Here is a 72089-nt window from a genome sequence, read left to right on the forward strand (position 1 = left end):
ATTGTTAGAGTTGAGATATAACTAACTTAGAGTAAATCAGAATAGCATAAGTCAATATCTAGGTCAAAATACACCGGTCATGATAAAATATAAATAGTGATGATCAAGTCTATCGGGATGATGAGGAGGGTGGTCCGGACCCCAAGGAACGTAACAACTCTATCAACTTAGTATGACGGGTCCGGTCATCCTCTCAGGAGCTGGATAGGTCACGTCGAAGGTCGGAGATCTCCTGTCTCACGTCTCGTCGCAAGTCGGAGACCTCCTGCCGCATCTCCTGTTGTAGGTCGGTGACCTCCTGCCGCATGCCTCGATGAAAATCGAAGACCTCCTGACAGAAACTCGTCATGGATAGCTCGAGTCCGACAACTCGGTTGCCTAGAGTGCGAGGAGCGGGACGAGGTGCTCGGCCTGGAGGTGGAGGTGGTACTGGGGTCGGAGCGTCCTCGTCGAATAGCGCGACCATAAACTCATCCTGCTCTGCCTCCTCCTGGACATCTGGGTCTTATTGGTATTGTGCCCCCTCTGCCAAGACAGGACACCCTCATCAACTATATGGACACCTCCTAGAGAGAAGTTCCTAGATCCTACCTAGGACGTTGAACTCAGTCATGACTCGGATATCACCTCGGGTGACGTCAATACGTAGGGAGGCGAAATATGTCGTTAAAATGTGACAATACGACATATGAACTCGAGCACTGGTGGTGACTCTAGCTGAGTAGATAATAGTCTGAAAGATATGTAAACTAATGTCTATGTCTAATCTATGGCAAAGAGCATACAAGAGAAAGGAATGAAATGGACGCATCATCGCTATGTCGCGAGTGGACAACGATAGGATGCAGAAGACTAAAACCCTATAGAGTACATAGTCGTGAACTCGAAGGGATACTGACCTAAACATAGTCACAGTGGGTACTCGCTCCCCCTCCAAAAAAAAAATATGAGTAAATCGTATCTAGAGTAATGTGTGAGTAAGGATCACCAAATGGTAGATCCCTAGAAGGGTAGTACTGAAAAGTGCACGTAGATGGTCGTAGCTCTAAAAAAGTCTGAATAATGGTAAGGGATAGCGTGATATCAGTACCAGCTACCCTAGTAGTATAAGTAAGATCATCTACTTTAACTAAGTTGTTATAAAATTCAACACATAAACTTATGTTTACTGAACTGGTACAGTAAATAAGGTTCTGTAAATTATAGTGGTTAATGACCTCTACAGTTGGAATACAGGAGCGCAAGAAAAACTGTCTATCTAAACACCTAGTCCTGATAGACACATAGATGGTAGACTCAAATCTAATCCTAAGTTCGTCAATAGGGAACCTAGGGTCAGCACTAGCCGTAGAGGGCCCAACACCAGTTCTAGAACGTTTCCTAAATTAAAAAAACTATACTAAGCATAAATTATAGAAGTGAAAAAAACTTAGGGGGGGACTTACCGAGGCATTGTGAATAAGATTTTTAGAAATGACGACCTCGGTTGACTCGCAACAGCGTAATAACCGAAGAAACGAGGAAAAGTTTTAATTAGCAATTCCTCTCTCGTTAAAGCTCAAAGAAAACCTTTGCAAGAGATGAATAGGGGAGGTGCAAGAGGTGAGGGGTGCTCTGCCCCCTCTTTTATAGGGAGATCCGGGCGCCCGGAGTTTAGTGAGGGCAAGGCGTCCAAAGTACCTTTCGGGCGCCTCAGATTGCTATACCAGGGGCGCCCGCTCCTGGTTTTTGACCGGGTAAAATTTTTTTTTTGTAACAAGTTTTTAAAGAGTTTTTTTTTAAAATGAAATTTTTTAAAATAAAACTTTTATAGAGTTTTTAAAATTACATTTTTAAAGAATTTTAGAATGAAATTTTTAAAGAGTTTTTAAAATGAATTTTTAAAGAGTTTTTTAAATGAATTTTTAAATAATTTTTAAAATGAAAATTTTAAAGGGTTTTTAAAATTAATTTTTAAAGAATTTTTTAAAATGAATTTTCAAAACATTTTTAAAATGGAATTTTTAAATAGTTTTTAAAATGAATTTTTAAAGAGTTTTTTAAAATGAAATTTTAAAGAATTTTTTAAAATGAATTTTTAAAGATTTTTAAAATGAAATTTTTAAAGAGTTTTTAAAATGAAGTTTTTAATGAAAATTTTAAAGTGTTTTTAAAATGAAAATTTTAGAGAATTTTTAAAGTGAATTTTTAAAATGGTTTTTAAAAATAATTTTAAAAAGAATTTTAAAGTTTTTGAAAGTGTTTTTTTAAAAAGAAATTAAAGTTTTTTTAAGGATTTTTAAAATAAAATTTTTAAAGAATTTTTTTTAAATGAAATTATAAAGAATTTTTAAAGTGAATTTTTAAAATGGTTTTTACAATAATTTTTGAAAGGATTTTTAAAATGATTTTTTAAAATAATTTTTAAAATGATTTTAAAATAATTTTTAAAAAGATTTTTAAATAATTTTTAAAAGGATTTTTTAAATGATTTTTTTTTAAAAAATAAATTTTAAAAGGATTTTTTAAATGATTTTTTTTAAAAAATAATTTTTAAAAGGATTTTTAAAATGATTTTTAAATAATTTTTAAAAGGATTTTTAAATAATTTTTTAAAGGATTTAAAAAATTATTTTTAAATAATTTTTAAAATGATTTTTTAAATAATTTTAAAAAGATTTTTAATAATTTAATATAAGTATTTAGTCATCTGACCCGATCTATGTTTTCAATCAGGGAATCCTATAATTTTGTGAGATGATTTAAGTTCAATTTTAAGGTTTGATTTAACTTTGTGTTAGATTCAGGTTTAACTTTGAGCTCAACAAATAAACATTTTTCGGTTAAACTTCTGGGCTATGGTAAGTCACTTGGACATCATTAAAGTAATCATGCATTCGAGGTTTTCTAAATAGTCCTATCCACTGAACTTAGTACAAAACCTTGGTCTAACTAGTTAGGATCCGTAAAGGGTAGTTTCGGTTAGTTCCACTTAGCCAAATGCACCAGGTCGAAACCATATCTTCATAGACATGCATAGACTAAGCTTCCCCAACATACTATCATCCAAAACTTTACTAGTACCATTGGTCAAATTAAATTATTTTCCCTTTGAACTAGTCCTAATTATCTTGCCGGGCAGATTGGTTTTGGTTACCTTGTCGGGTAGGTTAATTTTTAGAGGTGTCAGCTATTTTGGAGCCACCCCATGGATTTTTGGTCTGTTATTTTTTAAATTCTAGGTTTGTGTCTGTTACTTTTATAACCATATTTAACTTGATGATAATCTGATTTTTGATGAGTTCTTAAAATTTTCGATTTTGATTTTATTGATCTAGGTTTGTGTTTTGGTTTTTGATTTGGTTTATTGGATTTTACATAGTATATTTTATCTTTAGGTATGTAATATTGGTTAATTCCTACTTGCATGGTTAAGCACGCTTTTGGAACCCATGCTTTATTTTGTTGTTTATGTTGAGTTATTAACGATTTAAATGTTTTATTTGAACTTGACTTGTAGCCAAGTCCGATTTTGGTGTAAATTACTTTTTGATTGTTTAAAATAAGATCTAAATTTTTTGATCTTATTGTAATTTTTTCTAGAAGATCTTTTAATTTATTAATTTCTAATTTTAATGTTGAATTTTCCTCCTCAAGTGTTAAGTCTTGAGTTGGATTAGCATTTGTGATTTGTTCCTTGAGGTTTTGATTTTCCTCAAGGAGCAATTCATTTTCATTTTATATTGTAACTAATTTCCTATTTAAACAAGCAATAATTTGAAAGAATTTTTTATTCAAATTAGAATATACCTCTTCTGGACCTTCGAAAATGAGTGCGGACTCGTGGCTTGAATCGGGTTCGGACCTGTCTTCCAATTCATCCTCCGATTTTGCTTCGCGGGCCATCAGCGTGAGGTGACTCTGGTGCTTATGATCTTCAGCTTCCGATTCTTTTGAGGATGAGTCGTCCCACGTTGCTTTGAGAGCCTTCTTCTTGGTTATCTTGGTCTTGTCGCTCTTCACTCTTGGGCACTCGTTCTTGTAGTGACCCTTCTTGTTGCACCCGAAGCACGTTATATTCTTTGGTTCGGTTGGGGAGTTGATCTTCTGCGGGTCCTTTTTGCTGAAGCTCTTCTTCCTCCTGGTGAACATTTTCCTTACCAGGTTCACCAGGTACTTTTCATCTTCAGAATTCTGGTCAGACTCATCTTCAAACTCAGGCTTGTTTTTCATCCTTTCCTTGGAGGAACCTGCAAAAAAGGCAACACCTTTCTCGGTTCTGGCATTAGTCTGCTCGTGTAATTCTAATTCACAAAATAATTCATCGAGTTTTAATTTGAATAATTTTTTTGAAATTTTGTAGGCATCCACGATAGATGTGCACAAAGTATTACACGAAAAAGCATTTAACGCGTACCTGATTAGATCGTGATTCTCCATTTGGTGGCCTATTGCGTGGAGTCCGTTGAGGATGTCTTTGATCCTCGCATGCAATTGGCTCGTCATTTCTTCTTCCTACATTTTAATATTAAATAACTTGTTTAAAAAGAGATCACGTTTCGTTACCTTGGCATCGCTTGTTCCTTCATGCAATTTAATCAGTTTATCCCACAATTCTTTTGCGTTTTGGTGCGGTCCTATTCGGTTCAGTTCTTCCTTCCTCAACCCATATTGTAGTGTATTGAGGGCCTTGAAGTCTGTAGAGGACTTCTTTCTCATGTCTGGAGTCCACTGTTCTGGGTCCAGTGGATTTCCGGAGTTGTCGACTGGCGCCTTATAGCCTCTGGTGACGCTGAACCATTGGTTGAAATCTGTCTTTAGGTAAACCTCCATCCACTTCTTCCAATATGGGAAATCATCCCCGTTGAATAGGGGAGGGTGTACTGTGCTGAAGCCTTCAATTTGAGACATGATTATCCTGCACACAAATAAATAAATAGACAAAAAAGTCCCAAGACTTGGTTTTGAATTAGTAGTGCGGTATTTAAGAAAAAGATATCTAAAACTGAATTGGTGTTACACCAATTCAGGTTAATTACGATGAGAAAATTTTCAAAAAGGTAACAATACCAGTTTGGACTATAACGAAAAATTAAAAATTGGAAAAAAATGAAAAAGGTTTCACCCCCTTGTCTTATTGGTGGTTGCACCAAATCAGAGCGGTACCTGCTTTGATACCACTTGTTGGATCAAGAATTCGCTAGAGAGGAGGGGGGGTGAATAGCGATAAAAATTTATCGAGTTACGCAGCAAAAAAATCAAAAGACAACAATGCTAACAAGATTCGTTTTACTTGGTTCAGAACCTTTGTCGACTCCTACTCCAAGGCCTGCACTCGTCGAGCACTTTCGTTGGAAAATCCACTAGCAATTCGAAGAGGTATTACACAATTGAATTACAAGAAATGCTAAAAGAAATTCCGATAATAATAATAAGGAAAAGAAGAAAGAAAACACTGTGTCGGAGTAGCCTCACAGCGTCGCAGGAACACAACAGAGCACGTGATAGAAGATCTTCTTGTTGTTGTTCTGCTCCAGCCTTCACCCTCCTTATATCGGAAGTTCGGGGCGCCTGGATCCCTTCTGGGCGCCCTGAATGTGACGTACCCGAGCCAACCAGGGTGCTCCATGTGGCGAAGCTCGTTTGAGGATAAAGTTTGCCTCCGGGCGCTCAGACCTCCGGGTGCTCGGACCTCCGGGCGCCCGAATCCCTTCTGGGCGCCCAAACCCTTATTTTTCAGCAGTTTCTTTCCTACAAGAAAATGTTAGTCCGAGCTAATTATATATCCTACAAAACAGAGTGTTAACATAGTTTATGATCAAATAAAATATTAATTAGATTCCGTCTCATCAAGATCAGAATCTAGTCAAGATCTCAACTTAGAGTTTCGAAATGGTTCTAAGTTGGATCGGTGCCTAAGTTCCCTTCCCGGGAACGCATCCTCACAGTCGCTCTCCTCCAGTGAGTTACCTTCACTTATCTGCCAGACGTCTGGTCAGCCCGTTGGCCCGTCTGGACTTTGTGCCAGCTATCCGGTCAGCCCGTCGACTTAGCTAGACTTCGTGCCAAACATCCGGTCAGCCCTTCGACCCGTCTGGACTTCTTGCCAGCTATCCGGTCACCCGTTGACCTAGCTAGGCTTCGTGCCAGCTATCCGGTCTGCCTGTCGACCTAGCTGGGCTTCGTGCCAGATAGCTTGTCAGCCCGTCGATCTGTCTGGACTTCTCCTGCACACTTGATCAAAGTGTTTAGAACACAAATGAAACTAACTTAACCTACTTTATCATTCATCAAAACTTGAGTTAGACCATCAGTGCTAACCGCACCAACAAAAACTAGCATCTGTATATCCGCGTATGATCATATCACCATCTCCATAAGCTAAGGACATATCCTTAGTTCTTCTTAAGTACTTAAGGATCGTCTTGACAACCGCTAATGATCCCATCCCGAATCTAATTGGTATTTGCTCGTAACACTTAGAGCATACGATACATCGAGTCTAGTACATAACATAACAAACATGATAGATCCTATTGCGGGCGCATAAGGTATCATCTATGCAAATCCTCTCGTCTTTTATGTGTGGGCATATAGACTTCGAAAAGTGAATTCCATGCCCCATAGGTATGAAACGTTTTTTGGATTCAGACATGCTAAGTCGTTTTAGCACTCTGTCTATATATGTCGACTATGAAAGATCAAGTAACTTTTCGATCTATATCTATAGATTTTCATCCCGAGGATGTATGTTGCTTCTCCTATATCTTTCATGGAGAATGTTTTGAACGACCAAACTTTAACTAACTGTAGAACTGACATATCGTTTCCTATAAGCAATATGTCATCAACATATAATATCAAGAATACGACACACTTCCATTAACCTTTTGATACACACAAGGATCGTGTAGATTTTGTGAGAAATTAAATTCTTTAATTGTCTCAATAAAACAGATATTCTAGCTCCTAGATGCTTGCTTTAGTCCATAAATGAACTGTTGAAGTTTGCATACTTTATTTTTGTCAACAGATGTGAAAGCTTCGGGCTGTATCATATACACGTCCTCGAGCAGATTTTTATAAATTTTCATTATAAAAATCTATTTTCACATCCATTTGTCATATCTCATAATCATGATGAGCTGATATGGCCAAGAGTATCTGAATAAATTTAAGCATATCTACAGGTGATAAAGTTTTGTCATAGTCAATGTCTTGCCTTTGACGATAGTCTTTCGCTACCAATCTTGTCTTGTAGGTAATTACAGTACCATCCATGTCAGTTTACTTCTTGAAAACCCACTTGCACCCTATAGGCATTATGCCCTCAGGCGGGTCCACTAAATTTCAAACTTAGTTTTCGTACATGGAATCCATTTCCGACTTCATGACTGTAAGACGCTTGTTCTTTTCTGAACTATTCAGAGCCTCTTTTTAATCAGCAGGTTCCTTATCCTCAATGAGTAATACATCATTCTATTCTCTTACAAGAGATCCATATCTCTCAGGAATATTACGTGTCCTACCTGATCTACTAGGAGGTTGTGTCATAATTGATTGTGGTTCTTAACTAGACATCTTGTTAGTGTTTATTGGATTCTCTTGAACTTCATCAAGTTCAAACATACTCTCACTTGTTTTCTATAAGAGAAATTCTTTCTCTAGGAAGGTAGCATGTCTTGAAACAAACAACTGTTGTTCCAACGGATGATAGAATTAGTAACCCTTAGTTTCCTTAGAGTATCAAATAAATAAACATTTATCAGACTTAGCATCTAACTTGTCTGATATAGTCATTTTCACATAAGCAGGACATCCCCATATCTTCAAATAAGATATGAGGGGTTTTTTATTAGTCCATACCTCATATAGAGTAGTTGAGATTACCTTCGTCGGGACTCTGTTTAGCAAGTAAATGACTATCATGAGTGCATAACCCCAAAAAGTTTTAGAAAGATTTGCACAATCCATCATTGACCTAACCATATCCAATAAGGTTCAGTTACGCCTTTCTGATACACCATTATGTTGTGACGTATATGACGGAGTCCATTGACATAATATACCATTGTCCTTTAAATAATCTTGAAACTCTTGGCTTAAATATTCACCACCACGATCGGATCGAAGTATCTTGATATTTTTACCAAGTTATTTTTCTACTTCATTTCTGAATTCTCTAAACTTTTCAAAGGTTTCAGACTTATGTTTAGATACACATACTCATAACGAGAGTGATCATCAATGAAAGTAATGAAGTAGCTGTAACCTCCTAGTGCTTGAGTTGACATTGGTTTATATACATTGGTATTGTTGGGACCGTTGGGACGACTAGAAGGGAGGTTGAATAGCTCTACATAAAATAAAATAGAAAATACCATTCTCGAACTTAAATGAACACTTGCATAAATAAAATTAGAATAAACAAAAATAGAGGCTCAAGGGATTTACTTGGTTACAACTGGGGAGGTTGTTAATCCAAGGAAATAAAGCGCACTAAATACTCTTTCAGGCGGAGAAGCCTCTTACAGCAGTGAAAGCACAAAAATGAAGAAGCTAAACAAAAATGGAAAGCGCACAAGTATTGTAAATGAAATTGCTTGTTCATCTTAGCTTCTTGGACCAATGCTATATTTATAGCCTTAGTCGGAGCGCCTGGAAGGGTTCCAGGCGCCTAGAGAGGGATAAAACTTTATTCCCTCCACAACGGATCTTAGTCAAACGTGATCTGGATAGAATCAGGTTCTGAGCGCTCGGAATCGTTCCGGGCGTCCGGACCCTTAAACTCAACACGATTGACTTTTTCGGTCCGAGCCCTTTGCTCCAGTGCTACCCGCGTCGGTCCGAGTCTTTTACTCCGGCTCCGCTCACTTTGGGTGATTTTGACCAACCGAAATAAGTCTCACCCAAACCTAATTTTTGTAACGACCTAATTTTTCCTATTTTGAGTTCTAAATATCCTTAAAAATATTTGGAAATGCTTTTAAAATATTCTAGAGATTTTTAGGAATTTTTAGAGTATTTTTATGTAATTTTTGGAGTCCGTTTAGTATTTTTACCGAGAGGAGAAAGTAAAAAAAAAAAAAAAAAAAATTGTAGAAGCTAGGTTTCGAACCCAGCTCCTCGGACCCAAGCAAAACCGGCCAAACCAGCTGAGCTACACGGTTTTGTTAACCTTATATGGTGAGAATTAAATTTATAGCATAGTTAATGATTAGGGAATAAATTGGGAAAAAGTGCGCGGATGAGGAATTGAAGCGGAGACCCTGGACTTGGTTAAAACCCAGCCAACCAACTGTGCTAGCGGGCGTTTCTTATTAAAGAAGGGGAAATATTCTAGTTAAGCAGTAATTAATGATTAGGGAATAAATAGGAGGAAAAATGATTACAGCCGAGACTCGAACCCGTGAGCTGCGCTTTAAGCAAAACGCAGCCAACCAACTGTGCCAGCAGCTGTTGTTAATTAAGGAAAGAATGGATTATATTTAAGGTATAGTTAGTAGCCGAATATCCTAGTTATAAAGGGAGTTTTATTTTCTCCCGTGACCTAACTTTCTTCTCTTCTCACGCGACGGCGCCGACTCCTGCTCGGGCGAAAACGCAGCACCTCCTAGGGCTCTCTCTCCGGCGCCGACGAAGGGCTTTTCCGACGGGTCCTCAACCGTGTGCGACCACCATCGTCGAGGAGGATCTGTGGGCGCAAGAAGAAGCCGAAAATTCAAGTTATCCGAACCCTAGAATTCTTCATCTTCTTCGGTTGTAAGTTAAAGAAGCAAGGTGAGTTGCTTCTCACCTGCAGTAGGAGTAGTTCCCTTCGATTGGTTTTCGAAAGAGTTTTGTCTTTGAAGATTTCTGCCGTGAATTGAGGATTTGGATTTCTACACGAGTTTTGTGTTTTGTACTACTTCTTCTGGGTAGTTTGGGATTCCAGATTAAGAACGTGAAGGATTAGGCAATTAACTTGAGATAGTATAAATTTGTTTGTTGGTTTAGCATGAAGTTTGATTTGAGTAATGAAAAGGGCACAAGTAGTTTTCTTTTTAGGTTTGCTGTGCAGGTTGGTTTGTGCCAATTAGCCCTAGCTGTTTTTCAATTGGCACATTAGTTTAGACTTCCTTTTCTTGCTGCAATGGGCACGAACAGCCCTCATTGCCCAGTTTCGGTTGGTGCATATGAGGAACAGAAATGATGTATATAAATGTAGCATGTAGAACAAGTATGGTTTTGAGTTTACAGTAGCAATTCCCATTAGATTTATTGGATTGATCCCTCTTGTTAATAAAAGAGTATACCATTAGCTGTATGTGTAAGTTGACTCTCCATCTCGTATATCTAAGGTTATGGCTTTTCTTTAGTCACATATCAGTTATTTCACATGCACCTATTGACCAATTTCATTCATGCCCAACCAAGGTATTAGAGTATGATATGGCACATTCACAGTAGAAGCAACAGCAATTTAGTCAAGTAACTCCACCTTTAGGGAAAAGTCTTTAAGTATGACCACGCATCCCCAATAGCCTTTTGGTTAATGACTTAGAACTACATGAACAGATTTAGATTTCTAGTCCCCTTGCTATTAGAATAACATATGCAGATTTTGTTAAGCATTGTAGTGCAGATTTGCTTAAAGTATTTAGTTTCTTTAGCAGTGCAGATTTTTATAAGTATAGCATGCAGATTTTTATAAGTATAGTATGCAGATTTTTAATAAGCAGGTTTTTGTAAGTATTGCTTGCAGATTTTGATAAGTATTGCATGCAGAACTTCAATTTTAGGACAGATTTTTATTAAGCTTAATATGCAGAATTTTATTAGCATATTAGACAGGTTTTTTTGGTTTAAGCATTTCAAAGATAGAATTTGCTTAAACATTTCAGTTTCTCTTTAAAGAAGTATTCTGTTAGAAGTATTAACAAGTATAAGAAAGAGAAAGAAAAGAAAGAAAAAGGCCAAGGCCTTAAGTAGATCCCAAAGTCAAGACTTTAGGAATTTTTGGCACACAAGGTGCTTATTAAAATGCCAAGGCATTTAAAGAAGAAGTAATTAAGATAATAAGTATTTTACTTTTAAAGGGCATGTACCGGATACAAGGTCCAAGGGATGGGCTCCAAGTTGCCCCTAGGCACAAGGCCTAGAAGTATCTTAGTAGTTTCGGGATTAACTACCTCGATTCTTATTAAGAATGCGCGCTAAGTGGTACAATGCCGGGCCCAAAAGAAGTTTATTATTATTTTGAAGTATTAAAGTATAAGTTTTGAAACAAATGAAACAAGCTTCAAATATGTTTAGAATTAGAAAGTTAGTTTCTTGTTATTTGAAGCATGCAGTAGTAGTTTCAATTGTTTCCTTGCTACTAGATTATTCAGCAAGTTTAGCTTTACATGTTTGGTAGTTTTACATGTTTAGTAGCTTTACATGTTTAGTAGCTTTACATGTTTAGTTTTATTTGCTTTCAGCATGCAGTTATAGTTTTATTCTTATGAGCATGATTAGCTATACATGTTTAGTATTTCAGTTAGCATGATTCCTTTGCTATATATGAGCATGAGTAGTTTTATATGTTAGCATTCAGTTTTAGCATGTTTTTATTTATATACATGCATATCGAGTTTTTGTGAGTAGATAGCGCTCACTAAGCTTTATGCTTATAGACTGCATTTCCTCCTACTGCAGATAAAGGGAAAGAAAAGATACAGTGAAGGAAGGCGACAAGGAGATGCAAGAGGAGTGTGTGATGTGTGGACTATGGAGGTCCTTGGGACTTAGCTAAGGAATTCATTTAGTTTAAGAATGTGATTAGTTTGATTTCTTATTAAGTTGATAAGAAAAGGATGTAGTAAGAAGTTATGTTTTCGGTTTTTCATTACCTGCATGATTTGAATTATTAAGTTGCGTGGTTGTGGTTAGTTTTCATTTCTTATTAAAATGCGTGGTTGATTGAAATATATTTCCAGCCGCCTGTGGCTGAGTATATTATGCTTGTATTATGGAAAATGGTCACCGGTACAGGGGAGATTCTGTCGAAATTTTTCGGTAGGGTTTTCCTAGAGATTTTTAATAAACCGGTTAAGTAGAGTTAGTAGATAAGTAACGGTCATTCTTAGAGAGTAGTAGTAGTAGTAGTAGTAAGAAGGGTGGTCGTTACAATTTTGGCCTTCTCCTCGAGCAGACTTCCACTCCGACTTCTCGTCCCTCGAACGTCGTATACGTTCTTCTCGTCCACCAGTGTACTATTCCACGCACCTCGTCCCTTAGACGCACCAAGCCTGTCGGCTCTCTCCCATGTAATCCTTCTCGTTAGCCGCGTCTTTCGCTCGACTTTCTGTGCTCCTAAGCTCTTACACACTTAGACACAGGGAGCAAAAATCAACATGACCTAACTTAACTTGTTTGATCACATTAAAACAACCTTAGGGTTCCAACAATCTTCCCCTTTTTGATATGAGCAACCCAAGTTAAGTTAGGGTAAACAAATAAAGTTAAAGTAAAAATAAATTTTGCAATAAAGCATAAAAAGTAGAAAATTTAATATTTAGCTACCTCTCCCTAGATTTAATCTTTTTCTTCTCCCCATTTGATCACATAAAAAATGGAGTACCAAAAAAAACTCTAAGGGTAATACTGATTTAAAAAAAAATGGTATCAAGATTTGAAAATTAAAAAAATTCTCAGTAGTTTTAGAAGCTTTAAGTGTTGTAGACAAGTTTCTAAGTAAGAAAATTTTTTAAGCAAAAAAAAAATTTCAAGTAAAAAAAATCTAAGTAAACTCTGATTTTGAAAATTTTGAGAACAATTTTGATAGCTCTAAAAATGCAAATGTAATTTTTAGAAACATTTTCTAAGTAAAATACATTTTAAAAAAAAACTTAAAAGAAACTTTAAGTAAAAAAATTGAATTTAAACAAAAAAAATTCTAAAGAAGTTAAGCGGATTTGTAAAAAAAAATTAGATGTTTTTTTAAAAAAATTAAATAACTATTCAAAACATTATCTAATTTCAATTTTAATGCTTTATCAGTTGGTCAATTAAATATTTTATTTCAATATTTTGACTTCCAGGCTGTGGTGAAGCATTAGACCTTCTTAGTTATTGAATCATCAACTAGTTCTAGATAAAGACGCATAAAGAAATTAAACGTTTAATTTTCTCGCTGAAATCTCAAAGGTCTAAATAAAGTTCAAGTTATGCAAGACTTGGGAACCCAATATAGGTTCTAGTCAATTGGATTGATTAGATATTTCTTAGGGACATATTTCTTTAAAATATTTCTAATTTATCCTTTGTGATCTCTAAAATACTAATTTAGGTTATTGAATTTTCTAAAACTCGTGTTATATGAGCATACATTATTTTTTAAGTTACTTATTTCTTTTTGCAAAGTATCATTTTCCAGTTTAATCTTGTCAAACTCTTCTAATGGGCAAGATTTTGCTAAAATTAATTTTAAAATTTTAATTTCTTTTTCAAGTTTGCAACAATCTTTGTTTAATAATTTTACAAACTTAAACAACTTGTCAGGTGGGAGAGATCGTACCTGACTTACCTTGTTGATTTCGTTATCCGTAGCTCCCCCTGAACTGTTGTTTTCTTTTGATGTAACTCCCCCTTCATCGATGTTCTTGATGCTCATTTCGGATGAGCTTGCTTCGTGCTCATCTTCTTGATGACTTGCCATTAATGCAAGTCCGAAGAAAGCCTCGATTTCGACCACAAGAAGTCAACCGAATCGGAGCCTACGAGTCTGCGAAGGAGCTCTAGGAGAAATTCTTAGAGCTACATAAAGGAACCTCGGAGGCGAAACTCGCGAGACGAGATCTGCTTAGAAACCAGATCAGCAACATCAAACTGGAACAAGGTGAAACCGTTGCACACCTTCATTCAAGGATCAAGGAGCTCATCACTGGACTCACGAATCTCGGAGAAAAGGTAAGTAACCGAGATTCACTAAGGTGCGCTTAACGCATTCCCTAAAAATATTGAATGAGTATCATTAGTAGATGCTTATTATATATCTAAGGATTTAGATTCAACTACTTTAGAAGAATTATTTTCTACTTTTAAAGTCCATGAAACAAGATGTGCAGATCCGAAGAAGGAGCCAAAGCACAACATTGCCTTTAAGGCAACGATGACGTATAAGATTCAGAATCCTCTCTTGACGACAACGAAACAGTAATGATGGTAAGATAATTTAAAAAATTATTTAAATCTAGAAAATCTAACCATCTGCAGGATATAAAAAAAAGAACAATAAGATGCTACCACTGCAATAAAGAAGGGTATGTAAAAGATAACTGCCCTAAATTGAAGAACAAGGACAAAGGCAAGGACAAGAAGCACACCTAAACAAACAAATACAAGACCCTTAAGGCGACGTGGAATGAAACGTCGTCTGAATCAGAGGTCGAAGCCTTTTACGGACTTGCGTTGATGGCAAGCCATCAAGAAGACGAACACAAAGCAAGCTTATCCGAAATGAGCATTGAGAGCATCGATGAAGGGGGAGCTACATCAAAAGAAAGTAGTAGTTCAGGGGGAGCTATGGATGACGGGATCGACAAGGTAAGTCAGGTACGATCTCTTCCATCTGATAAATTATTCAAATTTATTAAATTCCTATAAAAAAATTGTTGTAAGTTAGAAAAAGAAATTATAGATTTGAAAATACGGTTATCCAAAGCATATCCACTAGAATTATGTGATAATTTGAAAATAGAAAATGACAAATTGAAAACAGAGATAGAATATTTGATAAATCATGTATGCTTATATAATAAAAATATTAGGAAATATAATCATTTGAACTGGTATTTTAATTACCACAAGGGGCAAATTAGGAAAATTTCTCAGAAAAATATTCTTAAAAGATTTTTAATTAATCCAGTTGGAAGAAACCTATATTGGGTTCCAAAATCTTTTATAAATTAAACTTTAATTAGACTCAGGGCTTTCAGTGAGAAAATTAAATGTTTAATTTCATTAAAAGACTTTGTCTAGAAAATGGTTGTTGCTCCAATAACTAAGAAGGCCTAGTGCCTCGTCACAGCCTGGAAGCCAATTAATGAAATAAAATATTTAATTGACTGACTGTTAAGTATTTAGAAATGCATTAAATTGTTTTTCAATTAGAATTTTTTTTAATAGTTAAAAGAACCCCAATTTTAATGTGATCAAAAGAGGAGTAGGGAAGAACAAGTTTGACTTGACTTATAAATTTCACTTAGAAATTTGTTTTTACTTGCAAGTCTCACTTAGAAAATTAAGCTTTTTTGTTAAAACTTATTTTTTTTACCCTTAGATTTTTTTGATACCCTAATTTTTATATGATCAAAGGGGGAGAAGGGAAGATTAAATCTGGGGAGATAATAGTTCAATTCAAATTTTAAATTTGAAAATCTTTTTGCACATTAATAGTTCAATTCAAAATTTAAATTTGAAAATATTTTTGCACTTTAATGCATAATTGTAATTTTATTATCTTTACTTTATGATTGATTTACCCTAACTTAATTTGGGTTGCTCATATCAAAAATGAGAAAGATTGTTGGAACCCCAATGTTATTTTTGGTGTGATCAACCAAGTTAGGTTAGACCCTGTTATGTTTTGATCCCTGTGTCTAAGTGTGTAAGAGCTTAGGAGCATAGAAAATCGAGCGGAAGATGCAGCCAGCGAGAAGGACGACACGGGAGATAACCAACAGGCTCGGTGCGTATGAGGGACGAGGTGCTGCGGAAGAGTACACTGGTGGACGAGAAGGACGCACGCGGCAGTTCGAGGGACGAAAAGTCGGGGAGGAAGGCTACTTGAGGAGAAGACCGAAAATTAGGTTCAGGTAAGCCCTATTCCATTGGCCGAAATCACCAAGGAGATCGTAGCAGCACAGGAGTGAAATGGGCCTGCAAGTGCTACTGGAGGCGCCTTCAAAGGCTGTTGAAGGCGCCTCTGTGCCTTCTGTGGAAGACGTCTTCTATGGCTGGAAGACGCCTTCGATGAACAGTGCCAAGACACCTTCTATAGCCATGGAGGCGCCTTCGACCTGACAATTTTGGCCGTTGTGGAAAGGATAAAATTTTATCCTTTGGCATCATTGGAGGCGCCTTCCAGCCCTCTGGAAGACGCCTTCAGCCTGCAGATAAATTTTCTAGGGTCTATAAAAAGGCCTCTGGATTTAAGAAAGATGTAACAACTTCGGTATTCAGTTTCCTAGTCATTTATGAGCTTTTACTGTGTATAAAAGATTTCTCTGCCTTAAGCGAAGAAGATTTTTAGTGAGTTTTCACCTGCCTTGAATTAACAAATATCTAGGTTGTAATAAAGTAAATAGTGACCTTTTACTTATTTCTTTTAAGTTGTTAATTTTGTTTTAGTTATTTTATTAATTTGAGTTGCAAGTCGAGAAAGATGTTTATTTTAGTGTTTCAGACAACTCAACCCTCTCCGGTCAATCTACCCGGACCGACATATTTTACAGTCCAAAATATGGATTATAAAGATTGATTGGTTGATTTAGATAGACCTTACTTGTTAAATAGATAAAGTCTATTCAAATCAACTAATAAATATAATGGTCCATCTTCTGACTTCTTTTATTTGAATGATCTCACTTGTTAAATAGGTAGGATTTATTCAAATCAATCAATGAATATAATAGTCCATACGATTCAAAGGATTTGCTCTCATACTATTTATCGTGCCAAGCCCAATTTTCAAGCAACGTAATCCCAATTTTCCAGCAACGTAATCTGTTTATCGAGCGTCGTTTTCTCCTCTCCACCAACGCCGCCCGCGCCGCCATTATCTCCAATCCTCTTGGTCCGTCAGCCAAAATCGGAAGACTGACCCTATCATCCGCCGGCCAAGATAAATGAACTGACCTCCAAATACGTTTGAACCCGGACGATGACAAACGTGAGAGTTATCTCCAACATAAAATATTTGACAAGTTACTATAAAGGTAGTAAAGAGAAAAGTTCAGTCCCCCTTGAAGTAGTATGATGGTTGAGCCATGCGTTATTCTCATATAAAATTTTATAGTTAAAATATGATGCATTTGAACATATTTTTTTTCATATCTTGATCACCTATATTACTAGTTAGTAGTCTTTTATGATTTACCTTTTACTTTTTCTATATTAATCTTTTACTTGTTCTATATTAATCTAGTGACGGTTTAATAGAACTACTAGGAAAAACTAATTGAGTTTTTTTGCCGCACGTGAAGGGAAAAGTTTAAATATATTAAGATTGAGTAAAAGCTCTTAAATGCTGACAAATAAGAAAGTTCACTTTGAGGGAACAGCTGAAGAAAATAAACAAAGGTTTACTAGATACTTCGAGGATGGAGAAGTCAAAATTCATAGAGGATTTTATCAATTTAAACTTCTGTTGAACCAGTGTGGAGATAATCGTTAGGAGGCCATTAATATACCATTATCACTTTTTTTAATGGAAAAGTTTGATTTAAATTGACAAGTCCTAATAATTGAAAGAGAATCCAATACCATAGGTGATTTATAAATTATAATTAATTTAGTCCTACTTAATTACTAATTTTAAAGTAAAAAAATATAATTTAAAATATAAATATTCAAATATATACAATTGTCTTATATAACATGACAAAATCTACATTCTGTAGTTCAGTTCAATAGATAAATTAGGGAAGAAAGTTATCGTATATAAAAAAATTATCTCTAAATAAAAAATTTCTAACTATTTCTTCTTCTTCCTCTCTACGTGCCTCTTTTAGTTTTAGTAAGGTCGTAGGATTCGTTCCTATGCTCTAGGTTGTTCGGTACTTGATTTATCTACTTTCGTCTAGTTGTGGGCCGACGACGAGGGAATTTAGTTTCAGTAGTTTGGCCTGAAGGGCCGATAGACCTTGAGATCGGTTAAAATTCCGGCGATGGACCCAATTGCTGCGGCGACCGAGATGACACAACAGGCCAAGCTCAGCAGTTGCAGGCACACCCACCTTGTGCTCCAACTGGGGATCTTCTTCTGCGCGATGTACATCTCCACCGGGAAGTAGACGGTGAGCGGCCAGAATCCGACGGCGCCGAGGAGGCCGACGACGTCGTTGAAGAAGGGGAGGAGCATCGAGATGATGGTCGTCGCCACCACGAAGACGGAGCGCCACAAGAGGCGGAAGAGGCTGAGCTTGTAGGAGCCCAGCGCGATCTCCTTGGAGAAGAAGGCAGCCTCCGGCCACGTCTTGGCCGTCCACTTCTCGATGAAGGAGAACAGAGGCTGGCAAAACACCTGGTAGGCGCCGACGAGGTGGACGACGATGGCGGCGTTGGCGATGTCGAGGAGCCAGAAGGGGTTGTAGAAGCCGAAACCGGTGAGCAAGTTGCCCGGCGCCTCGTCGCCGAACGCGCCGTAGCCCATGGTGCCGCACAGCATGTAGAACAAGGTGGTCGCGCAGATGCTCAGCATCGAGGCCTTCTTCATCACCACCGCCTCCGACGGCGGCGGACTTTTGATGGTGTCCTGAACGATCGAGGCATCAATCGGTACACCGAACGAGCAAATTAACATCTCCGATCAGTTCCCGAAACTTACTTGGATCTCTACGAGGATGATGGAGAAGGAGTAAGCGAAGGCAATGTCGCCGAAGGCCTGGAGGATGCGCCACGCCTTCTGCATCTCCGTCACATCGCCGACGCGGATTCCGGTGAGGTTTCCTTTGAATCGCTTATTCTCTGTTCGCAATCAGAGCAGAACACAGAGCAGTAAGCAGAGAACAGAGAGAGGTAGGTCGTCGCCCAACATCGTGCACTACTTACCTACGACCTGGACGATGCCGAGGGCGAGGCCGATAGTGGAGTAGGTGAAGGACATGACGGCGGCGACGATGGAGAGCCACCAGATCTCATCGAAGCCGGGAATCTGCGACAGGAAGATCTGTACGACGCCGAAGATGATCATGTAGGGATTGCTGTTGGTGCGGCAAGGATCGCTGTGGCCGTGCTCGTGGAAACAGTTCGATCTCTCGATTGCCCTGCTCCATGAACAGAGGAATTAGTCAGAGATGGAAATGTTCTTGTTCGGAGAAAACGGCGGCGAGCTTTTTGAGCTCCGCTTACGTCATGCTAATGGAGGAAGCGATGGTGTAACCGATGGCGACGCCGAAGAGGTTGGCGTACTGGATGAAGCCGCAGAGCTTGACCTTGCCGCCACCTGTTGCCGTCAACGCAGGTTACGCAGTCCATGAGATCGGAGCTTGCGTCGGATGGAGATCAGAGAGGGAGGCGAACTAACCGAGGAAAGCGCGGACGGCGTCGGTGTAGCTTCTGTTGCGGTTGCCGAAGAGGGGGTCGCCAGAGCGGTAGCAGTCGGCGAGGAGGGCGGCCGTGTAGTAGGTGACGAAGGAGAAGAGCAGCATGACGGTCGGGCCGATGATCCAGCCGAGCTGCGCGATGGCCCAGGACAACGAGAGCACGCCGGAGCCGATCACCGCTGTAACGATGTGCGCGGTCGCCGTCCACACCGTCCCTGAAACAGGCAACGCAGGCTACGAGTTAGGACGAGCGACGCGTTCGTGGTTTGATTCGTAACGCACCGGTTCTTTTGATGCGGCCATCGTCATCGTAACAATCGGAGCTCCCCGCCGACGACGGGTGACCCTGGTCGTTATCCGGCGAAACTTCCATCGCACTGGATTCTGCTTTTTGCCCTGAGCTACCTGGCGACGGATGAAAAGGAGGTCTTCGCCTTTGGTCAACGTGCAGTCTTCTTCCTAGGAAAAGAAAGGAAGTCAACTTAAGGAAACCCGGGCAGCCAATGAATCTATTTGCAGATAAAAAGGTTGACTTTTGTCAGCCACGGGCTAATTTCAGAAGTTAACGACATTTATTATTTATATGCTCGCAATCAGACCGGTCGAACCAGACCGGTTTCATTCGGTAAAGCTTAAACCGGCCCGGTCGGATTGCCATCTCCATTCTCCACCGTTCTCTCGCTCCGCCTTCCCACGCCACTTCTTGCGGCCGCTGCTCGCTCGCTCGCTCGCTCGCGTCCGCCTGAGCACCTCCGGCCGCCGCCTTCAGCGGTCGTCGCAATTGGATCGGTAGCTGAACAGCTCGCGTCGATCCACCTCTTCCCTATTAGCATGGCGAAGCTCTCCGGCCTCCTCCTCCTCCTCCTGCTCCCCCTGTGCTTGGATTCCCTATTAGCAGTTGAATCTCGTGATCTGCTCTCGCGCCAGCTTCATGATAGCAACGCCTACCTCACAAAAGAGGAACACTGGTTCGATCAGACGCTGGATCACTTCTCCCCCACGGTTTGAGGCTCACTTCTTTCTGTTTCATCGAATCCATATTATAATTGCATTTTTTTTTTCTAACCATGACGTCTGTGCCTTAATTTATGTTCTATATGGTTTCTCGCTTTGTTCTCTCCACCTTCCAGCGCCTTTTGCCCTCTGATTTTTACAAAGTTTCTTTGGTGCCCGTGCAGGATCATCGTAAATTTGGGCAGCGATTTTATGAATATGTTGATTTTTTCGAAGTTGCGAAAGGGCCAATCTTTCTTAAAATTTGCGGTGAATCTGCTTGCAACGGGATCGTTAATGATTATTTATCTGTGAGTATGATGCTTCTTGCTATTTCCGATTCCTGATTATCCTCTTTTTTTTTTTTTTTTTCGTTTTCTCCTTTCTTTTTCAACGAAATGGATCTCCAGCTCACCAGACCATGTGTATACAAATGTTAGTGGGAGAGTATCAAAGGGGTTCAGCGATGGAAGTGCATCTGTTGGAATTAGTGGTCGGTTCATTGTTATGCCATCTACACATTTTTTCTTGTACTATGCTGCCCTACACATTAATTCAGGTTTTTGGCTTCAGGATTTTGATTTTGATGTCGTCCTCATTGCCTTAAAGACTCATTGTAGAGAGCTAGGACTGCAAATGAATGCATGTTTGAGATCAAGCTTGGTGTTCACTTTGATAAAACTCATTTATGCTCTTTCAATAATAAAATAATATAGAAGACAAATAAGCTTGAATAGTGGTGAACTCAGTTTGTTAACATTCATGTGGCAAAAGGCAAAATCGCTCGCCCCCAGCGCCCCCGCCGCACCCGACCCCAGGCCATCACGAGGGAGGTAAATCACGGCAGCCGAGAGGGCAAGTGGTGGTGGGGTGAGTTGCACAGAGTATGGGGATTTACTCCCCGATAGCCCTGTGATTCGACCCCGTGACCTCATGTGGCAAGCATGCCACCACTTACCATCTTGGATGACCCGTGGGGTCCAGTTTGTTAACATTCATGAACAAGGTTCATGAACAATTTATGAATAAACTTATGTATAACTTATATAAAATTTAATTATAATTTTTTTTCATAATTTTTTTAATTCAAACTCTTAAAAGTATAGTAATTTATAAAACTTTACAATCTTAAATTATTCATAATATGTTAAAAATAAGGAAATAATATATGTTCCATGTAGTAGATAATGTTGTTAGTTGAGCGCTATAAAATGTCGAGCTCGGCTTGAGCTTGATAAGATTTTTGATAAACAAACTTGAACAAACTCAATACGTAAATAAATAAATTTGAACGCAGTAAAGTTTGGCTTGGATCGTTTACACCCCTATAGAGAGTCTCTTCCATTGAGCAAGGAAGGTTTTTGGTTTGCATACATGAAAGCTGTCCGCTCATGTTGCAATGCCAGAGTTATATAGGAGATGGATTTCAGCTGTCATACAAGGTGATGGTAGTGCATATAAGATACATTGGCATTCCTTATTAATTGAGGAAGGAGATCTAATATGCAGTTATAGGCATTTTGGTGTGAACGTTTGGAGTGTTTGAAGAAGTTGAATGAATGTGGCGGTCTATTATCATCCATGTCCAGATTTAGATTTTAATGGCACTTGCCCAACATGGTTATGTTTTAGTAGAATATGGGGAGACAGGGAAATGTTTCAAAGAAACATGAATGATTGGTTCGGTGTTGTTTACTTGTTTGTCAAACATTTTCTGTGGAAACAACCTGTTGGTATGTCAGTTGTGGTCTATGCTGCTGATTTTCCACAGCTTGAGTCACTGCCAGCATGTTGCATGTGTAAGTTTTTCTCTTGTTGGTTTAAACTTCAAATCAGTCTCATTTTAGACCTACATGTGTTAAAGTATTTTCTAGTGGCAATGTCCTTAGTGCCCACCATTTTCTTTTTTTTCTTGAGAAATCACGAAAATGGATTTATAACTATTATGAACAAATTATAATAGATGTATAAAATGTAAACTTATTGACACATGACTAGCACAGGATTATTGCAGGGTCATGTCAGAGGAACAATAGAGTTTGACAGATTTGCAATCTGGTTCGATGAAATCTGAGGTACTCTTGCCTTAATTCATTCAAGACATGCAGAGTTCAGCCGAATTGATTGTTAACCCAAAGGGTTCAGTTGAAGTGCTACTGAACTCTTGTAGTTCTGAGGTTAAACTTCATGAGCTTGAAGTTGTGTTTGTAAGCCAAAAGTTCAGTCAGGGACCATCTTGGGTCCTATTATAGTTATAAGCTATCAGATGGACACACTCTCTCTAAGGTGGTGGCACACAGCATAAGGGCTGAGCGCAAACAGTTCTTGTAGCCCATTAACGTTCATCCAAAGACATGTGGCAAAATTCGACTAGCTTTGTTGGCATCTCTTGGTCAGCCTGGTTTCCTTTTCATTATTACCTGTCCATTGATCACTCATAATATATGTGTAGTTTTAACCACACCAGTAACTCTAGGATCACAGCTTAGGATTCATGCTGGATTTTTGATGTTTTAGTTGAACAACATATATTTATGCATTAACTTATCTATTTTCATTCTAGCACTGGGGAAAAAATTAGATATTCTAAAAACTTCATCTTTGATTTTCTAAATAGTAATTAAGCTTCTGAAATTATATTGTCATGCTATTTCTTACACTATTGTGAGAAATACATATATATATGAGACCTTTGATGCTATTTATTCCAAATAGATATTTTCTTCATCTTACCATAGTTTGGGCTAAGACGCAGAACCCATTTCTCCATGCTTCATGAGTAGATTACTGGAACTGAAATCCTATTATTTTAGCATGTATGCATTATTTCTTACTTTATTCTGGCCATCATAAAGAATTGCCACCTGTTAGCTATGTGGATTATATGTGCATTAGATCTCGGTTTTCCTCGTTCCCTGGAATATTAACTTTTGCTACTCTTAGGTGATTGCAAAGAAGTTTGGTGCTGCTATAGTTTCGCTGGAGCATAGATACTATGGAAAGAGTTCCCCTTTCAAGGAACTAACAACAGCTAATCTTAGATTTTTGTCCTCTAAACAGGCTTTATTTGACTTGGCAGTTTTTCGCCAATATTACCAGGTAGGTAATACATTGTATTGTGCACTTGTCTACTCTTTTATTTCATTGTTAAAATTATGGTTCTTCAAATTCCTTTGAGGAATTATTCATATTATTTCATCTTTAACTAGTGTGCTTTCAAATCAGATTTGTTTATTAATTGGAAAACATTTTTGTTATCAGTTATACAGTCTCCTTTTTTGCAACGACAAATTTAAAAAATTTAAGAAGTTTTAACTTATTTCCACTATTTAGTCCTACTTTAATTGGGGCCCTTTATTGTGATAACATAGTGAAATTTCTGTTCTTTGACCATAAAAAAAGGAAAGAAACCTCTGCTGATGGCATCTGCATGCTCTACTGAAACTTGTTGGTTGAAACCTTTTGTCCAGAGCTGTTTGGATGTATGGGCATTACAATGCATTATGTACACTAGTTTTTGCATTGACAAATTTCAGAGCTTCATGGATCGACTGTTTAACGGCATTATATCTTCATTTGGTTCATTTTTCAAAGTGTGGTGTTCGGGGGGATACGCCATGCTTTGTCAGAGTGGAGAAAACTCGTTTACTCGTTTTTCTGTTTTCTCTGTTATTGTGATGACAATTCTTTTTTACTAAAGGGTTGATGGATCCAAGACTTCATCTTGGATTCTTTCTTTCAATTCCGTGCTTCTAAAAGCTTTCATGCTTCAGAAAATTTGAATTTCCTTTCTCAAAATAGTCCAATAGCATTTCATATCACTTATTAACTATGCTTAACTAATCTTTCATGAGCTTGGATTACCCTGTTTTATCTTGTAATAACCTTTTTTGATTCATTATAGTTGTGGGATGAATTATACCTGCAGGTTGATAGTATAAATACTCTCCTTCAACTCTTATCGATCACGTGACAACAAATTACTTTGCCAAGTCTCCAAGACAATAGTAATATCTATATTTAGTTGACTATTATTAGGATTAATGAGGAAATTGTTGTTTTTCTTACCCTATGTAGTTCCTTTGACCTTTACTTATATTCATCATTGTAGCTTTAAACTTTGTAGACTAGAATATGTGGTATTTACTATTGGGTCCCTAACAAATATCTAGGATTGTTGTAATATTCATGGTCATTTAAATTTTCTATACGTACCTAGTCTAGTATTTACCATATTTTAAGTATGCAGAATGCTAATCTGGATTGCTTCAGTATTTATGGTCATTTAAATTTTCTATAGGTTCCTACCATTGAGTCTAGCATTTACCATATTTGCACTACCAAATGCTAATGAATGTACTTCTTCAATGTTCAGACAACTTGACTCATTTTCAAGGACTGGAGGTCCTATGACTGATGTCTAATTAGAACCAATTATACCATGATGTGAGAAATTCTTTGCAACAGTGATGGAACTAACTAATTGCAAAGCCATTGCCAAATTCTATCATATTTACTACACATACTGTTACCTTCTCCAAACTTTTTTTGTTACAAGAACTTGCTAGGACGATGACTTTGTTTTTCCACATTCTATTGAGCAGTAGTCCCTCAGCAGTTTTTTTTTTTTTTTTTTTGCATTAGAAGTTACCTGGAGCCTCAGTTTATTTTTTTTTCTTTTTCTTTTTATTCTGCAGGGATATTTGAATGTAAACTATAATCTATCTAGAGAAAGTCCTTGGTTTGTTTTTGGAGTTTCCTATTCTGGAGCACTCAGTGCTTGGTTCCGCTTGAAATTTCCTCATCTAACTTGTGGAAGTCTTGCAAGCTCTGCAGTTGTCCTTGCAGTTTACAACTTCACAGAGTTTGACCAGCAGGTGCATGAACTATGCCTCTCCCTTTCTGTCCATTTTCATGTTCAAAATTTGCAAAATCTTGTTTGTTCATCAGAAAATTACTGGCTGATTTTGGAGGATTTCAATCATCTTCCAGTTTGCTCGCTTAGGCTGATTCTGAATGTTCTGTTTATCATTTTACCTGTGTCTCAGTGAGATTTTTGACATTAGCAATAAAGAAAAAAGCTATTAGAAATGGATGGCGAAATTATTCTTGCAGTAAGTTGTGTAGATTAAGAACCTAGGGTCCCATGAGTCTTGTTGTATTATGGCAGGAAGTTGGTTTTTGCAGGTGAAAGTGGAGGGCGATTGGAAACTTTTTAGATTAAGAAGTGAAGGAAGAGTAGGAAGAGAGGCCACTAACTACATTTGAATTTGATAGTTTTTAGTTAATTGCTCAATTCAGTTTTAGGACAATTTAGCTACTTAAGTCACGCTAGGAGTTGAACCTTGGCTGTCACTTTGTACCTTAAGAACTATTATTGTATTTTAACACGAAAAGTAATTTATGAGTGAAGCAGAATTCTTTATATATTTTGTTTGGAGTCACATTTACCACTTGATAATGGAATATTTTGTAAAATAAGTATCTAGGAATTCAGGCTTACTAGTTTCCTATGGCTAACCAAACATTTACTTTGACTCTTCACAGGTTGGTGAGTCAGCTGGTGCAGAATGTAAATCTGCTCTTCAACAAATAACTTATCTTGTAGATGAAGAACTTAAAACTGATAGCAAATCAGTGAAAAATTTATTTGCAGCAGCTGAGGTAAATTCTCATTGCTAACTATGATTTAACTTCAAAGAACTTTGGTATGTCTTGTGTGAGATAATATCTGTTGTCATGGTTGATATCTCTGCTGAAGTTTGTTTTTAGTTTTTAGAGTGCTTATATAATTTTAAGTTTTGAAACACTGAAGAACAGTTTATTGCATTTCTATGATGAGGAAAGAGGTTGTTTTCTGATGTATAATGGGAAAAGTTTGATTTTATATCTGTAATTTGAAAGCCCTGTTGTTATCTTCTAGCTCAGTTTCCTATCAAAACGGCATGTGGCACCCTCTTCTCTACTAGGCATCCTGATTAATTGTGGCAATATTACAAATTACTCCAGATTTTTTTTGTATTTTACATTTATATCCTTTGGCAGCCTTATCTGGGATTGATTCTGGCAATATTATAAAGTGCCCCTTGAAGTTTCATAATTCACATTTTAGCTGCGAGTCACCTCATCTTGGATTAATTTTGACAACATTACAAATTTGATCTTTAAAATCTTCATCATTCGCATTATTACCCTTTACAAAAATACAATTTGCCCTTTTACAGTAAATATGGGACCCAAATTACAATTTATCTCTGAGTTTTTTCTTCTCTTATTTCTTGAAACACTTGTGATCTGTCACTCTGCTGTCATTTCAATTTCTGTACCAATCACACACTGTTTTGTGTTGTGGTCACCGATCATCTCAGTTCCTCTCTAACAGGAACCACTTGGAGCTTGTCAGTTGTTATCCTGACTTTGATGTCCATATTTGTGCTTGTCACATCGCCTTGCAACTTAGCTTTATTCTTGCTTACGAGCATTGCCACATGCCTTCTATGCACCACCTCGAGACTCTACTTGACTACTGGCTGTCTGGACTGCTGCTAGTTCTACGTTCCATTGCGACCAACTCTCTATCTCAAGATCGAATTTTGTTCTATCCTTTTTAGTAGAGCTTGTTTAGAACTAGCCTCAAAATAGGGTTCTTGTTTTGGCTAAATCTAGTTTGTATTCATGTAATTATCCTCTCAGTACTTTCACTATATTTTGGGTTTATAGTTTAAGTTCTATGCTAACGTGTCCGACGTACTGTTTTAGTTATTTGTTATGTTGTCTATTTGTGCAGCTTAAGAATGATGTTGATTTCTTGTACTTATTGGCTGATGCTGCAGCAATAGCGGTAAGCAGATTACATAATAGGACTGAAATATGGTGCTTTTGACACTCACCAAATGTTTTTGACTTGTTTAGTTTCAGTATGGGAATCCAGATGTACTATGCTCTCCTATTGTCGATGCCATGAAGAATGGGAAGAATTTACTGGTAAGCTTTTCTCTAGCTCTTTGCTTTCATATGATATTTGCAATTTTTTATTTTATAAATATTTTCTGAGCACCTTACCTACCCCTGGCTAGCCTATAGGCTGGGAGGGTTCCTTCTTCCCTTTGTTAACTAGTGGGAATAGTTGCTCTCACTTGACAGACCTAAGACATGGCAAGGAATTGGTCCTTGTTGCCAGTTTAGGTAGTAGAGAATTCCTTTTCTTGTTGCCAGGCTTATGAGGCAGTCAACATAGCCCAAGTAAGGTGCAACTTCGGTTGAAGCCTATGCTTTCAGTTCACTTTCTATTTGTTGGTTCTCTAGTTGATTGCCTAGCCTGTGCCACACCTTAAAAAGCTTTGGAATGACAATTTCACTTCTCATGGACATGGGACCTGCCTCAAACTTGTCTTTGAATTTTAGCATAAGACCATAGTGGATAATAGAATGGGTAGCTATTTGCTAGTCTAGGGCTTTACTTTTGTGCTTTGGTTCTAAATTAACTAAGCATCCAATCAGAATTGAATTCTTGCTTCTCCTTGCTTAAACGAGAATTCACTCTTCCAAGTTTTTATTCCTAGAAGGCTAGATATTAAACCCTTCGTCCAAGGAACATAGTTGTGCACATTGTAGACATCGAACTTTCAAGCATTGACAAGGTAGCTGGTGAGTGGTGACTTCCTAGTCTGACTTCTCTCCCTCACCCGTTTATTCTTCCTAAAGTTAAAAGACACCATCCTACATTCCGCGATTGGTGATGAATTTTTTGGCAAATTCCATTGCCTTAGTGAAGGGAAAGACTAACTACTAATGACACACTACTACTTCCATTTGATCTATCATTTTAACCATGATTTAAAATTTTGAGTCGCATCAAAGTTTCGATTTATGAATATAGTTTTGATACCGTATCGTGGTGTTTCGATATGGTTTTGATACTTTTTAAAATACAAATATATTAATTAAAAAATATTTTTATTAATATTTAATTATTATAGATGCATTTGAGACATTGGATCTTGAGTTCAAGTTTTGATATTATCTTGTGAAATATTTGACGGTTATTGAGTAAAAGTCAAACCATGATTTAAAGTGCCGAGTCGAGACGGTTGAAAAGGCAATCGACACCGACACGACCCTGGCACTAGACCCACGACAGCTGCGACATGTTGCGCGACCCCATGACCGTAGCGGAGGGGTAGGTCGCACCAGAGGAGTCACGCGATCCCCGCGGCCATGGCTGAGGGGTTGTGCAACCCCACGGCAGTGTCGAAGTCACGTGAGCTTGCAAGTGGTGTCGGATTTCGGATTTTTTATAATTAAACTTAGGTTAATTATTTTAATTAACTTCTAGCTATGATGGAGATAATCTAAAGAGGCTTTATTAAACCCTAATAAAATTATCTAATTAATTTTATATTTCATTTATTTTAATTTAAAAATTATAATAAAATTTTTATTTATTTATTTATCTATTTTCATATCTTTTTCTTATTTTAAAGATTATTTTTTATATTGTTTATTTTGTTTGTTTTTTTAAATATTTATGTTAAATACTTTATTTTTTAATTAATATATTTTATATTTAAAAAATACCGAAACTATATCAGCATAACACGATACGATCGAAACTATGTCTGTCACGCTCCCGGTAGTCCTTGCCAGAAGAAATTTCGACAACATCTCCCCTGTACGGGTGACAATATGAAACTTTACTACAAGCCCTCAGGACCACACATACCTCGGCCAACACGACCAGAACATATACAATGAAATAAACAAACACCCACGCAGTTTATATAATCTCAGCCTCTGCTTACACAACCACGTAGTTTATTTGAAAACAACCTACTCCACTACTACGACGGAAAACGCAAAACACAACAGAGAAACCTTCGCAGCGGAAAAATAAGTAGTAGACCAAAACTCGATAAAGATCCTCGAGTACAATCCTACATCACAAGTGTATATAAATACATAACAAGGAACCAAAAGTCCAAAGAGTAGAAAACCGTCGCGAAGCAAAGTGGTGGGGGACTAGCGACTAGAACCTCCTGACAACATCAACTTGAAATGGTAATATCAACGGGGTGAGTCAAATCCTCAGCGGATACTAAGCTGACATGCATAGTAAATTATAACTAATAGTAATAGTCATGGAGTACAGTCTCCTAGACAAAAGCTGGAAATGCAAAACAGAAAAGGGCTGAAGAGAACTATACTCCTATCAAGATAGGTCGTCAGACCGAAAATAACATGTCCCTGTATGCATGTCAACCATATGCATCCATCCAATATGCAGCAATAAAGTGCAGCAACCACAAGCAATAAATGCAATCATGCATATGATGCAAATGACATGGTCACCCCTGACGCCATTCAACCATCTCACACACGATGGTGAGACCGAGTGAGTAGGGCTATGACAATTGTGCATTCTGCCGTCACTGCTCCTGATGAGTGACCGAGTGGACTGGATGCTGTCGGAGTACACCTGTCCTCCTACCCCAAATCATAAGTGGGGGAGCTCAGTGCTCTCATCTCCCTGACACAATCCAGAGGAGGGATCCTTGCCAGCTACCACGTTGCGTCACCACTACCCATGAGTAGACCAGCGGAGCCAAACAGAGCAAAACTGCCACACACCCTGACTGATATATCACTAACCCATGAGTGGTTGTGTGTGCAGATCCATGTAACTGATGATGCGCTCAACAATAATGGAGCTGCCAATCGCTCAGCATGTAATCATGCGAGATGGTGCATGAAATAATCAGATCTAGGTACACATGTCAGATATGGTAAATGACTAGTCCGGTGTATCGTAAGGCATGGTATGTCACTACCTCTATGAGCATAAATAGTCATGGCAATAAACAAGATGGTATAAAACATAGATGCAGAACAGATAAAAGCATGCAACAGGTATCATGTAGTGACATACCAAAACAAAGATAAACATAATTATTATTAAAGGCTATAACCTACTACGCATATCAACATGACGTATCAAAAGAGATAAGTCAAGGTACCTGCCTTAATCAATAGTTCGTATCGGAACAAATCCCACGCCAAGTTGTCCCTCTCAACCAAAAACCTGTATCAAAATGTCCAGTTTAGCTAACTCTATCATGCATCAATTAGCTAAACTAAATCCTAATCCAATTAAGAAATTCCAAATTGGATCCACCTAATGCATTCAACGTAGACATGAAACCCATGCTATGTAAATCTGATATCCAAGGCCAACTTACCTTAATTTACCAGAGATCTTGCTGCTGGAAAATCTGTGGTTGGAGCTATGGATTGTCCACGCACAATATCGACCGAAGCAAGGTAAAAGGGTGCTGCCCTCCACATCAAATGTTCCCTAACTCAACACATTACATTTAAATTCCAAGTTCCTCATGATAATCATAACCAGTTAATGATTCCATTCAAAATCATCATAAATTGCAAACTCTAGCTTACCTTAATATGATTGCTCCCTGTTGTCCCACAACCGAAGACCTTGCTTCCTAAAAGGGTGAGCAACGCTAGGAAGATCTATTGTCATCTGAACCAAATACCCAAAATCAGTAGCAGACCTAAACTGAAATTAGGTCTCGATTATTACCCAGATCTGTCGGAAACAAGAGAAGGCGCACAGATGAGAATAGGGCTTGTAGGTGGCTCGACAGAACATGGTGATCAGCAAACAGTGAGTAGGGCACGGCTCGGAGACAACGCGAGAGTCGGACTCCGATGATTCGAAGAGGAAATCCGCGATTCGAGCGATGATCCGAGTCTAGAGCTCGGCCTCAGTGATCCCTTGCTCTGAGCCGTAGGTAGCGCGAGTGGATCGGGCGGATGTGGCAGTGGGACGACGTTGCTGCGAAGAGCAGATGGCAGCGCCGCTTGTCAACAGGCAACAGTGGATCGAGTGGTAGCCATGGAACTAGGTTAGCTCTAAGGCAGAGGGAAGGGATCGAGAGGAGGGTTTTCGGCGCGAGAGGGAGAAGGTGAAGAGAAGAGGCGGGCCGATTGTGGACCTCAGCGTCGAGGTCGGTGACACCTGGGCAGAGATGAAAGAGGAGAGGTTCGGCTTTAGTTGGGGAAGAAGAGGAATCAACGATGGCTGTGGATCGTGAGGAGATAAAAGGATTGGGGGGAGGTAGGCGATTGGGTTGGGGGAGGAGAAACGACGCCGTCGGGGAGGAGAAAAGGGTTTGGGCTCGGGAGAGAAAAGAAGGAAAAAGAAAATAAAAATTCAACTTTTTTTCGTTGAAATGGAGTAGCCTAAACAGATTTTCCCGTGACCCAATATTTATCCAGTAACCTACACCATACGACCTCCGAAAAATTCTCAAATTTTTTTTAAAAATTTCGTTAAGGTTATTTCTCTATTTTTTAATTTTTGTTGCCATATTTTACATTCTCCCCCACTAATAAAATTTGGTCTCCAAATTTCGTTATTTACCTTCAGCAAGTACTAGCAATAAATAGATAGTATAAATGCTGAACGAAAATTAACCCACGTACCTCAAGTGAAAAGATGGGGGGTATCGAGCTCGGATCGTATCCTCGAGCTCTCAGGTAGCCTACTCGTCAGAATGATGTTGTCATTCGACTTTAACCAGTCGGATAGTCTTGTTCCGCAGTTGACGCTCTTTCTGGTCCAGAATCCGTACTGGAACCTCCTCGTAGGTAACGTCAGGCTGAATGGAAACTGGTATATCTGCCAGAGCATGTGCTGGGTCGGCTATGTATCTCCTCAACATAGACACATGGAACACATCGTGAACGCTTGCTAGAGCCGGTGGCAGCGCTAGACAATAAGCTACTGCTCCAATCCTCTCCAATATCTGGAAAGGCCCAATGTATCGTGGAGCTAGTTTACCTCGGAGGCCAAATCTCTTCACCCTTTTCGTGGGTAAAACTCTCAGGAATACATGGTCGCCAGTAGAGAACTCCAAGGGTCTGCGTCTCCAAACAGCATAACTCTTCTGGCGGTCCTACGCCTCTGACATCCTCCGTCTGATAGTACGGACCAACTCTGCCTCCTGCTGAGCTCTATGAGGTCCTAACAGCTGGGTCTCCCCAACCTCCTCCCAGAGGGTGGGTGTCCGACAAGGCCTACCATACAATGCTTCAAACGGTGCCATCTGGATAGCCGAATGATAGCTGTTGTTGTAGGCGAACTCTACCAATAGCAAGTGGTCCTCCCAACTGGCTCCAAAATTCATAACACAAGACCTCAACAAGTTTTCTAGAGTCTGAATGGTCCGCTCTAACTGGCCATCTGTCTGCGGATGGAAAGCTGTGCTGAATCGGAGCTGTGTGCCCAAGGCCTGCTGCAGACTCTGCCAGAACCGGGACGTGAACCGTGGGTCTCTATCCGATATAATACTCATAAGAACACCATGTAATTTGATAACCTCTCTGTAATACAGCTCTGCCAATCGGTCCAGAGAGTGGGTTTTCCGGATCGTTAAGAAGTGTACGGATTTGGTTAGTCGGTCAACGACTACCCAAATCGCGTCGTGACCTCGTCGTGTCCTAGGTAATCCCACCACAAAATTCATAGTGATGTGCTCTCATTTCTACTCTGGAATCGGAATCCTCTGAAGTAATTCGGCAGGTCTCTGGTGCTCAGTCTTCACCTGCTGACAGACAAGACATCTAGCTACAAATTCCGCGATGTCTTTCTTTATGCCGTTCCACCAATAGGAACGCCTCAAGTCTCGATACATGCGGGTCTCGCCTGGGTGGATCGCAAATCGAGAGCGATGAGTCTTCTGAAGTAGCTTCTCCCTGACTGGGTGAGATGGAGGTACGCATAATCGGCCTTGGAAATATATAATACCCGCGTCATCTCTGGTGAATTCTGTTTGCTGCCTTGAAGCTATCTGGCTGCCAATGGACTGTAAATGCTAATCACCGGCCTGGGCCTCTCAGATCCTCGTCCTGATCGACGACTGAGCAACCATGGTAACCAGAATACTCTGCTCTGTCCGTCCCTACTCCTCAAGGCCCAACTCGGAGAAACTATAGTCGTAATCCTTCAGGAACTCCATTCATCTCCTCTGTCGGAGATTAAGTTCCTTCTGAGTGAAAATGTATTTGAGACTTTTATGATCAGTGAGAATCTCAAAAGTAATACCATACAGATGATGCCGCCAAATCTTCAAAGCAAATATAATGGCGGCTAGCTCCAAATCATGTACTGGGTAGTTCTTCTCATGTTCCTTCAACTGACGAGAAGCATAAGAGACTACTTGCCGTGCTGCATCAGGACAACGCCCAAACCTTGAAGAGAAGCGTCGGTGTAGAGTACGAATCTGTCCTCTCCAGAAGGTAAAATCAAAACTGGTGCCAACACTAATCTCCGCTTCAGCTCCTGAAAATTGGTCTCGCAAGCCTCGGACTATGTGAACTTCACGCCTTTCTTGGTCAGGAGTGTCAGCGGCATGACGATACGCGAGAAACCCTTGATGAAATGTCTGTAATATCCGACTAATCCCAAGAAACTCCGGATCTCCTGAACTGATTTCGGCTGCTCCCAACTGCTGACAGTTTCGATCTTCTAAGGGTCTACTGAAATACCTCGACTGGAAAATACGTGATCCAAAAAACCAACTGAGGGTAGCCAAAAAGCACACTTGCTGAACTTCGCGTATAGACGATGCCGTCGAAGAGTTTCCAAGACTATGCGAAGATGCTGTGCATGCTCCTCCTCGAAACGCGAGTAGATCAAAATGTCATTTATGAAGACAACAATGAACTGATCTAGATACTTCAGAAAGATGCGGTTCATCAAATCCATAAACACCGCTGGAGCATTGGTAAACCCAAATGACATTACCAAAAATTCATAATGTCCGTATCTGATACGGAATGTTGTCTTCTGAATATCAGATTTTTTAACTCTCAGCTGATGATATCCGACCTGCAGATCAATCTTAGAATATACTGATGTACCTCTGAGCTGATCAAATAAATCCTCGATCCGTAGTAAGGGGTACTTATTCCTGACGGTCACTGCATTCAGCTGTCTGTAATCGATGCACAACCTCAGAGTACCATCCTTATTCTTGACAAATAATACCGGAGAACCCCACGGAGAAACACTAGGGCAAATAAATCCCCCGTCTAATAACTCCTGGAGTTGGACCTTTAGCTCATCCAACTCTTTTGGTGTCATACGGTAAGGAGCTTTCGATGCTGGCGCGGTCCCCAGAATCAGCTCAATAGCAAACTCCACTTGCCTTCGGGGAGGCAAGCCTGGTAGCTCATCTGGAAATACATCCGGATATTCTCGGACCACTGGAACGTCTGAGAGTTGAGTACTACTGCTGTCATCAGTATTAATCAAGGACAAAAGAAATCCCTGACAGCCATGTGACAGCAGCTTCTGAGCCTGCATCGCAGAAATGACCGATATGTCGTCGTCCCTGATGCCAGTGAAATCCCACGAGGGTTGGTTCGGAGGTCGGAATGTGACCACCCTCGTCTGGCAATCAACCGTGACATGATATGCAGACAGCCAATCCATGCCAAGGATAATGTCGAACTCGACCATTTCCAGTACTAGTAAATCAACCGTGAGTATAATGTTGTCAAAATTTAACGGGCAACCTCTGACCTCCTGAGTGATGTCCAATGTATCACCGGACGGTAGGAAGACGGTAAGTCGTTGCGGTCTAAGAGTAGGTAGTCTACCTATGTCTCTCATGAAGGCACGGGAAATAAAGGAATGCGAGTTACCAGTATCTATTAGCATATCAGCGGATAATGCATAAAGTAAAATCATACCGCGGAAAACGGATCCGTCGGCCCGTTGCGCATCCTCTCTGGTAACCGCGTGAATACATCCGGTCTATGGCCTACCATGCTCAGTGAATTAAATATCGGTGCCGAAACTTAACTTGGTAAGGATCTGCTACAATGCATTTCATTTGCTCCTAACCAAGATAGGTTTTCAATCCACTATCAGAATGAGACATTTCAAGTGTCCGAGGTGCTAGTATTGGTCCCTAACACAACTCTAAGTGGAGGAAGCCACTGAATTTTAGTGGTTGTACTAATCACCAACCCTAGACGTAGGAGGAGGACTAGGGAAAGGAAGAGGAATCACATAACTCATATAAGTGTGTTGTAGAGGAGGTAAGAAAGGATAGGGAAAACAAAGGAATGAATGGCGGAATCAAATACAAGAAGAAAAGGATATTTTAGGAAGTCCAACTGGTTATCCTTGTGGAATAGTACATGTACAAGCCCGTACCAAACAGACCCAAATGAATGCATAGTCCATTATTCTAGATTTATATTATACTATGGGAGTGGGTACAGCAGGTACGATCGAGGTAGGTACCTTTGAAACCGTCGAAGTCTAAGAGCTCGACGCGCCCGCAGTACCATGTGGAGTTTGTCCCTGATCGACAGGCTCGACCCTAGTAGACATCTCTAGCGACTCCGTCGCCAAGGATTCCATCGTCCTCTTGCATGGACATCTTGCACCACGTCTCGAGCGGGAATACGTGCATTTTGCCTCATCTCTGATTAAATTATGTCCCAGACATTACTACAAGTATCAAAATTATAAAAGTTAACATTTTACCTATTTGTCGTCTGGAGATGTTCCGTCGCTGTCCAGTTCTCATTTATGACCTCGGAACTCCGAAACGAGAAAAATCAACGGAAATCTGTACAAATCCGGACGGAATTCCGAAACATAAAAATCGACGGAAATCCATATAAATCCGAAAATACCTAGATTGACTCGCAAAATTGGGCTATGATACCAATAAAATATTGGTATCAGATTATCTCGAAAATCCAAAACATGAAAAGCAGGTATCAGAAACCTGCTCTGATACCAAAAATATTAGTATCAGATTACTCGAAAATCCATAACACATCAGACAGGCATCGTAAACCTGGCTCTGATACCAAAAATATTGTCACGTCCCAGGTAGTCCCTGCTAGAAGAAATTTCGGCAACATCTCCCTACGGGTGACAATATGAAACTTTACTACAAGCCCTCAGGGCCACACATACCTCGGCCAACACGGCCGGAACATATACGATGAAATAAACAAACACCCATGCAGTTTATATAATCTCAGCCTCTGCTTACACAACCACGCAGTTTATTTGAAAACAACCTACTCCACTACTACGACGGAAAACGCAAAACACAGCAGAGAAACCATCGCAGCGGAAAAATAAGTAGTAGACCAAAACTCGATAAAGATCCTCTAGTACAATCCTACATCACAAGTGTATATAAATACATAACAAGGAACCAAAAGTCCAAAGAGTAGAAAACCGTCGCGAAGCAAAGTGGTGGGGGACTAGCGACTAGAACCTCCTGACAGCATCAACTTGAAATGGTAATATCAACGGGGTGAGTCAAATCCTCAGCGGATACCAAGCTAACATGCATAGTAAATTATAACTAATAGTAATAGTCATGGAGTACAGTCTCCTAGACAAAAGCTGGAAATGTAAAACAGAAAAGGGCTGAAGAGAACTGTACTCACCAGGACCTCCTATCAAGATAGGTCGTCAGACCGAAAATAACATGTCCTGTATGCATGTCAACCATATGCATCCATCCAATATGCAGTAATAAAGTGCAGCAACCACAAGCAATAAATGCAATCATGCATATGATGCAAATGACATGGTCACCTCTGACGCCATTCAACCATCTCACACACGATGGTGAGATCGAGTGAGTAGAGCTATGACAATTGTGCATTCTGTCGTCACTGCTCCTGATGAGTGACCGAGTGGACTGGATGCTGTCGGAGTACACCTGTCCTCCTACCCCAAATCATAAGTGGGGAACTCAATGCTCTCATCTCCCAGAGACAATCTAGAGGAGAGATCCTTGCCGGCTATCACGTTGCGTCACCACTACCCATGAGTAGACCAGCGGAGCCAAACAGAGCAAAACTGCCACACATCCTGACTGATATACCACTAACCCATGAGTGGTTGTGTGTGCAGATCCATGTAACTGGCGATGCGCTCAATAATAATGAAGCTGCCAATCGCTCAGCATGCAATCATGCAAGATGATGCATGAAATAATCAGATCTAGGTACACATGTCAGATATGGTAAATGACTAGTCCGGTGTATCGTAAGGCATGGTATGTTACTACCTCTATGAGCATAAATAGTCATGGCAATAAACAAGATGGTATAAAACATAAATGCAGAACAGATAAAAGCATAATAGGTATCATGTAGTGTCATACCAAAACAAAGATAAACATAATTATTACTAAGGCTATAACCTACTACGCATATCAACATGACGTATCAAAAGAGATAAGTCAAGGTACCTGCTTTAATCAATAGTTCGTATTGGAACAAATCCCACGTCAAGTTGTCCGTCTCAACCAAAAACCTGTATCAAAATGTCCAGTTTAGCTAACTCTATCATGCATCAATTAGCTAAACGAAATCCTAATCCAATTAAGAAATTCCAAATTGGATCTACCTAATTCATCCAACGTAGACATGAAACCCACGCTATGTAAATCTGATATCCAAGGCTAACTTACCTTAATTTACCAGAGATCTTGCTGCTGGAAAATATGTGGTTGGAGCTATGGATTGTCCACGCACAGTGTCGACCGAAGCAAGGTAAAAGGGTGCTGCCCTCCACATCAAATGTTCCCTAACTCAACACATTACATTTAAATTCCAATTTCCTCATGATGATCATAACCTGTTAATGATTCCATTCAAAACCATCACAAATTGCAAACTCTAGCTTACCTTAATATGGTTGCTCCCTGTTATCCCATAGCTGAAGACCTTGCTGCCTAAAAGGGTGAGCAACGCTAGGATGATCTATTGTCATCTGAACCAAATACCCAAAATCAGTACCAGACCTAAACGGTCTCGATTATTACCCAGATCTGTCGGAAACAAGAGAAGGCACACAGATGAGAATAGGGTTTGTAGGTGGCTCGGTAGAACCTGGTGATCAGCAAACATGGAGTAGGGCACGGCTCGGAGACGACACGAGAGTCGGACTCCGATGATTCGAAGAGGAAATCCGCGATTTGAGCGATGATCTGAGTCTAGAGCTCGGCCTCAGCGATCCCTTGCTCCGAGTTGTAGGCAGCGCGAGTGGATCGGGCGGATGTGGCAATGGGACGACGCTGCTACGAAGAGAAGATGGCAGCGCCGCTTGTCAGCAGGCAACAATGGATCGAGTGGTAGCCGCGGAACTAGGTTGGCTCTAGGGCAGAGGGAAGGGATCGGGAGGAGGGTTTTAAGCGCGAGAGGGAGAAGGTGAAGAGAAGAGGTTGGCCGATCGTGGACCTCAGCATCGAGGTCGGCGACACCTGGGCAGAGACGGAAGAGGAGAGGTTCGGCTTTGGTTGGGGAAGAAGAGGAAACAACGATGGCTGTGGATCGTGAGGAGATAAAAGGCATTGGGGGGAGGTAGGCGATCGGGTTGGGGGAGGAGAAACGACGCTGTTGGGGAGGAGAAAAGGGTTTGGGCTCGGGAGAGAAAAGAAGGAAAAAGAAAATAAAAATTCAACTTTTTCTCGTTTAAATAAGATAGCCTAAACAGGTTTTCCCGTGGCCTAATATTTATCCCCGTAACTTACACTATACGACCTCCGAAAAATTCTAAGAAATTTTTTAAAAATTTCGGAAAATTCCGTTAAGGTTATTTCTCTATTTAACCTTATTATTTAATTTTTGTTGCCGTATTTTATAATATCGTTTCGGTTTAGGACCGAAACCTCGGCACGGGTCGAAATTTTCAACCTTGAGTCAAACTATGATTAATTAAAGCCGACCTAATAGAAATGGCTAGATCAAGTAGTTTTAAATTGAATTTAATTTGGATTTATTTTGATCAATTAAAAATTAAATCAAATTTATTATATATATATATATATATATATATATTCCCTAAGAATCTCTCCCTTCCATCTTAGAGGTTTATTTTTTACCTCATGGACACATGGAGGGAAAAAAAATAACCATCCTTTCTTGTGCATGGATGGAGGAAAAAATTTAACCATAATTATAGAGGTAAATCATTAAAGAGGAAAAAAGGTTTTTTTTTCTCTCTATTTACCCTCGTGGATGGATGGATGGATGAGAGAAAAAAAATTAACAATGGAGGAAAAATTAATGGATCAAGAAGGAAAAATATTAAGAGAGAAAAGAATAAGAGTAGGAATTTGAATTAATTGTCTAAAAATAAAAAAAATAGAAATGAAAAATAATAAATAAATAAACAGTAGGACCGTGCCAAGAGGACTATGTTGGTGTCGGTCCATGAGTGGAAAGACGCTCGTGCTGATCGGCATGGTATGATATTCATACCATGGTTTTAACCGATGAGATACTTTGACTTTCTAAAATATCCCACCCTCTATGAATGGATGAAAATGGTAAGTGTTAACATTTCCTTAAGAGTGACTGACATTATGTCATTCATTTGTTGTGCCATGAACTTTATCTTTTGTTTGCCAATAATCAATCTCCAATGAAGGGGTATTGCCAATTTTTTAAGCATTCCCTTATGGGCCATATAATTTTGATGAGTTTTGATGATGAATACTTGTCAATTATTATGGTTCCACCAGTTGTTTGCCTAACCATCTTATGTGGTTGAACATTGTGTCAAAGCACGGGGTAAAGTCCTCTACGCTTAGAACTAAGAAGTTAAAACCAAGGTTCAAAAACCCAGTCTATGCCAAAGTTTTGATTTTTGCTAGAATGATACTTATTTTGATTTTATGTCGATGTTCTCATGTACGATGTCAGTGGCGAGTTGAAGATTAAAGGAGGAAATAGATGAAGGAGAAAAAGAAGATAAAAATAATTACATATACATAAGTTTAGAATTTATATTTTATTTGAAATGACATGGATATAAGCTTCAAAACATAATAATATTATTTCAATTCATCTTGACTTGTTTTGTAGCATGCTAAGGCGGTGTCAAATGTTGATATCATACAATATCTTGGTTTAAAATTTTGAACCGTATCGGAGTTCTGATTTATGATTGAAACGATACAATTTCGGTACGTGCCATGCTGATATGATTTTAGTATTTTTTTAAATATAAAATATATTAATTGAAAATAATTTTGTAAATAATTTTTTTAACCTAAATATTAAAAATTTAAAAAAAGGAGAAAAAACTATGGGAATGCGACACCCTCTCGACCCATGAAGGTCGCTGCGGGATCGGGCGGGTACTGGTGCCAGGCAATAGGATAATTGATGATTGATACGGTGACACAGGAGAATTGTCTGTTGAATAGTATAACACTTTACATGATTTCAAACAATGGTTAACACATACTAAACCAAGTTCACATGTGAAAGCCTAGAATGCATTCTCTCAATCCTTGACAAAATAGCTTGATCTAAGCTTGTAGTAGTAGTGGATGATTCCACCTTAATGAGCCAAGGATGAGGATCTTTAGAGGTAGCAAATGATCTTGCATCAACTTAAAGTGCGAGACAATTTGCCAATAAGAAGCAAAAACATTGATGAAAGTTCAATTGGGGGTTGACATTATGTTGTCATTCATTTGAATTGTAGCGACAGTACAAACATAAATAGATCTTCCTAGTTCCTACCTTGATTTTGGGTAAGGATAGGTCAACCTATTACCGCCATCGAGCATAGAATCTGATTGAGGATAACATGTATAATCAAATTATTCTTTTATCCAATATAATTTCAAATTAATCCTTTCTATGACACTCATTTTGTAATTAAATATCTGGTTTTTTTTATATTATGTCCTTCGAATTTGTTAATCACCACAATAGTTTCCAGAAACAACAATATCAAATTTGCGGTAAAGTTGTTGCCATGTGACCAAAAGGTCACGGGTTCGAATCCAGGAAACAGTTTCTTGCAAAAAGTAAGGTAAGGCTGCGTACAATGGATCCTTCCCCGGGACCCCGCATGACGGGAGCTTCGTGCACCGGCTGCCCTTTTTTTACTATTATATGTTCTAATGAACACAAAAAATAAAGTAAGCACAACTCACCCATTAGCTGTGACCCACCTCCATGGTAGCTTGCCCAACCATTTTCATGCGTCCACCATTTGTTTGATTCCCCAGTAAGTTTGATTGGCAAATGGATTAGTGGCTCCTACAAGGATTGCACTGGAGCCTTGTTTTCATTCGTCTAATTTCCTTGGTTCGTATCCTCATAGATTTATAATGAGATGGGCCAAACTATATAATGACTGGCCAAGTTTGACAACTGTATAGAACTCTTGCTTCACACCCATCTATTTTAACTATTTTGGTAATTCTTTTTTATTTCTGAAATTATATTTCATATATTTAGAGCTAGATCCTTTTAAATCCTTATGAATTTTTTTTACCCATCATTCAAGTTATCCATTAACACACATTGATGGGTACAATTTATTTTCAAGGTTTGTTTTGAATATGACTAGTGAATTTATTCAATATTAATATAAAAGGATAGAGACTTAACGTTGATTTGTGAAATATTCTCCTAGTCTAAGAATTTTGAGGAAATTCCTCTATTTTGTACTTACTAGGCTGAACATGTCTTTGTGGTTGTAAGAAAGTCTAAGAAGTTTGCTTGCAAAGCAACATTAAGAATCCTGCAATTATTAGTGAATTTCTAAGGAAAGATTTACTTTATAAGAAGCACAAACATATAAATATTTTATGGATTATCTGATCCTGAATTATGTCGAATTTTTCAACTAGGCTAACATGATTTGCTGCTTTCAGGAAGCATATGCTGAATATGTGAAAGATTATTATATTGGAAAATTTGGTTCGTTGATTGAAACTTATGATCAACAATATTTGAAGAATACAACTCCTGGTGAAAATAGTGGTATGCCCAACCCTTTTGCCCTTCTTGGTCTGCCTTGTTTAGGCAAAGGACTAAAGCTACTTTGAATTTGCATTTCATGACAATGTCCAAATCTCTTGCTTACTCATTCATCTATTAATGATAATGTTTTGTTTCATAGCTGACAGATTATGGTGGTTTCAAGTCTGTACTGAGGTTGCATATTTTCAAGTGGCACCAAAAAATGATACTGTTCGTTCACCAAATATAGATACAAGGTATTCTTCCATTGAATGATCTTAGAAGTGCTTGTAATCCCTATGTCACGACAAGGATTCTCAGTCCCATATATAAAATGGAGTTAAAATGTGTCCAGTTGAAAAATCTCACAAATTTGTCTATTGATCCAATTCAAGAGCACGTGAGGTAAAGTTCTCTTGTTTTATCAAGGATATCCTCATTGTTCTCTATCCAAGAACACCATTCTGGAAAAGGTGGACACCTGTGAATTTTGGCATCACTAGCATCCAGTTGCAAATACAGCTGTTTAATGATTGTATTTCACTTCTGGAATTTGAATATAGTCCTAAGGTCTTAATTAACAGTGTAGTGTCTTTTGCCATATGCAATTAAGGGTTGGATCAACTTCACGTTGTGAAGTCAGGCCAATAGGAGAAGGGTAATAATCAATTAAATGAGTTCTTCACAATTTCATAAAGATAGGACTGCAATTCATGTAATTCCGGTTAACTTAGTGCTTCTAAGCTTATCCTCAGTGATTACTTGTCCTAGTGAAACATCTATTTATGTACTACTAGTCAAAGTTCACATCTGTAGCTTACATTTCCCAGCATAATTTGAAATGCTTTGAATTTTAAAGAGGAGAATATGAGGAAAATAGGAGTGAACAGTGAGAATCTTATTGAAGCTCAAAACAACTTCCAACATCCAAAAAGGACTAAAGGTGATGCTTTTGCTATTGGAAATATGTCCAACACCAAATTCCTAGCTATTTGCTTGGTATTGTGCATGATACCATCCTGTATCATCCAATACACATGATACAAAGGTTGTAAGAATTGGTATAGTCAGCCTCAACATGGGTGGGTATGGTTTGGAATAATGAATATGGCAAAGACAGGATTTCAAGCTGAATGAATTTCACAAGAGGAAATTCAAGAGATTTACCATGGTAACTATCCATAGAAACTCTAGGTTTCACTAAAGCATCACCAAACCTAAGTAACCTTTGACTTTACAACTAAAATGGAATGTGCAGATGTGAAAATAAAATTAGAAGCATTAGATTGTATTCTTCTCCTTGTCTGAACTAGTATGGTGATCAAAGTGTTGATTTATTATTCAACAATACTTCAGCTCCTTTTCAATTTAACAGACCAAATAGTTCTGTTTGTAAGACTATATCAGAGGATTAAAAGAGTTACAGTCTGATGGTAAATAACATGTGTTTGTCATACGGGATGAACCTTATTGGTGGGGCTGATTGACAATAGTCTGACACCAGAGTGGTTAGTGTGGCTAAAGAAGCGAAGAAACTAGAGTGAATATCATTCATATTCTACTCAATTCAAACTTATATCCAACTTACTCTTAGTTTTTCTGGGGATGACAATGAGGACAAGCTCCATGCATCAGACAATCCAGTTGATTGCGATGTTGGGATCATTTGATACAGGTCTGATATAGTAACAGCCTGAGCATGGACTGTTATAGGTTCTGGACAGAGTTTTCTGAGTTTATCTTTGCTATCATGAGACCCTCATACTTTTACGTAGTGCTTTTCATTTATTTTATTTTGTTGCCTTCAAAATGCACTAGTTTTCCATTTTTGTTGTTATTGAACTATATTGATAGGCTCCTGTTGAGAAAATATAGGTACCATTTGGACCTTTGCAAAAATGTTTTTGGAGAAGGGGTCTACCCTGATGTGGAAATAACCAATATATATTATGGAGGCACAAGAATTGCTGGTATGGTTATATATTAATATTTTTCCAACAGTATGGTAATAATGGTTAGGAATATTGTGAGTGGTTGGTCTTGTTTCAAAATACAAACTATACTTTTGTTCTTAAGACAAAATGACCATGATCAATAGTTTTCACTGTTTCAATAGTAGAGATGTGTCAAGTGGGTACAAACCATTACGTGATTGTTGCTGAGAATTTCTTTGAATGGGGGACTGTAGTTAATGTTGCATTCAAGGTTTAAAATCTCGACCTGTGTCGAGGTTTCGGTCTCAGACCGGAACGATACGGTTTCGGTATCGTATCACGCCATGCCGACAAGGTTTTGGTATTTTTTAATTTAAACTTGAAATAATTTTCTAATAATAATAATTCAACTATCTCAATTTAGAATGATCATAGGGGTACAAGATTATAAGTGTTTTATTATGAATCATAAATTTAAGAGACCTTTATCAAAATTTCTTAAATAAAAGACATCATATTTCCTAAGCAGATTAGTAGAGACATTCTAAAATAAAAATATATGTTTTATATGTTCAGGAAATAAGAATTTTAAAAGTAAAAAAGCTAAACATCTTAATATTCATGGATCTAAGTTTTAAATTGATTCTATATTTTTTCTATAATAAGTATATAAATTAATTAAAAAATACTACATTAGGTATAATAATTGTATAAATTAACTATTTATTTATTTAAATTAATTATTATTTTAAATAATAGATATTTAAAATGATAAAAAAATTAAAATATTAATTAAATGGTAAAACTGAAAAAAATATAAAATAGTTAAAAAATATCAGAATATTAATCTCATTTATTAGATTTTTTTATTTTTTAGAATTTTTAAATAAAATTTAAATTAGTAAAATTAATTTTCAGAATATTAATTAATAAAATTTATTTTTTAAAAATTTTTAAATACATTTATATTTTATTGGGACAATTTAATTAGACTTTATAAAAGGTTCTTCGAAATATCACACTTACCTTAGGAAATGTTTGAATTAATTAAATCAAAATATTTAATTTTTAAAACCTAAATTCGAGAAATCGCTGCACGCTCCTCCGGTGGCGCCGGAGAGTCGCGAGGGACGCCTTCGGTGGCCCTCCTCCAGTGGCGCTGGAGAGTCGCGAGGGACGCCTCCGACGCCACCGGAGGAGTTGCAGGACTCCTTCTGCACCACCGGAGGAGTCGCAGGACTCCTCCGCCGCCGTTGGAGGAGTCCCGCGACTCCTCCAACAGCGTCGGTCACGATAGGTCCTTTGTCGCGCGACAAGCATGCCTGATTGTCGCGCGACGACGAGCGCACGTGATTCCTCTGTCGCACGAAATTGTAGCTATATTGGTGTCGGTTTCGGTGCGTGTGCGGAACGGTAAGTTTCACCTACACGGAACGAAATTTTCAACACTGGTTGCATTCATTATCTTGTTAATTTAATTTAAGTAATCACGTAGCTCCTTCAGAGTGTGCAGAGTCAAGGCTATTATATAGGTGATGCATTCATTATTTTATTAATTTACTATAAATAATTATGCAACTCCTTTTAGAGAGGGAAGCTGTAACTCTGTCTTAAATATGAGTAATTCATTCATTATTTAATTACTTTAAATACAGCTAATTTCGCATTTTAGTTTATCATGATTCTTATGATAGTTCATGTTCTTTTTAAGGAGACTAGCCTAGCTTTTCATACTCTTTTATAGTATATCACTTGTCAATCACCAAATTATCAATAAGTGTTAAAGGACACAAATAAAGTAGATAAACGATTAAGAGTGTCAAAGGGCAAGTGATAATTCTCTTTTTCTAACAACTTCATAATTATATCATCTACCTTTATAAATTTAATCATACACGAGATAAATATAATGGAATAATAAATTCAGCAATAGATTGAAACCTCGTCAATAGACTTTTATAATAACTTATCTAATTAAGACGCAGGTAAAGTAGATGAAGTTTAATTGAAAAGAATAAAGGAAAAAAAAATATATTCCAGATCCATTATCTGCTAGTTTATATGGATTTTTTTTTATTACTCTTCAACCTGTGTTTAAGTGTTGCAATAAAAAATATCTTTTCCTTGATTAATATGAACTGCATCTACAATTCACCTTTTCCTTCATAGATATGAACTGCATCTACAAGTCACATAAATATGAACTTGCATAATTGCAATAAGATGGCTATGAATCATGTTGAGGCTGTAATTCAGCCATTAACAATCAGAAAAATTGCATTTATCAGTGCATGGGAAAACTGAGGTTTCTATTTGAAATTAGGTTCGAAGATAGTCTTCACGAACGGCTCACAGGATCCTTGGCGTCATGCATCTAAGCAAAAGTCATCAGAAGATTGTAAGACATTGCATTATATTTTACTCTTTTCGCTCTCTTCCAAGGAAAATGTTTATTACAGTGCTATTTTCTCTTACTAGTGTTTTTTGTTCTAAATTTGTTTCTATCTTTAATTTCTTAAGATCAATCTTTTATAAAATTTCATTGAACACAAATAAATAATATAACTCTCTAGTATGTATAAAATATGAAGCAAAAGTGAATGCTCATTTTAATTATTTTTCCTTATCTTGTACTCACTAGTGCAGAATCAGATTGTTTCTGGATCACTTCTTAGTTTACCTAATCGTATGGGCATTCCTAAAGACTAAAATTATCAGCAAGCTGAGCAATAGCTTCAAAAGTCCATTCTATTTAGCACGAGTGCTTGGTAATATTAGTTTCATCTTTGTTGCAGTGCCTTCCTACTTAATCAAATGCCATAACTGTGGGCATGGCAGTGATTTCAGAGGTTGCCCTCAGTCACCTTTGAATATTGAAGGTATAGTTGGTTTCTTGTAAATTACTTTCTGACTCGAGCCAATTATTAAATACCTTCAATTACACAAATAATCAATGACAAATTTACAGAACCACCCTATTAATTAAATATTTCATTTAAGATAATCTTATGATGCTTCCATAGGCAATGCCGACAAGTGCACGTCACCTGAAGCAGTGCAGAAAGTGAGACAACAAATCATACAAAATATTGACTTGTGGCTATCTGAATGTCAAATTGCAGGTATGAGTTACTTGAAGTTGCGTGAATGTCATCTTATAAGATGGTTTGATTTTATATTTTGTAGAATAGTTATATGGTTCTTTTGAATGTTAATTTGCACTATTAAAGTCGCTTTAATGGGGGTAGACTAATAGAAATAATGTGCTGTTTGTTCGGGTGGAACGGACATGGTGCTGCAGATGCAAGTAACAGGCAGGTGCAAGCCTAGCATTGTGGGCATGCAGAGGCCAACTAACCTAGGATACTGAGATATTTTATTTAGTGTGTCTACAACTGTTTCTTTATGGTGATAGCTGGAATTTCATTGCAGTCATGAATTTCTACGGTGTTATAGAGCTTAGGAGATGCCTTACAAAACATTGGAAGATTGCCTATAGAGAACTATTTTCTGTGGTAGCTTTTGGTATTCAAGTACTACTAGAGGTGAGGTTTCACTTTTTCTTCGGTATTCAGCTTGGAGTATAGGATAGATTCTAGGGATATTGGGCAAGGTTTGAACATCAATTCATTTGACTCCCATGTGCTTCTCTCTCGTATAGAGTTTCTTAGTGAACATATACTTCCTGTTTCATTTGATTATTTTATGGAGACTCTAGGTGGGTTAAAGAGGATAGGAGATTCACAAATCAAGTGAGACTGCAGTAGTTATATAAAGCAGGGGTAGGAAGGTACAATTGCATGGGTAAGGATCGTAGTAGTAGAAATTTAGATTCAGATATAAATTTCCAAAGGATGTTTAATGCTATAGGAGCAAAGCATAGTCACATCTAGGGTGCTGCCATGCGGAGAAGACAATGACTCAGAGCAAAGTGCAGATAGTGAGGAAGAAGACATTGCTGTTGTTTTTTTAGAGCAAAAGAATGTCTCTTCTATAACCCCGTAGTTCTCGTGTGATATATGTTTGCTCTATAAGATTTTGTGTTTGGGGGATGATTAAGAGGTAGAGGCTTAGAGAGTCGGTATAGAGAAACTCCAGAACCACTATAGAGCCATTAGTAAAGTTCGGCGGGTGGCTCATGGTAAATAGATCCATATGACAACTGGCTATAAAAGACGTGACATGTCTTAGGATGATACATAAGTTGTGCAACATGGGTAGAATGCTCAAGTCACATAGTGCATTTCAAGACACAAGAGAGATGAAAGAGAAGGTTTGTTAGTTATCTACGAGAAATCTCAAGGACCTCTTTGTATATAGACATAGACATATGTTAAACTATATCAAATTATTGTTGTCTTTATTTATGTGTTGTGTCTGTTCTACTAAGCAGACAAACACTCTACCAAGTGATCTTATGATGAAGTTATTTTGTATCTAAGAAACTCTGGATTTGATCTACATGTATGGTTTAAGAGAGTATATTGAATTATGTGGTACTAGAGTAGACATCTTTAATTCTTCTATGTATCTTTCTTCTTATTCCTCGCATCTACTTAACTTTAAGTAGTTGTAAAGTTTCAATTACTTTGGATTTTGTACATGCATGTTTCCTTATTTATTACTGATACCGAGCTAAATCTTGCTTGATCACTATATTTTGAAGGTTCAAAATGACCGAGAAAAATAAATTTATACAATTAGGATCAAATGTCACGGGGGTGCTATTTGGTAAGTAGTGGAAGAAATATTAGTAATTTTAATTCCTAATACTTATTTATTTGGCATATACCTTCAGATAAGATGTCCTAATTTCGATTACTTTTAAACTCAATCTTGCTCCCTCCCATTCTCTTACACTTTGAAGTTTGTTGTTGAATAAAGTGGCATAATCTTAAAGTGTATGCTTTTAACTCAACCTTATTTATGATCATAGTAAATTATCTAAGTCTATATTTAATTACATTCTCTTTGTTTTAAGAGTTGGATTATTTAAGCATAATCATTTAGTATATGTAGTTCATGAACTACAATTAAACTATTATTTAGTATATTCTCAAGGTACATATCTTCTAGACTTTATCAATGAGATTGTCAACTAAGATATCAACCTCATGTTGTGCAAATGGTATTAGAGCACCCATACTCCTATATGATGGCAGGGAAGATATAAAACTCCTTGAGAGAGTGCCTTTATCATTAGATTCATTGGTCGATGCATAAGAGGTTGTAGGCTTTTAATTGTCCATCGACACCTATCCATCGTATCTACCCCGCATAACCTCCTCACTTGTTTTGTTTCTTCCATGAAGATTTAGTACAACCAACTTAATATGCAACTAGAAACTGTAAGCAACATAAGAAAAGCGAGCGCAAATCTACAAAATAGACAAAAAGGGCGGCATGGATGATGGATATAGGCATAAAATAAGGCTCAATAAAAGCACATAATTTGCTATGGAAGTGCATTGCATGAAACCAACAATGTAACGATTCACTCCCTAGGAGCCCTGTGAGCATAAAGTCCATGAAGTGCTAACCGCTAATCAGTGTGGTCTTCTAGTAGAGTGGCGCCCCTAAAACTTCTAACAACAAGTATAAATTAAACTTATGATAAACTTCTTGTGTTTTTCTAGTTGATTTGTGTTACTTAATATGTTCACAATGATGGTAGAACGAGATTCATTCGTGCGGGATAAGGTTTTGAAAACAAATTGCTTCAGTTTTGATCTTCATAATTAATTAAGAGCAATAGGGTCTTCATACATCACTTAGTCAACACACATTTACTAGATGCCCCATTCATGTAACTGATCTTGTTCTTTCAGGAGCTGATTCTGATGAGCTAGACTCGTTTCTCTCGCCGACAACGATGGCCTCCAGTTACTGATCGCTTTAAGTGATATATAACTCCCTACATCTTGAACTAGAGATGACGAAGTCTAAAGGTTTTGGAAGGGTTTAAGTGTTCGCCACAGACGCTTTGAGTTATTGCATTCGACGATGCTTTGAGTTCTTGCATTCACATGGAATTAGCTGACGACATTGGCAAGCTGTAATTTGATCGTCGGATGGCGGCACTTTGGCAGTCCTTATCTGTTTGTCGCAGTTGATGTTTTATTTATTTTCGTTGCATATCTCCAATAAGAAATAAAAATTGATCTAAGACAGTTGCTGTTGTTTTTGTGATCATCATCTCTAATAAAAACAAATATATGCATATCTTTAAGAGCATCTGTAATGCTCGTTAATAGGGGGTGTTATAACATCCCTTGGTGTTAAATACCCATGGTGGAGGGGTGTTATAACACCTCACTTTCAATGCGTTCAATTGCAATGCTGGGCTGGTCCAGCTTACGTGTATGTTTTTTTTTTTTTAAATTTTATTTATTAAAAAATTGGAATTTTAAAATCAATAAAAAAATAAAAGTTACATTTTAAAAAGTAAGATTATTATTAAAATAATAGTAATAATTTAAATATTTTAAAATATATTTATTTAATATGATATAATTTTAAAATAATTAAGTAAATTGTGGGACTCATAAATAATGAAGGTTAATAGGAGCATAATAAGAGCATCCATAATGTATCAGTATTATAACATTCATCATCTCATGAACATGTGGTCCATTATCAAATATTCATTATAATAATATATCTTTTTCATCCACATTTATTTTAACATTAACAATCATTATTTATGAGTTTCACCATCCACTCAATCATCTTTAAATTATATAATATTAAATAAATATATTTTAAAATATTTAAATTATTATTATTATTTTTTAATAATAATAGTATTTTTAAAAAATTTACTATTTTTAAAAAATAATATAAAATTTTTTATAGTTAAAAAAAATAATTTATTTTTAAAAAGAAAAGATGAGAGAGGGGCGTTAATACCTTTGAACGCCTCTCCCTCTCTTTCTTGTGAGCGGACATTATAATATCTATTCATAATGGAGAGGAGGTGTTAAATGAGCATTATAATACCTATTTAATACTTCAATATGTGTACCTTAAGTATGTGGTAGTAGATTTTATATTTTTTTGATGAAATGATGGGTGTTATAACGATAATATATTATGAATGCTCTAACAAATCTATTTAACTTACAATTTACTATTTTTTCAAAATGAATTGGAAAAAAAAAAAAAAAACTACATCTTTTTATTGAAATCATTTAAAAGATATGTTTTTTTATTAATCATCAAAATAAATCTCCACTCATTTTTTTTAGTTACGAGTTATCTTAAAAAAAAAAAAAATAGATCTGCTATCTTAATGATTCTCTTAGTACTAGAGCTGTCAAACAAGTCAATCCATGGTGGGACGGATCGGTCCATGGTCGACCAACCATGGGGTAGGGGCGGGCCGACTCGTCAACTTGACAAGTTGGAATTTCAACCCAATCCAATCCAAGGCAGGTTGCGAGTTTGGCGGGTCAACCCGTGGATCCATCAATTTAAAAAAAAAATAAAAAATAATTTATATCTTCAACGTTTTACTTCGGAAAAGTTTCATCAGCCAAATATATCTATAAACATATATTTTAAATATAAATGAACACAAACGAGTATTTATGTGAGATGAAAAATACTATTTTCATTTCAAAATTATAATAAAGAAAGATAATAAATTGATAAAAAACTTAGCTTATATTTGTTTTTCAACCCGCGGGCCAACCCAAGTCCATCACGAGCCAACCTGTGCGGGGCGCGGGCCTAGGCGGGTTGGCTCACGGGAGACTTGGGTTGATAAAATTTCAACCCAACCTGTTTAAATTATTTGGCGGGACGGGCCAATCCGACGGACCCAACCTAAATTGAGACTCTACCTAGTACCAATCCCACGGATATAGAAAAAGATATATATAGATACATAGATCATAGGGACTACGAGTTATCTTAACCGTTGTCGTTTATAATTGTAATAATATATTAATCATTTATATACATGTTATAGTAGTTATTAATGGTAGATCTATATAACATTATGATAGTTACCATTTGTAGCTATTATAACATATGTATAGATGATAGGGATGTTAATTCAGGTAGATTTCGACGGAAGTAATAATATTATAAAAAATATTAATTTGAGCTTGAATTCAATTAGAAAATTCTAAATCTGAACTAGGATAATCTGCCTAAGTCAAATAATTTGTCCGACCTAATTTTTTTTATTATTTTTATAATTTTTTTTTTCACTTTTATCTCAATATTTTATTATTGCTATATAACATTATTCATGTACCTAAAACATCTTAATTTTAAAATTAAAATTTGATTTAACTAAAAAAAAATCTAAATTTTAAATTTAGATCAATCCGAGTTAATTCGAACTTAATCTGAATCTAAACCAATTCAAGAACCTCTAATCCGAACTAGAAAATCTCCCACCCTAACTTATATTTTTCGAAAAAATTGGAATCGGATTGATGGAACAGATCCACTTTTGACACCCTTAATAAGTGATATCTTATTAACTCAAGTCAATATTGGTCAATACTTTATTTTTCATAAAAGGTTTATCTTAGGGCTAACCTTAGATTTCAAAAGTCCAGTGTAAAAAAAAGAAGGCCTTTTATGTTTAGGGAGATAGAAATAGAGAAAAATTGATTTAATGACCTCTTATTTTGTTGGCATTTACTTTTCTCTCTCTATATATATATATAAAATGTATCTATTCTTGTTATCATTTACTTAAAAAATGATAAAAAAACAGTGCCCTACCGGAGGTGGGGCGCTATGCGCTGGCCCACCTGAACCACCAAGGCCGGGTTATGATTGCTCTATTTTGAAAAGATATACTTCACCCTTATAATATGGTAGTGCTATATGGTTTTAGTTTCGATCAAAATTTTTTTGAGTAATCTTGGTCAAATTATTCTAATTTAATTAAAATTATTTAATATTATAATAATTTTGATCAAAATTACTATAATAATATTAAAATAAAAGTAATTTATCTTTTTCTTTATATAAATATATATATATATAGAGTTTTGTTACTGTGCGCGACCGCACAGTGCGCGACTGTGCGCGTCGCGCACAGTAACAGCGCTTTTTTTGTTTTTTTTTTTAATTTTTTTTTTGTTTTTTGAATTTTAAAAATTCAACATTTCCTTATTTAAAATTTAATATATAGATATATCCCCTAAACACATTACAATATTCAATAAATACTTAAATTAATTTTATTTTAATTTTTTTTTTAAACCAAACACTATAACCTAATTAGAAAGCCTAAACCCTATAGTTAAAATCTAAAAAAAAAATAGTTTTAACACTATACCCAAAGCCTGAACCCTATAAATAAAATCGTAAAGAAATTTTTTAATTATTTTTTAATTTAAAAATTAAAAAAAAATTAAAAAAAACAAAAAAAATTTGATACTGCGCGCGACGCGCACAGTCGCGCACTGTGCCGTCGCGCGCAGTATCAAATCTGTATATATATATATATCCGAAGAAAACAATATGGAATAAGTTGAAATCCCATCTGTCCACTAGATAAATCAGTGGCCAGGATTGGCCCTTAGCGAGATCATCATCTGCCACGTCACCACTACCTGGCCAATCAACTTCGGGCAAAAGATCACAATGCCGGAGCCACAGCCAATCATAGCGCTCGAAGCTGATCCGTCTCGGCCCCACCACATCCACGTTCCCACCATTTAGCGCCGCTGTCTTCCTTCCTTCCTCCGCCAGCAGCCGCAAACCAGCGCCGCAACCGACAGCCATGGCATCCGTCGCCGCAGCCACCGCTCCGGCCGCCCTCCGGGCCTCCGACATCCTCGGGACTCGCCTCAACGTCGCCGTCGCGACTCGCGCAGCCCCCGCGTCGCCGGCCGGGGGGCCCTCCAAAGTCGTGGCGCTTTTCTCCAAGAAGAGCTCCGCCGCCAAGGCGAAGGCAGCTGCAGCTTCTCCGGCGAGCGAGGAGCTCGCCAAGTGGTACGGTGAGTCGGCGCCCTACTCGCCTCCTCCACTCATGCTGGCGAGTCGTTCGATAGAATTACACAGTGAAAAATGGTTGTTTCAGGTCCCGACAGGAGGATTTTCTTGCCGGAGGGGCTCCTGGACCGGTCGGATGTCCCAGAGTATCTCACCGGGGAAGTCCCCGGAGAGTAAGTTCGATCCTTCGATGAATTGCTGTCTGAAGGAAGGAGATCTTGTTGACTAAATCTGATATCTTGTAATTAATTTCTCATCCGGTCTCCTCTTGCAGCTACGGCTATGATCCTTTTGGGCTGAGCAAGAAGCCTGAAAACTTCGCCAAGTATGTCGCTCATTCGCTTGCTCAATTGCTCAATCAAAAGGGCGTCCATTTTTATTCATTTCATCGAAAGGGCGCCCCTCTTTCAAAATTTATTAAAAGGGCGCTTCCTCTTTTATTTCATACTCAAAATATCTCTTTATTCTCGATCGGTCTCACTGCAAGAATATGAACCGACAACTTAATAACCCCTTGGAACTACTTTGTGTTCAAGGGTGGAGCATAAGGAGGTATTTACGGTATCAAATTATTGGAAGAGCGTTGTTTTGATAATTTTTAAAAGGAAGACCTTTTTTGACGATATGAACAAAAAAAAAAAGGCTCCCTTTTGATTTTTTTTGGGTCAAAGTTTCTTTTAGTTTTGATTGTAGGGTTTATTGAAAAGATTCTTGATTTCATTTGTTAAAAATATCTCTTTGATCTCGGTCGGTCTGATAGCGTAGGGGTATTTACGATACCAAATAAATTGTAGATGGAGCGTTGTTTCGATAATTTTTGAAAGAAGGGTGCTCTTCTTGACTATGCAAATAAAAAAGGCCACTCTTTTAATTCTCGATTGTTGTCCGTCAGAAATAGGGTTTACCGAGAAGATTCTCGATTTCATTTGCACTAAAAGTTTCAAATGGTGTGCAGATATCAAGCTTATGAGCTCATCCATGCGAGGTGGGCTATGCTCGGTGCGGCTGGGTTCATCATCCCTGAGGCTTTTAACAAATATGGTGCAAATTGTGGCCCTGAAGCTGTCTGGTTCAAGGTAATTTTCGATAACTCATGGTCTATTTACTCCTCGATCGAATGCCCAATCCTCATCAATAAACACAATCTTGTGTAGCTATTTGACCACATTTTTGAGTTCTTTCCCGCTTAGATGAGAGAACATTTACCTTTCTTATGGTAAATGTTCAGTGTCGCGATTAGTATTGTCGTAATTTGTCGCCCTTTGATGTGTTTGCAGACTGGTGCTCTTCTTTTGGATGGAAATACATTGAACTACTTTGGCAAAAACATTCCGATCAATCTCGCTTTGGCTGTCATTGCCGAAGTTGTGCTTGTTGGGGGTGCTGAATACTACAGAATTACCAATGGACTCGTAAGTAAAGCGAGAAAAATTCGATATCTTCCTTTGAATTTCAGGTTTATGGATGAATATCTTCCATCTATTTGGTTGTAAGTTTAATGATTCCACACTCGAACTGCTGTAGGATTTGGAGGATCAGTTGCATCCGGGAGGTCCATTCGATCCCCTCGGTCTCGCTAATGATCCAGACCAAGCTGCGATTCTTAAGGTGAAGGAGATAAAGAACGGCCGGCTAGCCATGTTTGCGATGCTTGGTTTCTTCGTGCAGGCCTATGTCACCGGGGAAGGACCAGTGGAGAACCTCGCCAAGCATCTTAGTGACCCATTTGGAAACAATTTGCTTACTGTGATCTCCGGAGCAGCCGAGAGAACTCCGACTCTGTAAATCTCGCATTCTTATCATGTAAGACAACGACAACAGCCCGTGCTTAGCAAAACATTGTCGATTAACTTGAAACTTAAAAATCGATAGATGTTTGTATCATGGAATTCACTTGACTAGGCTCGAATTGAATGTGCCACAGACCAATGGAGGGAAAACCTGATGTTTCAAATACATGAGATTTACGAGTATTTACTTCTTTTATAAGCATTCATCTTTTTTTTGAAAGCTCTTTGTGCCTCAATCAACTGCCTAGTTGACTACTTTTAATCACTATAGAAAAAACTGTTTTTTGGACAAATTTGACGACAAATTTTAAAAAAAAAATTGTTGCAAAAATATTTTGCGACGAAATCTGCGATGAATATTTTTCGTCATAGAAAACTCGTCCCTAAATATTTGTGATGAAAAATTGAAATTTGTCGCAAATTTTGCAATGAAAATAACGTTGCAAATATTGTAAATTTAGAAATGCATATCTGCAACGAATTTTTTTCTGTCGCAGATTTTAGCTACGAAAATAAGAATTTGTTGTAAAATTTACGACGAATTCTTATTTTTGTCGCAAAGTTATTTGGAAGATCACAAAATTTAGAAATCAGATCTAATTTTAATTTTTGCGACGAATTTTTATATTCGTCGCGGAATTCGTCGCAGAAACTACAATGAATATAAAAAATCGTTGCAAATTTTACGAAAACTTGTCAGATTCGTCGCAAAATATGCGACGAATCTGGAAATTCGTTCCAAAATCTGTGATGAATATTTAGATTCGTTGAAGATTCTGCGACAAATATTCGGATTCATTGTGGATTTTTGCAATGAATCTGGAAATTTGTTGCAAAAATCTACGACAAATCTGAAAATTCGTCATAGAATCTATAATATTTTTTTGGTCATTATGATAGTTTTGTGACTAAAATAATTTTGTTGCCAATTTCGTTGTAAATTCTGCAACGAATTTTCATATTCGTTGCAGAAAAAAATTTCTTCAAAAATTTATCTCAAAACTGTGATGAATATTCAGATTTGTTGCAGATTCTGTAACTAATCTGATAATTCATTGTAAAATCTGTGACGAATATGAAAATTTATTGCGGAATCTAACACTATTTTTTTCGATACATTACAATAGATTTACGACGAAAATATTTTCTTCGCAAAATTTGTCGCAAAACTTAATAAAATCTTTCTAGAATTATGCAAATTCTATATTTAACATGGTTAATACAAAAATATCTATCGAATTCGTACACATAGTATCTAACACATTATATCTAACAATAAAATAATACATAAACCAAATCACAATTTATATACATCAAATCCAAATATCACAAAATATTCATAAAATCCAAACATTTCATACATCAAAATACAAACATCATCTAATATCCTTACAATCAAAACATACCATACATCAAAATACAAACATCACATAAGATCTAATATCCATGCACTCCAAACATCATAAGAAATTCTAAACCATCCATACATCAACAAATTTTCAAACATCACTAAATCTTCTCTATCTTCTTCTAATATCCTTATTTTCCTGCATCAAAATAAAAATACAAACAATATCAATGATTACAATAAAGAAATTACTATATACGAACGTAAAAAATAATTTTTACTTACTCCAATATTGATTTTCATTGCGTCCGACCAATCCTGTTTTAAAAAAATTAATAGTATTTAAAAAAAAGAAATGTTTACAATTAAATAACTAATGTTCAAAAATATGAATTATGAGATAAATAAAATTCATACAAGAAGATCCATCACCACTATCGTCATCATCACCGCTGCCACCAATATTATCCAAACCGGAAGGAGCGGAATTTAACTGAAGATGTCTCATAATTAAATCTTATTGTTGGCACATATCTCTTATTTCTTCTTAGCTAGCTCTCATTTCTGAATCTCTAGCTCTTCTTTCTTCATCTCTTTCTAATATTATACCCTTTAAATGTGAAACCTCTTCAGTCAAGGAATTTATCTTAGTCGTGACTGCTATTGGGGTGGAAAAGGATTTACAAGAAACTCTATGATTTTTGCTTAAAGAACTCACTCCCAATATTCTTCCCCCTTTCTGTCCCCCACTAGCCTCCAGCCATAAATCCAAATTATTACCGACAGATAACTCAGTTTCCTCACTAGCACATGATCTTCTATGTGCTATCTTGAGCTCATTGTATTTGTCTGGTAGTGTAATTATAAAATTAAAATAAATTTATTGTAATAATAATTTATAAACACATATATTTTTAATTAATCCAAACCTTTATTACTTTTGCTCTAGTCCTATTCCAAGACTTATCCTTTTTTGTAAAAGTTTTGGTAAAAGTTTCTATGAATGAAGGTTCCTTTCTCATATCTTTGGTTTAAAAAATAGGATTAGAAATAATAAATTAGTCACAGATTTAAAAAACTATTGAGAGAGTTAAAAATTAGTACGAGAGTTAAATATTTACCATTCTACGTCTATGCTCATCGATATTAATTGAACCTCCCGTATATGTCATAGATGAGTCTCCAGAATTATAAAATTGATTTAATCTATTCTGTTGACTCCATTGTTTACTTTCATTGGTTGCCCAAAAATTGTTGATCTTAGTCCAATTATCCTCTATGATACAAAGTGGCTTTTTACCCCTTTGTTTCGCATGATTGAGAGTATGGCGCATGTGGTCGCCACATTTTTTCTTGAAAATATTCTTAACTTCGCAGAGTCCCAATTATATGTCCGCTGAATAGAAAATAAAATAATTAAGTATATATATTTAATTTTATTTTAGATATAAAATGAATCATTTATACCTTAAACTCGCTCCACCATGACTCTTTCATTGATGATGGAGTGCTTGAATAAGACATTGAATCCCCATCCAATGATTATTCATAATTTGATTAATTTCGTGAATAATACATACCTAATTTTTGAACCTATGGTGAATGATGAATATTAAATACGATAGTAACAAGAAAAGTCTAAAAATATAAGATAGGGGTAACCATATTTTTAAGATCCATAAACTAGCAATTATAATTGACCATGCCTTGTAACTACCATAATCCAATCTAGTCCAATGGTTAAATAGTCTAATTATTTAATATATTAAAAACATGAAGAGTATCATTGCTAATTAAAGATTGTTCAGAATTTTCATAAATGAGAGAATGAATAATGATCATACACTAATATAATGGTCTAATTTATAAAAAAAGATACCACATCAAACCGCTCTTAGATCATTATTGAAAATAAAGATGCCTAGTTGAAAATAAAGTAACTCAATTATACTATTAGAGCATGGAATAAAATGAATTAACTAATTGATGCATATCAAAATTCAATTATTAAAATTAAATAAACTTGCTAAAAATTGACAATTGAAGTGATCAAACCAAGTTTTAATCCTACTTTACAATAATACTTATAAAATATAGGATAAAAAAATTTAAATTATTAATTTTATACTTACAAATCTCCATAGGGGAGTATAAATACTCAAACATCTTGGACCTCAGATAATGAGTATCTAGTAGGAACTGGATTTGCTAAATTAAATTATGCGGAGAAGGTATTGGTGAAGGAGAATGTGATGGTCCTGCATGTACTAGTGAAGGCGAATGTGATGGTCCTGCATGAACTGGCAAAGGCGAATGTGATGGTCCTGCCTGTACTGGCGTAGGGGAATGTGATGGTCCTGCCTGTACTGGCGATGGTGAATGTGATGGCCCTATAGGCTGATCAGGGATGGACGTAGGTATAATGCTAGGTGTTGTCTGGCCATGCGAACTCCATCTACGTCCACCCCATTTAAAGATGTTCTAAAAATTCAAAATAGGATAAAGTTAAAAATATAATGATGCATAATAAATAACCTGAAAAAAACTTACCATATTTGTTAAGAGAGAGTGTGTGAGATTCCTACGACAATAGAATATCATCTCTAATGACTTATAATGTAAAATACCGAAAATAGGCGAATATTAATAAGGAAATTTTTTGAAATTTTTGAAAATTTTTCAGGAATTTTTCGGAGCTCGTATTGACGAGTTAACGGGGATAAAAACAGGTCCCGAAAAAGCCTGTTTAGGCTACCCTGTTTTAATGAGGAAAAAAAGATTTATTTCTTTTTCCTTTTCCTTTTCTTTTTCATTTCCTCCGGTTTCCCTCGACGTTGAACCCGTGCCCGATTTCTTCCCCGCGCCCGACTCTCTTTGCCCTAACCGCCGGCCGCGGCGGTTTTCCTTCATCCCTCGTGCTTAAGCCGTGACCAAGGGGAGAAGCCGACGCCGACTCCGTGCCCTAATCACTGCTGCCGACGCCTTCCTTCTCTCCTCTGCCGCCACTCCGACCCGGAGCCGAGCCCTAGCCACCTCGCGCCGCCACCACAGCCGACGCCGCCTGGAGAAGTGCCGACGGTCGCCTCCTCTGTGCCGAGCCCTAGCGCTAATCGCACCCGCAGAGTTCCTTTTTCCCTCTGCCGTCGGCGACGTGAGGCTTCTCTATCTCTTTGGTTTCAGGCACCGACAGCCGGCCACCGCGAGCCCTATCTCCGATCGCAGAGCAGAGCAGGTCCCTTTCTTCTACCTTAGCCCGGTGCCCTAGCCGTCCGACATCTCCTGGTACAGCTGAGTCTTCACCGGATCTGCCCTAGATCAGCCGAAGACTTCCCGGGCTGTGCCTAGCTCTACCCATTGTAGCCACCATCAACCACTTCATCTTTGGGTAAGATTTGATTTGAGTCTATGGCTTGGAGATCTCGGTTGAAGAATTAGGAATCTGTTGAGGTGAGTTTGGGAAGATGAATTTGATGATTTCGATGGTTTGAGCTATTGGTATTACTTTTGTTATGTAAGCATAGGGTTAATTATATTAAATCCTATGTAGACCTTATATGGTGACTTCCTTTGCAGACATTGTTGGAGAGAGCACTAACCGCTGTGATCTTCCTTTTGTTTGATCCAGAGGTAAGGCTTAATGAATACAATCAAATATGTTGGTTGATTTTGATTGATGGTGTAATTAGGGTTAATGAAACTAACCCTAGATGGTCGATGGATTAGGAATTTATTTAGCTATTTGTTTATACTTAGCTAAATTGTAGGATTTATCATAGGACCTTGACGCGAGACGAGTTTCTCGACGTCCGGATTTGGACTGATTGGACCTTTCTGTTGGTTGCTACTCGGAAAACCTATAGGTTCCACTGTACAAAAATTTTGTACAAAGGTCTGAACCTTTTCCTAGCTACCATGTGTTCTTTTAAATTAAATTTTGGATCGCCTGCGGAACTTAACACGTTTGATCCAAAACTTAATCTATTTGTTCTTTTAGGTTTTGACTTGGATCTCCTGTGGAACTTAACACGTTCAACCCAAGTCTCCTTAAGTTATTAATTCCATTAAATATTAATTTCCATAATTGGTTCCCAGTACTGACGTGGCGAGGCACATGGCCTTCTTGGATATGGGAGCAACCACCACCGACTAGACAAAACCTTTTATAGAAAGATAATATTTAATTTCCTAAAATAACTTTAGGTTAACCAAAGAGAGCAATCAAATCACAAGGAAAAGAAAAAACAAAAGAACACAACTTCGAAAAACATATTCGAAATTCTAGAACGTAAGTCTCTTGTATTTGGTATTATTTCCATAAATAACTAGCATGATGCGGAAAGAAAAATTACTAGTTATACCTTGTAGGAAAAACCTCTTGATCTTCTACCGTATTCCTCTTCTAACCTCGGACGTTGTGTGGGCAACGATCTTCCGAGACGAGAAACCACCAATCACCTTCTTCTCCTCCTAGCTAGGTTCGGCCAACAAAGAGGAAGCTTCACCAAGGAAGAAAAACAAAACACTAACCAAGCTCCAAGAGATGCTAGCTTTTTCTCCTCCTTCTTCTTCTTCTCCGAGTAGTATCCGGCCACCACAAGAGCTCCAAGGGAGAGGGAGAGGTTCGGCCACCACAAGAAGAAGAGAGGGAAAGGGTGTTGGCTGGCCACACCAAAGAATAAGAGAGGAAGAGAAATAATAAGGGTTCACCCATGAAGGCACCCTCACCCCTTCTTTTATATTCCTTGGCCTAGGCAAATTAGGAAATTTAATTACAATAAAATTTCCTCAATTTCCTTGACATGATTTAATTTAGAAAAATAAAATAAATTTTCCAAATCAAACTTCAATGGCCGGCCACATCATTGGAGAACAAATTGGACAAGTTTTAATCAACAATTAAAACTTCCTAATTTGTTTCGGAAATTTTAAAAATAAAATTTCTCTTTAAAATCTCTTCATGGTTGATAAAAGGAAATTTCTATAATTTTAATTTTATCAACATGTGAATAATTTTAAAGAGAAAATAAAACATCTCTCCAATCTATAAATAAGGAAAGAGATCTAATCTCTTTCTTTAATCTTTGTAGATCTTTTACAAGAGAGATATTTTATTTTAATTCTCTTTAAATTATATCTTCCACATAATAATAAAAATTAAAATTAAATTTATTTTTAATTTAATTTGGGCCCTACTAGCTTGGGTTCAAGCTAGGGCCGGCCACCCATATCATAGCTAGGCCGGCCCTAGCTTGTTCCCAAGCTAGCTTGGCCGACCCCTACTGGATGGGTATGAAGGTGGGTATAGGTGGGTATAGAACTCTATAAATAAGAGGCTACGATAGGGACCGAGAGGAGGAATTGATTTTGGTCTCCCGATAAAATTAAGCATCCCGTGTTCGCCCCGAACACACAACTTAATTTTATCAATGATAATTCATTCCACTAGAGAACTATCATTGAACTACCGCACCAATCCCAAATTACATTTTTGGGCTCCTTCTTATTATGAGTGTGTTAGTCTCCCTGTGTTTAAGATATCGAATGTCCACTAATTAAGTGAGTTACTGACAACTCATTTAATTAATATCTAAGTCCAAGAGTAGTACCACTCAACCTTATCCTCATGTCGGACTAAGTCCACCTGCAGGGTTTAACATGACAATCCTTATGAGCTCCTCTTTGGGACATTATCAACCTAGTATCTCTAGGACACAGTTTCCTTCTATAATCAACAACACAAACTATAAGTGATACCATTTACCAACTTATCGGGTTTATTGATTCATCGAACTAAATCTCACCCATTGATAAATTAAAGAAATAAATATCAAATATATGTGCTTGTTATTATATTAGGATTAAGAGCACACACTTCCATAATAACCGAGGTCTTTGTTCCTTTATAAAGTCAGTATAAAAGAAACGACCTCAAATGGTCCTACTCAATACACTCTGAGTGTACTAGTGTAATTATATAGTCAAGATAAACTAATACCTAATTACACTACGACCTTCTAATGGTTTGTTCCTTTCCATTCTGTTCGTGAGCTACTGTTTATAATTTATAAGGTACTGATAACATCATCTTCTGTATGTGACACCACATACTATGTTATCTACAATATAAATTAAATGAACAACTACAAATAAATGTAGATAATTAGACCAAATGTGATTCTTTATTCATAATGAATGTTTACAAAGCTTAGGCTTTCAGTATACACTCCAACACTTTCTTCTTGGAGGTGGGTACTTTTGACTTTATGTCTTTGATATGCATAGTAGTGAATTTAACAAGTAGCAATAATTATGTTCTCTTATTTGTTTCGGTTAATCACTACCCGATACCTGTTACATGATTGGTTGATTGCTTATTTTGCATCTCATGTATTCCTTACCTGTTGATACATGCTTATAGGGGTAGTGATATACCATGCTTCACCATGTTCAGGACCTAGGTTTTATACCTTCTGTGTACCTTTGATTTGATTCGTTGACCTATGGTGCACTCTTATGTATGTATATGGATTAGTTCAGGATATTTTGTGGTTGTTGACATGCACCATTCGCATGATTGCATGCTGTGCGATAGTCCGCTCCATTATTGTTGAGTACTCGCCAGTTACATGGATCTGCACACACCACCACTCATGGGTTAGTGGTCGATTCAGGCAGTGTGTGTTGCAGCAGGGACTTTGTTTGGCTCTGTTGGTCTGCTCATGGGTAGTGTGATGCAACGTGTTAGCCGGCAGGGATTCCTCCCCGTCATCGTGTACCGGGAGTTGAGAGCATTGCGCTCCCCCATTTATGATTTGGGGTAGGAGGATAGGTGTACTCCGACAGCATCCCGTCCACTCGGTCACTCATCAGGAGCAGTGACGACAGAGTGCACGGTTGTCACAGCCCTACCTACTCGACCTCACTATTGTGTGTGAGATGATCGACTGGCGTCAGGGGTGACCTGGACGCATCATTGGCATCATATGCATGATGCATTTATTGCTTGTGTTTGTGCTTGCTGCATTTATATGCTGTATATTGTTTGGACGCCTATGTTTGACATGCATACATGATTTCTATACCACTCGGACTGTTTGTCCTTATACCCAGGTCCTGGTTAGTACAGTTTCTCTCCTGTTTACTTCAGTTGCATTTTTATCTTTCTTATATCAGGAGACTGTACGCATGATTAGTGTTAGGTGTTATTTCCCTACTTTGCATATCAGTTGTACCTGCTGAGTGTTGGACTCACCCCGCCTCCATTGTTGTTATTTTTCAGGTTGAGGCTGTCCGGAGCAGTTCCAGTCGCTAGTTCCCATTGCATGTAGTGCTAGTCCTCTGCTGATCTTGAGTTGTTATTTTTTTTTCTCTATCAGACTATGTCTTAGTCTTGTATTAGTTTTACTTATGAATCTTGTATGGATTCTTATCGTAAATGGATTTTGGTATGATTTGGTTTTGTTCTACTACATGCCTGCCTGGACGGCAGAAGAGGTGAGTTCGTCTAATTTGTGTTTTATGAGTGTAGTGGAGTAGGGTTGTTTTCGAGTCATGGTATTACTGATTTGTTTATTTCTTATTTAACTACGTGGAATGCCTGTGTGTTGTATTTTATTATCGTTGTTATTCCAGCCGCATGTGGCTGAGCTATATGGATATGTCGAAAGTTTTAGATTGTCCACCGTACAGGGGAGATGGGGCCGAAATTTCTTCGGACAGGGACTCCTCTGGGGCGTGACAATTTATTTGGTATCAGAGCCAAGTTTGTGAGTCAAACTGGGCATTTTCGGATTTTCATTATGGTTATGTTTCGGATTTTCGTTTTGGATTTATATGGATTTCCAGTGATTTTCTTGTACGGAATTCCGAGGTCAATTTGGGGACTGGACAGCGATGGAACATGTAAAATACCGAAAATAGGCGGATATGAATAAGGGAATTTTCCGAAATTTTTGGACATTTTTCGGGAATTTTTCGGAGTTCGTACGGATGAGTTAACGGGGATCAAGATGGGGCCCGGAAAAGCCTGTTTAGGCTACCCAGTTTTAGTAAGGAAAAGTTTTATTTTTATTTTCCTTTTTTACTTTTCTTTTTCTTTATATTTTTCTTTATTTTCCTTAATCCCTCCGTTTCTCTCCCTCGCGCACCCGAGCCCATCCCGACGCCGCCTCCTTTCTCCTCCTCTCTGCCCTAACCGCCGGCCGACGGTTTCTCTCTTCCGAGCGCCGACCGCCGTCGCCTGTGACTTAACACCGCCGGGTGTTGCTCTTCAGCCCTCGCGTCGGCCTTCCCTCTCCTTTCCGAGGCAGCGCCGCCCACGGGAAACCAAGCGCCGGCCACCGCGACACCCATCTCCGGCCTGTGCCCTAGACTCAACCCGACACCACTGCCGGCACCGGTTTCTCAGCGTCGGCCGCCGTCACCGCCGACCACCTCTGCCTTAGCCTCTTCACCGCTGCCCACTTCCGGCCCCAGTTGTTGTGCCCTAGGTATTGGTCACGGGCCACTACGAGTTCTAGCCGTTTTCACGGCTGTATTTCCTTCCTCTCTGCCGAACCCCAGTGCCCACGCCACCTTGCCTGCTGAGTTTGATCTCTGCCCTTTACCAAGTCTTGGCTCCTCCTCACTGATTTGTGGTGATCTTGAAGATTCTACCTTCGATTCTGATCAAATTCCAGCAAGGTGCTATTCTGTGGATTGATTGGTTCCAGCATCACCAGTGGTTGGATCAAGAGCAGAGGTTTGAATCAAGGTAAGAAATAGAGTAATTGTTACGTGTTGATGAGTTGGATTCATGTATTGGATTAGGAAAATATTGGATTAATCCATGTTTAGGTATAATCTTGATACCTATTGATAATTTATTCATCATTAGGTTGTGTAGAATAATTATGTTATATGGATTTAGGTTTTTGGATTTTTATCAAAAAGGTTGTTTGGGGTTAAGGTAATTAACCCTAATTAACCGTTAGAAAGGTCGAAGGAAATGGTTTAGGGTTTATCCCTAAATTTCTATTTAGGATTTATTTAGCTGTTTATTTGTATTCTAGCTAAATAAAAGTAAAGGTATTTTTGTTTACACAGGGCTCTGATTCGAGACGGTATCTCGACGTTGGATTTGGACCATTTTGTCGGAGGCGGGTACTTTTGACTTTTGTTGTCTTTGATATGCTCAGTAATGGAATTAACATGTTTCATTAATTATGTTTCTTATCTATTTTGGTTAATCACTACCCAAATCTTGGTACGTGCTTGATTGATTGATTGATTTGCATCACATGTATATTTTACCTGTTTATACATGCTTATAGGGGGTAGTGATATGCCATGCTTGACCATGTTCAGGACCTAGGTTTTTATACCTTCTGTGTACCTTGATTTGATATGATTCTTTGACCTAGGGTGCACATTTCTATATATATGGATTAGGTCAGGATGTTTATATGGTTATTGCCATGCATCATTTGCATGATTGCATGCTGTGCGATAGTCCGCTCCATTATTGCTGAGCACATCGCCAGTTACATGGATCTGCACACACCACCACTCATGTGTTAGTGGTCGATTCAGGCTGTGTGTGTTACTGTTAGGCACCGTTGGTCCGCTCATGGGTAGTGTGACACAACGTGTTATCCGACAGGGATTCCTCCCCGTCTTTGAGTACCGGGAGTTGAGAGCATTGCGCTCCCCCATCTATGATTTGGGGTAGGAGGATAGGTGTACTCCGACAGCATCCCGTCCACTCGGTCACTCATCAGGAGTAGTGACGACAGAGTGCACGGTTGTCACAGCCCTACCCACTCGGCCTCACTTTTGTATGAGATGATCGACTGGCGTCAGGGGTGACCAGGACGCATCATTGGCATCATATGCATGATGCATTTATTTCTTGTGTTTGTGTTTGTTGCATTTATATGCTGCATATTGTTTGGATACCTATGTTTGACATGCATACAGGATTCCTATACCACTCGGACTGTTTTGACCTTATACTCAGGACCTGGTTAGTACAACATTCTCCTGTTTACTTCAGATGCATATTTATATCTTTCTTATATCAGGAGACTGTACGCATGATTAGTGTTAGGTGTTATTTCTTTACTTTGCATATCAATTGTACCTGCTGAGTGTTGGACTCACCCCGCCTCCATTGTTGTTATTTTCAGGTTGATGCTGTCAGGAGGGAGTTCCAGTCGCTAGTCCCCACTGCACGTAGTGCTACTCCTCTGCTGGTTTTTGAGTTGTTGTTTCATTTTAGCTTTTCGCTATCAGACTTTGTTTTAGTTTTGTTTTGGACTTACATATGGATATTGTATGGAATCTTTCCGTTGGATGGACTTTTAGTATGTTTTGGATTTACTCTACTACACGGCAGAAGAGGTAAGAAAAATCGGATTTGGGCTTTACGAGTGTAGTTGAGTAGGGTTGATTTCGAGTCAGAGTATTACTATGTTGTTTATTTTTATTAACTGCGTGGTTGTGACAGCCAGAGGCTGAATACATATATAAACTGCGTGGTGATTGATTTTATTTACTGTTGTTATTCCAGCCGCCTGTGGCTGAGGTATTTGTGAGATGTAGAAAAGTTTCAGATTGTCCACCGTACAGGGGAGATGTTGCCGAAATTTTCTCGGACAGGGACTCCTCTAGGGCGTGACAATTTAGTGGTATCAGAGCACAATTTTACGATCTTTTGTTTCGTATTTTGGATTTTTGAGATTTATCTGATACCAATTTATTTGGTATCAGAGCGGGTTATGATACTTGCTTTTGGTGTTCTGGAGATTTATCGGATACCTCTTGTTGGTATTCTGGATATTTGGGTTAGCCAGGTTTGCGAGTCAAACTGGGCATTATCGAATTTTCGATATGGTTATGTTTCGGATTTCCGTTTCGGATTTATTTGGATTTCCGGCGTTATGTACGTTCGGAATTTTGAGGTCAAATTGGGGACTGGACAGCGACGGAACATCTCCAGACAGCAAATAGGTATGTTGTTATTTTATGGTTGTTATATTGGTAGTAATATCTGTAATTTAATTTAACAGATATGAGACGATCCACACGTATTGCTGCGAGACGTGGTGCTGGACGACCACGTGGGAGGACCACGGGATCTCTGGATATGCCAGAGATGCCCACTGTCAGTGAGCCTGTCAGTCAGGGACAGACTCAGGATGCAACGGGAGCATCGGGCTCTCAAATTCCGATGGCTCCTGTAGAGATACCTACTTTGGCCACACCGACGGTATCCACGCCTACCCTGTTTAGCGTACCATCAGGGGTACCATTGGTGTACCCGACATATGCTCCAGCGCAGCCTACAGCGTATTCAGTACCACCGCCACATGGACCTACAGTGTACCCGACACCAGTGACACCTGTACCCCCAGTGCCTACCGTAGCAGCAGCTGCACCATATCCGGTACCTTTTTCTACCGTACCTCCAGCTGCCACCACTTTTGTCCCCCAGGCAGTACCACCGACGGCTTATGCTCCGGTATATACAGCAGCATCGGGAGTTCCTCCTCCGGTTTATTCCGCGGTACCACCTGTAGTGTCAGCTCCAGTGTTTCCGCCAGTTCCTGCAGCCGTCCCTCGCCGCACGAGCTAGGATTCCAGCATGGCCGAGTCGATGAAGACTCGTTTCACTCTTTTCCGTGGAGATCTCGATCAGTATGGCTCTGTCATGGATAGAGACTATGGAGCGAACTTCTTCTATATGGCATGCTCCGAGTGGGAGAAAGCGGAGCTGGCTACCATTTACTGGATGAAGCTAATGCCCGTGGGTTACTCGTTCTATTATTGGTGAGCGACGTCACATGGACCGAGTTCGAGAGGCTTTTGAGAGCCGTTTCTTTCCACCTATCGGATGGCTCGCCGAGATTTTATGAGTCCGAGGCGAATAATCGCTCGGACCGAGTATAATCGAATTCCTCCGGTTAGCACGCTTTTGTCGAGTTAGTTGGAGGACGAACTCGCATGATTTATACGAGTTGGGCGACTACATATGCTTGCGGATTAGGGATTACATCTTACTCGATGCATTGAAACGAGCTTTGATGATAGAGTTAGCTCGGCAGACAGCATATCCGGACAGAAAAAGAAAGCAGGTCCAGCAGACACAGGCGACAGGACAGCCTCAGAGCAGTCACAGACGGTCAGGTCAGGGTACTTCTGGGGCGTCACGTAGGCCTCAGAAATCAGGGCGGTCTTCTTCAGGACGTTCCCGGTTTTCTCAGCAGAACCGGCAACCACCTTCCGGTGATACTCATTGTTTCAGATGTGGATCCAGAGATCACCTCACCCCAGCTTGCTCTCTGGGACAGTCAGTTTGCTTTTATTGCAAACTGCCGGGGCACCAGAGCCGAGATTGTCAGCTGAAAGCTCAGCACACGGCTTCCGGAGGGTCAGGTCAGAGGGGACAGTCTAGTCAGTCAGGGGCATATCGTGGAGGGCAGAAAGCCCAATCTTCACAGCGTCAGCAGGGAGCAGCTCCCTCCGCAGCAGCATTTGGCATGCTTGGACAGGAGTACTCCAGTGCTTCTGTAGCACCCCAGAGTTTTGCTTCAGGACCTTATTATCCGACTCAGGGGCAGTATCAGACTCAGTCCCAGCCAGCTGCACAGTATCAGTCACCATCCTCTCAGTCTTATCTGGCACATAGTCCAGCAGCGCCTCAGTGGCAGGCTTCTGCCCAGCCGCCACCTCCTCCGCCAGAGACTGGTCGTGTTCATGCGATTACCAGAGAGGATGCTCAGCGGGCCGACGGATCCGTTTTCCGTGGTACGATTTCTATTTATGCATTTACTGCTGATATTTTGATTGATACTGGTAGTTCGCATTCTTTTATATCCCGTACCTTTATGCGGGAGATTGGTAGATTACCTACTGTTAGGTTGCGGCGATTGACTGTCTCCCTACCGTCTGGTGATACTTTAGACGTCACCCAGGAGATCAGAGGTTGCCCGTTAGACTTTGGCAACATGATACTTACGGTAGATCTTCTAGTATTGGAGATGATCGAGTTTGATGTCATTCTTGGCATGGATTGGCTATCAGTATATCATGCTACCGTTGATTGCCAGACGAGGGTGGTCACCTTCCGGCCTCCGAACCAACCCTCGTGGAGTTTCACTGGCATCAGAGACGACGGCATCTCGATTATTTCGGCGATTCAGGCGCAGAAGCTGCTGTCTCACGGTTGTCATGGTTTTCTGTTATCGTTGATCAGTACTGAGGACAGTAGTAGTTCGCAGCTCTCCGATGTTCCTGTTGTCCGGGAATACCCAGATGTATTTCCAGAGGAGCTGCCAGGTTTGCCTCCCAGAAGGCCAGTGGAGTTCGCTATTGAGCTGATTCCGGGAACCGCGCCGACATCGAAAGCTCCGTATCGTATGGCACCAAAAGAGTTGAACGAGCTGAAGGTTCAACTCCAGGAGCTTTTAGACAGGGGATTCATTCGCCCTAGTGTTTCACCATGGGGTTCTCCAGTTCTATTTGTCAAGAAGAAAGACGGCACCATGAGGTTATGTATTGACTACAGGCAGCTGAATTCAGTGACCGTCAGAAATAAATATCCATTACCACGGATTGAGGATTTGTTTGATCAGCTCAGAGGTACATCAGTGTATTCTAAGATTGATCTGCGATTCGGATATCATCAGCTGAGGGTCAGAGACTCAGATATTCAGAAGACAGCTTTCCGTACCAGATACAGTCATTATGAGTTTTTGGTAATGCCATTTGGGCTTACCAATGCTCCAGCGGTGTTTATGGACTTGATGAACCGCATTTTTCTTGAGTATCTGGATCAGTTTGTTATCGTTTTCATTGATGACATATTGGTCTACTCTCGTTCCGAGGAGGAGCATGCACAGCATCTTCGCACAGTCTTGGAGATTCTTAGACGGCATTAGCTGTACGCGAAGTTCAGCAAGTGTGCATTCTGGCTATCTTCAGTTGGTTTTCTTGGACACGTGGTTTCTAGCAGAGGTATTTCAGTGGATCCTCAGAAGATTGAGGCTGTCACCGGTTGGGAGCAGCCGAAGTCAGTTCAGGAGATCCGCAGTTTTCTGGGATTGGCCGGATATTACCGACGTTTTGTCGAGGGTTTCTCGCGTATTGCTATGCCACTGACACGTCTTACCCGGAAAGGCGTGAAGTTCATATGGTCCGAGGATTGTGAGACCAGCTTCCAGGAGCTGAAGCAGAGATTAGTGTCGGCTCCAGTTTTGGTTTTACCTTCTGGAGAGGACGGATTTGTACTTTATACCGATGCATCTCTTCAGGGTTTGGGCGCTGTTCTGATGCAGCACGGCAGAGTAGTCTCTTATGCTTCTCATCAGCTGAAGGAGCATGAGAAGAACTACCCAGTTCATGACCTGGAGTTAGCTGCCATCATCTTTGCTCTGAAGCTATGGCGACATCATTTATACGGTATCACATTTGAGATTCTCACTGATCATAAGAGTCTCAAATACATTTTCACTCAGAAGGAGCTTAATCTCCGACAGAGGAGATGGATGGAGTTCCTGAAGGACTATGATTGTACCATTAGCTACCACCCGGGAAAAGCTAATGTGGTTGCAGATGCACTCAGCAGGAAGTCCAGAGGGACTTTGGCTTGCCACCGGATTTCAGTCACGGACTTGATTCAGAGTTTCTCGGAGTTAGATCTTGAGGAGCAGGGACCGACAGAGCAGGGTATTCTTGTTACCATGGTTGCTCAGTCGTCGATCAGGACGAGGATCCGAGAGGCACAGGCCAGTGATCAGCATTTGCAGTTTATTAGCAGTCAGATAGCTTCCGGGCAGCAGACCGAGTTTATACGAGACGAGGAGGGTATTATATTCTTCCGAGGCAGATTATGCGTACCTCAGTCTCATCCGGTCTTACAGGAGCTATTACAGGAGGCACACCGTTCTCGATTTGCGATCCATCCAGGCGGAACCCG

At 38.6% G+C, this 72089-nt stretch overlaps 4 protein-coding genes across 5 annotated transcripts; 2 read left to right on the forward strand and 2 right to left on the reverse strand.

Moving 5' to 3' along the window:
* Positions 1-17718: 17718 nt before the first annotated feature.
* Positions 17719-18535, reverse strand: LOC121967108 (amino acid permease 3-like). The gene has a single exon (XM_042517139.1). The coding sequence runs from the start codon at positions 18524-18526 to the stop codon at positions 17837-17839; it is 690 nt and encodes a 229-aa protein (XP_042373073.1). The 5' UTR covers positions 18527-18535; the 3' UTR covers positions 17719-17836.
* On the reverse strand, positions 18533-19641 carry LOC122055034 (amino acid permease 2-like). Its single transcript, XM_042616433.1, has 5 exons — positions 19551-19641; positions 19250-19483; positions 19075-19168; positions 18775-18989; positions 18533-18690 (listed from the first exon to the last, which is right to left on the reverse strand). Exons 1-5 carry the CDS (start codon positions 19639-19641, stop codon positions 18533-18535), a joined length of 792 nt encoding a protein of 263 aa, XP_042472367.1.
* A 267-nt stretch (positions 19642-19908) lies between these two features.
* LOC121967107 (probable serine protease EDA2) lies at positions 19909-50266 on the forward strand. Of its 2 annotated transcripts, XR_006107649.1 has the most exons (15): positions 19927-20270; positions 20447-20572; positions 23205-23360; positions 24959-25138; positions 25809-25925; positions 27049-27102; positions 27174-27245; positions 42011-42119; positions 42259-42355; positions 43974-44068; positions 46356-46430; positions 46828-46911; positions 47056-47154; positions 48699-48763; positions 49861-50266. XR_006107649.1 is itself a non-coding variant. In XM_042517138.1 (14 exons), exons 1-14 carry the CDS (start codon positions 20100-20102, stop codon positions 49920-49922), a joined length of 1497 nt encoding a protein of 498 aa, XP_042373072.1. In that variant the 5' UTR covers positions 19909-20099; the 3' UTR covers positions 49923-50266. The 2 variants fall into 2 exon arrangements, 1 of the variants encoding a protein (XP_042373072.1); XM_042517138.1 differs by lacking the exon at positions 48699-48763 and having other exon boundaries at positions 19909-20270.
* Positions 50267-53740: 3474 nt separating this feature from the next.
* Positions 53741-55968, forward strand: LOC121967110 (chlorophyll a-b binding protein CP26, chloroplastic-like). Its single transcript, XM_042517140.1, has 6 exons — positions 53741-54000; positions 54084-54168; positions 54270-54320; positions 54951-55071; positions 55273-55407; positions 55520-55968. Exons 1-6 carry the CDS (start codon positions 53784-53786, stop codon positions 55778-55780), a joined length of 870 nt encoding a protein of 289 aa, XP_042373074.1. The 5' UTR covers positions 53741-53783; the 3' UTR covers positions 55781-55968.
* The last annotated feature ends 16121 nt before the right edge of the window (positions 55969-72089 follow it).

Source organism: Zingiber officinale, chromosome 3B, assembly GCF_018446385.1.
Source record: "Zingiber officinale cultivar Zhangliang chromosome 3B, Zo_v1.1, whole genome shotgun sequence".
Lineage (NCBI taxonomy): Eukaryota > Viridiplantae > Streptophyta > Magnoliopsida > Zingiberales > Zingiberaceae > Zingiber > Zingiber officinale.

Bases quoted from the DNA above. Each gene is read 5' to 3' on its own strand.
- LOC121967108 (XM_042517139.1), bottom strand. From the start codon at position 18,526: ATGTTAATTTGCTCGTTCGGTGTACCGATTGATGCCTCGATCGTTCAG.
- LOC122055034 (XM_042616433.1), bottom strand. From the start codon at position 19,641: ATGGAAGTTTCGCCGGATAACGACCAGGGTCACCCGTCGTCGGCGGGG. The intron at 19,484-19,550 runs GTGCGTTACGAA...TGCCTGTTTCAG, and splicing joins TGGCCGCATCAAAAGAACCG to GGACGGTGTGGACGGCGACC. The intron at 19,169-19,249 runs GTTAGTTCGCCT...TGACGGCAACAG, and splicing joins CGCCGTCCGCGCTTTCCTCG to GTGGCGGCAAGGTCAAGCTC.
- LOC121967107 (XM_042517138.1), top strand. From the start codon at position 20,100: ATGGCGAAGCTCTCCGGCCTCCTCCTCCTCCTCCTGCTCCCCCTGTGC. The intron at 46,431-46,827 runs GTAAGACATTGC...TCTTTGTTGCAG, and splicing joins GCAAAAGTCATCAGAAGATT to TGCCTTCCTACTTAATCAAA. The intron at 46,912-47,055 runs GTATAGTTGGTT...ATGCTTCCATAG, and splicing joins GTCACCTTTGAATATTGAAG to GCAATGCCGACAAGTGCACG.
- LOC121967110 (XM_042517140.1), top strand. From the start codon at position 53,784: ATGGCATCCGTCGCCGCAGCCACCGCTCCGGCCGCCCTCCGGGCCTCC. The intron at 54,169-54,269 runs GTAAGTTCGATC...CTCCTCTTGCAG, and splicing joins ACCGGGGAAGTCCCCGGAGA to CTACGGCTATGATCCTTTTG. The intron at 55,072-55,272 runs GTAATTTTCGAT...ATGTGTTTGCAG, and splicing joins CTGAAGCTGTCTGGTTCAAG to ACTGGTGCTCTTCTTTTGGA.